This window comes from Salvelinus sp. IW2-2015, linkage group LG14 (assembly GCF_002910315.2).
Source record: "Salvelinus sp. IW2-2015 linkage group LG14, ASM291031v2, whole genome shotgun sequence".
In the NCBI taxonomy this organism is placed as follows: Eukaryota; Metazoa; Chordata; class Actinopteri; order Salmoniformes; family Salmonidae; genus Salvelinus; species Salvelinus sp. IW2-2015.
In genome coordinates, this window is record NC_036854.1 from 31919641 (window position 1) to 31989951 (window position 70311).

General features: G+C 44.5%; 4 protein-coding genes and 1 long non-coding RNA gene across 9 annotated transcripts in view; 4 read left to right on the forward strand and 1 right to left on the reverse strand.

Annotated features, from left to right (window-relative positions):
- Nucleotides 1-10628, forward strand: part of LOC111972842 (eukaryotic translation initiation factor 1A, X-chromosomal) — a 17540-nt gene extending 6912 nt beyond the window's left edge. Inside the window, exons 2-7 of the mRNA XM_023999956.3 lie at nt 4446-4529; nt 6624-6727; nt 8526-8576; nt 8684-8765; nt 8977-9068; nt 9168-10628. Of these exons, the coding sequence (XP_023855724.1) occupies nt 4446-4529; nt 6624-6727; nt 8526-8576; nt 8684-8765; nt 8977-9068; nt 9168-9173 (419 nt within the window). The 3' untranslated portion in view covers nt 9174-10628. The remainder of the gene's footprint in view (nt 1-4445; nt 4530-6623; nt 6728-8525; nt 8577-8683; nt 8766-8976; nt 9069-9167) is intronic.
- Nucleotides 10629-18637: 8009 nt separating this feature from the next.
- LOC111972843 (MAP7 domain-containing protein 2) lies at nt 18638-29950 on the forward strand. 2 transcript variants are annotated; one of them, XM_070446654.1, is made up of 13 exons: nt 18638-19784; nt 21245-21334; nt 22541-22630; nt 22812-22906; nt 22993-23114; nt 24536-24732; nt 25011-25149; nt 26027-26207; nt 26526-26630; nt 26719-26776; nt 27001-27145; nt 27219-27508; nt 27649-29950. In XM_070446654.1, exons 1-12 carry the CDS (start codon nt 19547-19549, stop codon nt 27499-27501), a joined length of 1743 nt encoding a protein of 580 aa, XP_070302755.1. In that variant the 5' UTR covers nt 18638-19546; the 3' UTR covers nt 27502-27508; nt 27649-29950. The 2 variants fall into 2 exon arrangements, with proteins under 2 accessions (XP_070302755.1, XP_023855725.2); XM_023999957.2 differs by lacking the exon at nt 21245-21334.
- Nucleotides 29951-32189: 2239 nt separating this feature from the next.
- LOC111972844 (BCLAF1 and THRAP3 family member 3) lies at nt 32190-44878 on the forward strand. 4 transcript variants are annotated; one of them, XM_070446641.1, is made up of 11 exons: nt 32190-32589; nt 33174-33223; nt 33368-34087; nt 34520-35479; nt 39601-39770; nt 39911-40019; nt 40139-40205; nt 40297-40430; nt 41323-41437; nt 41531-41681; nt 42332-42768. In XM_070446641.1, the coding sequence occupies exons 1-11, from the start codon at nt 32386-32388 to the stop codon at nt 42343-42345; spliced, it is 2694 nt and encodes an 897-aa protein (XP_070302742.1). In that variant the 5' UTR covers nt 32190-32385; the 3' UTR covers nt 42346-42768. The 4 variants fall into 4 exon arrangements, with proteins under 4 accessions (XP_070302742.1, XP_070302743.1, XP_023855726.1 ...); XM_070446642.1 differs by having other exon boundaries at nt 32201-32589; nt 41567-41681; XM_023999958.3 differs by having other exon boundaries at nt 32203-32589; nt 42672-44878.
- Nucleotides 44756-50257, reverse strand: LOC111973439 (lipase member H). The gene is made up of 11 exons (XM_024000806.1): nt 49964-50257; nt 47870-47975; nt 47481-47763; nt 47266-47374; nt 47038-47139; nt 46812-46901; nt 46576-46743; nt 46343-46432; nt 46119-46227; nt 45848-46021; nt 44756-45676 (listed from the first exon to the last, which is right to left on the reverse strand). Exons 1-11 carry the CDS (start codon nt 50013-50015, stop codon nt 45592-45594), a joined length of 1368 nt encoding a protein of 455 aa, XP_023856574.1. The 5' UTR covers nt 50016-50257; the 3' UTR covers nt 44756-45591.
- Nucleotides 46629-49618, forward strand: LOC111973440 (uncharacterized). Its single transcript, XR_002878579.2, has 3 exons — nt 46629-46761; nt 49107-49166; nt 49533-49618. It is a non-coding gene; the product is annotated as an uncharacterized lncRNA (long non-coding RNA).
- Nucleotides 50258-70311: the final 20054 nt, after the last annotated feature.

Below are 70311 nucleotides of genomic sequence, written 5' to 3' on the forward strand. Positions count from 1 at the left end.
GAACCATGCGTGAGAGCACCAGCTGTTCTGGACTACTGTGTGATCAAGCTCTCAGTAGCCGATGTGAGTAAGACCTTTAAACAGGTTAACATTCACAAGGCCATAGGGACATACGGATTACCAGGAGGTGTCTAAACTGACTTCTCCCTGACCCAGTCTGTAACATGTTTGAAGCAGACCACATAGTCCCTGTGCCAAGAACGCCAAGGTAATCTGTCTAAATGACTAGCGCCCCGTAGCACTCACATCTGTAGCCCTGAAATGCTTTGAAAGGCTGGTCATGGCTCACATCAACACCATCTCAAACACCCTGGACCCACTCCAATTTGCATACTGCCCCAAAAGATCCACAGATAATATTTATATTGCGCTCCACACTGCCCTTTCCCACTTGGACAAAATTAACACGTGAGAATGCTGTTCATTGACCACAGCTCAGCGTTCAACAACATAGTGTCCTCGAAGCTCATCACTAAGCGAGGGTCCCTGGGATTGAACACCTCCCTCTGCAACTGGATCCTGCACTTCCTGATGGGGCGCCCATCAGGAAGTAGTGAGCATAGCCAACAACAAATCTGCCACGCAGACCCTCAACACGGGGGGCAACMCAGAGATGCGCGCTTAGTCCTCTCCTGTACTCCCTGTTCACCATCAACTGTGTGGCCGTGCGACTCCAACACCATTAAGTTTGCTGACAACACAATGGTGGTGGGCCTGATCACTGACGACAATGACACCGCCTATAGGGAGTAGGTCAGAGACCTGGCAACACCAGTAAGACAAAGGAGCTGATCGTGGAATGTGTTGAGAGCTTCAAGTTCCTCGGTGTCCACCTCACTAACGATCTGTCATGGTCGTGAAGAGGGCACGACAACAGCTCTTCCCCCTCAGTAGGCTGAAAAAATGTGTCTTGGGCCCTCAGTCCTCAAAGTTCTAAGGCTGCACCATCGAGAGCATCTCTATTGGCTGCATCACCGCTTGATATGGCAACTTCTTGGCTTCCTACCGCAAGGTGCTAAAGAGGGTTGTGCGTATGGCCCAGTCCATCACTGTTCTCGAGCTCTCTGCCAACCAGGACCTCTATACCAGGCGATGTCAGAGGAAGGCCCTAAAAATTGTCAAAGACTCCAGCCACCCAAGTCATAGACTGTTCTCTCTGCTACCGCATGGCAAGCGGTACCGATGCACCAACTCTGGAACCAACAGGACCCTAAACAGCTTCTAACCCCAAGCCATAAGACTTCTAAAAACTACTGCTAAATAGCTAATCAAATAGCTTCCTACCATTACCTGCATTGACCATTTTATTTGCACTGACTCTATGGACTCACACTGGACTCTACTTTTACACTGACACCCCAACACACTAGATACACACACATTGATGCGACACACTCACACACTTTCCTACTCACCAAATACGCTGCTGCAACTGTCTTCCCCCCCCACATTTTGTTATGTTACTGTTATTCTGAAAAGGATCAAATAAATAAAAATACTCAGCATACTACATACAGTACACCATAATGACAAAGCGAAAACAGGTTTAGACATTTGCWAATTTATTGAAAATAAAAAACATACCTTATTAACATACATATTCAGACCCTTTGCTATAAGACTCAATTGAGCTCAGTTGCCTCCATTGATCATCCTTGATGTTTCTACCTTGATTGGAATCCACCTGTGGTAAATTTAATTGATTGTGTTGAGGCACAGATCTGGGGAAGGGTACCTAAACATTTCTGAACAGCATTGAAGGTCCAAGAACACAGAAGGGCCTTGGTCAGGGAGGTGACCAAGAACCCGATGGTCACTCTGACAGAGCTCCAGAGTTCCTCTGTGGAGATGGGAGAACCTTCCAGAAGGACAACCATCTCTGCAGCACTCCACCAATCATGCCTTTATAGTAGAGTGGCCAGACGGAAGCCACTTTTCAGTAAAAGGCACATGACGGCCCACTTGGAGTTTTCCAAAAGGCACCTAAAGGACTCTCAGACCATGAGAAAAAAAMATGATCTGGTCTGATGAAACCAAGATTGAATGCTTTGACCTGAATGTTAACCTCTTGGCGCACGGATCCCTTTAACGGGATTATTTTCGTAAATAACCGCTGAATTGCAGAGCGCCAAATTAAAAAATACAAAAAATATTTATTTTCATGAAATCACAAGTGAAATATACCAAAACACAGCTTAGCTTGTTGTTAATCCACCTATCGTGTCAGATTTTGAAAATATGCTTTACAGCGAAAGCAATCCAAGCGTTTGTGAGTTTATCGATCACTAGACAAAACATTACGAACAGCTAGCAGCAATGTAGATTGGTCACGAAAGTCCGAAAAGCAATAAAATTAATCGCTTACCTTTGATGTTTGCACTCACGAGACACAATAAATGTTCCTTTTGTTCGATAAATATTATTTTTATATCCAAAAACCTCCATTTGGTTGGTGCGTTATGTTCAGAAATCAACAGGATCCAGCAGTCAAAAGATTCCAAATAGTATCCGTGAAGTTCGTAGAAACATGTCAAACGTTTTTTATAATGAATCCTCAGGTTGTTTTTAACATAACTAATCGATCATATTTCAACCGGACGGTAAACTATCAATACTAGAGAGAAAGAAAATGTCGAGCAACAACTTTCGCGCGCATGAACTAATCAAAGGACACCTGGCCATCCACTGACGCATTTTGATAGATCTCGCTCATTTTTCAGAATAAAAGCTTGAAACTGTCTAAAGCCTGTTCACAACCTGTGGAAGCCATTGGAAATGAATCTGGTTGATATCCCTTTAAATGGAGGATAGGCAGGCAATGGAACAGGGATTTTTCAAAATAAGATATGCATATTCTAGCATCTGGGCCTGAGAAATAGGCCGTTTACATTGGGAACGTTATTTTTCCAAACATAAAAATTCTGCCTCCTAGCGTCAAGAAGTTAAGAGTCACGTCTGTAGGCAACCTGGCACCATCTCTACTGTGAAGCATGCTGGTGGCATTACCATGCTGTGGGGATGTTTTTCAGCGACAGGGACTGGGAGACCCAGCCAGGATCGAGTGAAAGATGAATGGAGCAAAGTATAGAGAGATCCTTGATGGGAACCTGCTCCAGAGTGCTCAGGACCTCAGACTGGGGTGAAGGTTTACCTTCCAACAGGACAATGACCCTAAGCACACAGCAAAGACAACGCAGGAGTGGCTTGGGGACAAGTCTCTGAATGTCCTTGAGTGGCCCAGCCAGAAGAATGGGAGAAACTCCCCAAATACATGTGCCAAGCTTGTAGCGTCATACCCAAGAAGACTCGATGCTGTAATTGCTGCCAAAGGTGCTTCAACAAAGTACTGACTAAAGGGTCTGAATACTTATGTAAATGTATTATTTCAGTTTGTTTGAGCAGAAATGTCTAAACCTGTATTTGCTTTGTCATTTATGGGGTATTGTGTGTAAATTGAGGGGGGGAACTATTTAATCAATTTTAGAATAAAGCTGTAATGTAACAATGTGAAAAGTCAAGGGGTCAGAATACTTTCCGACTGCACTGTATATGTACAGTACACAGCTACCTCAATTACCTCGTACTCCTGCACATCGACTCGGTACTGGTACTCCCTGTATATAGCCATGTTATTTTCTTCTCCCCGTATATAGATGGCCATGTTATTCACTGTATTTATTCCTCATGCCGCTATTTATTTTGATGTATTTCTTTTTTTACCCCTTTTTTCTCCCCAATTGGTAGTTAGTCTTCTCTCATCGCTGCAACTCCTGTACGGACTCGGGAGTCGAAACACAACCCAACCAAGCCGCACTGCTTCTTGACACAATGACTACTTAACCCGGAAGCCAGCTACACCAATGTGTCGGAGGAAACACCATACACCTGGCTATCGTGTCAGTGTGCACTGCGCCCGGCCCGCCACAGGAGTTGCTAGTGCACTATGGGACAAGGACATCCCTGCCGTCCCCTAACCCGGACGACGCTGGGCCAATTGTGAGCCGCCCCATGGGTCTCCCGGTCGCGGCCAGCTGCGACAGAGCCTGGACTCGAACCCAGAATCTGTAGTGACACAGCCAGCTCTGCATTAGACCACTGCGCCACTCAGGAGGCCTCGTGCCACTATTTCTAGTTTATATCTTGTCTTTAACTCTGCACTGTTGGGGTTGCAAACTTAGACTTAAGACCTTTTCAGCTAAATATTTTCTATTAATTTGTAAAAATGTCTAAAAACATTATTCCACTTTGACGTGTGTGTGTGTATGCCAGTGACACAATCTACTTTATATTTTTTTCTTCAGGCTATAACACAACAAAATCTGGAAGAAGTCGAGGGCTGTGAATATATTCTGAAGATACTTCATACAGTCTGGATGAGAGTGTCTGCTAAATTACTAAAAGTGGTCTGGTCTGACTGAATTTTTTTCTCTCTGTCCTATCTCCAGGTAAGGGAGGAAAGAATCGTAGACGTGGAAAGAATGAGAACGAGTCAGAGAAGAGAGAGCTGGTGTTCAAAGAGGATGGGCAGGGTGAGTGGAGGGAGGGAGTGAGGGTGATGGGGGAGTACAGGGGTCTCTGCCAGGGCTTGTGTGAGGTGCAGGTTTTTGCTCCAGCAAAGCAGTAACATGGCTGATTCAACTAACCAACTCTTTGTTCAAGACATGATTGGTTGATTAGTTGGTGTGTTACTGCTTTGGCTGGAGAAAAAGCCTGCACCTACACCAGCTCTAAAATAAGACTTGTAAAATAACAACTGCCAGTCTCTTCCCTGTATAGAATACCTCAACTGCTCCCAACAGTGTTCTAGATTGAATGTGCAGCTCCCTTTTGTCCAGGGTTTTGGGTTACAGATAGAACTAGAGCCCTGTTTTAGAGCAGACGTATTGCATTGAGGGTGTAGGCATTCAAACGTAATGATCAGCATGTCTATATTCAGTGGGAGCAGTGTATTCCCTCCTGTGCTGTAGAGTACATAGTTGAAGTCAGAAGCTTAGCAAATACATTTAAACTCAGTTTTTCACAATACCTGACATTTAATCCTAGTAAAAATTCCCTGTTTTATGTCAGTTAGGATCACCACTTTATTTTAAGAATGTGAAACATCAGAATAATAGTAGAGAATGATTTATTTCAGATTTTATTTCTTTCATCACATTCCCAGTGGGTCAGAAGTTTACATACACTCAATTAGTATTTGGTAGCATTGCCTTTACATTGTTTAACTTGGGTCAAATGTTTCGGGTAGCCTTCCACAAGCTTCACACAATAAGTTGGTTGAATTTTGGCCCATTCCCCCTGAGAGCTGGTGTAACTGAGTCAGGTTTGTAGGCCTCCTTGCTCGCAAACACTTTCTCAGTTCTGCCCAGAAATGTTCTGTGGGATTGAGGTCAGGGCTTTGTGATGGCCACTCCAATACCTTGACTTTGTTTTCCTTAAGCCATTTTGCCACAACTTTGGAAGTATGCTTGGGGTCATTGTCCATTTGGAAGACCCATCTGCGACCAAGCTTTAACTTTCTGACTGATGTCTTGAGATGTTGCTTCAATATATCCACATAATTCTCCTTCCATCTCTTTTGTGAAGTGCACCAGTCCCTCCTGCAGCAAAGCACCCCCACAACATGATGCTGCCACCCCTGTGCTTCACGGTTGGGATGGTGTTCTTCGGCTTGCAAGCCTCCCCCTTTTTCCTCCAAACATAACGATGGTCATTATGACCAAACAGTTCTATTTTTGTTTCAACAGGTCAGAGGACATTTCTCCAAAAAGTACGATCTTTGTCCCCATGTGCTTTTGCAAACCGTAGTCTGGCTTCTTTATGGCGGTTTTGGATCAGTGGCTTTTTCCCTGCTGAGTGGCCTTTCAGGTTATGTCGATTATAGGACTCGTTTTACTGTGGATACAGATGCTTTTGTACCTGTTTCCTCCAGCATCTTCACAAGGTCCTTTGCTGTTGTTTTGGGGTTGATTTGCACTTTTCGCACCAAGGTACGTTCATCTCTAGGAGACAGAACGCGTCTCCTTCCTGAGCGGTTTGACGGCTGCGTGGTCCCATGGTGTTTATACTTACGTTCTATTGATTGTACATATGAACGTGGTACCTTCAGGCGTTTGGAAATTGCTCCCAAGGATGAACCAGACTAATTTTTTTTCTGAGGTCTTGGCTGATTTCTTTTGATTTTCCCATGATGTCAAGCAAAGAGGCACTGAGTTTGAAGGTAGGCCTTGAAATACACCCACAGGTACACCTCCAATTGACTCAAATGATGTCAATTAGCCTATCAGAAGCTTCTAAAGCCAAGACATCATTTTCTGGAATTTTCCAAGCTGTTTAAAGGCACAGTCAACTCAGTGTATGTAAACGTCTGACCCACTGGAATTGTGATACAGTGAAATAATCTGTCTATAATTAATTGTTGGAAAAATGACTTGTCATGCACAAAGTAGATGTCCTAACTGACTTGCCAAAACTATAGTTTGTTAACAAGAAATGTGTGGAGTGGTTGAAAAACAAGTCTTTTTTTAATGACTCCAACCTAAGCGTCTGTAAACTTCCGACTTCAACTGTAGGTGTGTCCCTGTCCTGTGATGTTGAGTCTTTCTCTCTCTCTCTCTCTCCTGTAGAGTATGCTCAGGTGATTAAGATGTTGGGTAATGGGAGGTTGGAAGCCATGTGTTTTGACGGAGTGAAGCGGCTCTGCCACATCCGAGGAAAACTGCGGAAAAAGGTCTCACACACACACACTCCCATCACACTGAAACAGAGGAAACCCTGATGCTGACTCAAAGCTTTTTTCACTATGGACTGTCAACTGTTACACTGTATGGACTCTGTAGTGTATCTAATTAATTTAATTTGTGTTTTCGTTAAGTATTCAGACCCCTTGACCTTTTCCACATTTTACATTACAGCCTTATTCTAAAATTGTATTAAAATAAATAAATAAATAATCCTCATCAATCTACACACAATAGCCCATAATGACAAAGCAAAATCAGGTTTAGAAATGTTTGCAAATGTATTACAAATATTTCAAAAATGTATATGACATTCAGACCCTTTACTCAGTACTTTGTTGAAGCACCTTTTTGCAGCGATTATAGCCTCAAGTCTTCTTGGGTATGATGCTACAAGCTTGGCACAGCTGTATTTGGGGAGTTTCTCCCATCCTTCTCTGCAGATCCTCTTAAGCTCTCTCAGGTTGAAGGGGAGCGTCACTGCACAGCTGTTGTCAGTTCTCTCCAGAAATGTTTGATCGGGTTCAAGTCCGAGCTCTGGCTGGGCCACTTAAGGACATTCAGAGACTTGTCCCCAAGCCACTCCTGCGTTGTCTTTGCTGTGTGCTTAGGGTCATTGTCCTGTTGGAAGGTAAACCTTCGCCCCAGTCTGAGGTCCTGAGCGCCCTGGAGCAGTTTTCCATCAAGGATCTCTCTGTACTTTGCTCTGTTCATCTTTCCCTCGATCCTGACTAGTCTCCCAGCCCCTGCCACTGAAAAACATCCCCACAGCATGATGCTGCCACAACCATGCTTCACCGTAGGGATGGTGCCAGGTTTCCTCCAGACATGACGCTTGGCATTCAGGCCAAAGAGTTTAACTTGGTTTCATCAGACCAGAGAATCTTGTTTCTCATGGTCTGAGAGTCCTTTAGGTGCCTTTTGGAAAACTCCAAGCGGGCTGCCGTGCCTTTTACTGAGGAGTGGTTTCCCTCTGGCCACTCTACCATAAAGGTCTGATTTGGTGGAGTGCTGCAAAGACCTTCCTTCTGGAAGGTTCTCCCATCTCCACAGAGGAACTCTGGAGCTCTGTCAGTGACCACTGGGTTCTTGGTCACCTCCCTGACCAAGGCTCTTCTCCCCGGATTGCTCAGTTTGGCCAGGCGACGAGCTCTAGGAAGAGTCTTCGTGGTTCCAAACTTCTTACATTTAAGAATGATGGAGGCCACTGTGTTTTTGGGGACCATCAATGCTGCAGAAATGTTTTGGTACCCTTCCCCAGATCTGTGCATGGACATAATGCTGTCTCTGAGCTCTACAAACTACCTCATGGCTTGGTTTTGGCTCTGACATGCACTGTCAACTGTGGGACCTTTTTATATAAACAGGTGTGTGCCTTTCCAAATCATGTTCAATCAATTGAATTTACCACAGGCGGACTCCAAACAAGTTGTAGAAACATCTCAAGAATGATCAAAGGAAACAGGATGCACCTGAGCTCAATGTATTTAGTCTCATAGCAAAGGGTCTGAATAATTATGTAACTTTATTATTGTTTCTTATTTTTAGTTTATTAACAAATTCTAAAAACCTGGTTGCTTTGTTATTATGGGGTATTGTGTGTAGATTGAGGGGGAAAAAATGTATTTAATACATTTTAGAATAAGGCTAATTTAACAATGTGGAAAAAGTCAAGGGGTTTGAATACTTTCCAAATGCACTGTATATTAGCCAAACCTTTAGATTGTTATCCATTCATCTGATTAATTCCTCAAAACATTCTTATGTTTCTCTCCTCTCTTCTTTCAGGTGTGGATTAACACGTCAGATATCATCCTGGTGGGATTGAGAGATTACCAGGTGAGATGACCAGCAACATACCACTGCAGTTGTTGTAGGGTGTGAGTCTGCGTTTGTTTGTCACTGTATCATAAAAATAGGTTTGGGTTTCTCTCTCTCCCCTATAGGACAACAAAGCTGATGTGATCCTGAAGTACAATGCAGACGAGGCCAGAAGTCTGAAGGCTTACGGAGAACTGCCGGAGCACGGTGAGTACCAGGAAGAGTAGCTGTCCCTACGGTAACAGCTAATGGGGTTTGGAAGCTAGTTGAGGAAAGGAAGCTAGTTGAAATGATTGAGGCACACAGACCATGACAGCCACTGTTGACTGCTCTTTCTTGCCCAATTTCTGTGTTGTTTTGTTTGCACTTCCCTGTTCTCTCTCTGATACCTGCTCTTTCTGTGTCCTCCCTCTCTTAGCCAAGATCAACGAGACCGACACCTTCGGTCCTGGGGACGATGAAGACATCCAGTTCGATGACATTGGAGATGATGACGAGGACATTGATGATGTAGGTGCTAAATCTATATTTGTATTGCTTTCTGAAAGTTTAAACTTAGAAGTGTGTTTTTAATTCCCTCTCTTCTCTTTTCCCCCTCTCTTCCTTTAGATCTAAGGACCTTCTACCAGAGGGTATGGTTCGATTTTCCCCTCCGTGCTGAAAATCAACACATCCGAAAATCAACACAGGACTTCTGTACCCCACACACACACCAAATTTCAAGGAGGTTGACCCTCCCAATTTCTCATTGGTGCCATGACTGCAGCTACTCACAATCTCTTGCGTTATCTTTTTAATGTATTTATATCAATTTCACACAGAGTGGAATTTACTTACAAGTACAGAATCTCTGGATTCGCAATAAAAAGATCAACCATTTTATGTTTGGTATCATTGTAGTTGAAAGTTAACATCGCTCTTTAAATTAGTTAGGATGATTTTTATTTATTACGAAACACATTACTCCTGAAGTTGCCTCTGTATCCTTTGGAATGTTTGTTTAATTCGATATTGTATTCCGATGACATTTTGCAATTACAGAACGATTTGTTTGTATTGATCAATGCCTAGTTGAAGGCTCTACCGCCCTTCTGTTTTTCAACAGTGTCTGTATTTTTCTATTGTTTCCCCATGTTTGTTTGTCTGTTGGTTTTAGGTTTGTTTTGATCCACTACCAGAGGGATGTCACAAAGCATCACTCGGTTTAAGCAAGGTAATTCAAATAAATGTTTTTAGTTTGGGTTATTTTCCTAAGCTATTCTTGAATATGGGTTGTCTCATCAATTATTCCATGCCTATTTCTAGAAAAGATTTACTTATTTTAGAATATTATGGAATGTTATTTATCTGTTATCTTCTTGGTCCTGCTTTGTGACACCTCGCTGTCTGTCAGAGAAAACAGCTAGCTGCTAACTAGCCGGGTGCTCCAGTGTTGCGCAGGTTGGAATTTGTTATGAATCTTGCCGTGGAGGCGGCACTGCATTGGTCGCTAGCTGGCCCAGCCACAAAGTCCTAACCCTAATGCCTGACTCAAACCTTCAATTAAGACCAAAAAGCACTGTTTTGTTTTCATACATTTTTATGATATAGACAATTTTTACTTTGCACTTGGTTCATTTAGTGCAGGGATGGGCAACTCCAGTCCTCGGCGGCCGGAGTGGTGTCACAATTTTTCTGATTAAACTAATTGGCTGATTAAACTAATTGCATTCTAAACTGAAGATCATGATTAGATGATTTATTGGAGTCAGGTATTTTAGCTGTGACATAGTGGAAATCGCTCAGTTCTACCTCCAGGGCAAGATTCATGACAATCAACGTCAACCTGTGTCTGTTGCTGCCCTAGTCAATTCCTCTGTTCCTTTACTGTCATGCCTAAGATGTTGCCAACTCCTCTATGGATGCCAAGCCTTGCATGACAACACATACAGTATATGGGACCAGCCTAGATAAATATCACTGGACTGTGTCTGTCTTGAACACCACTGCCAGTGCTTGTGTGCTGAGCTATAATGTACTATGATGTCTGATGGCTCACTATAGGGATTTCCAATAAATAACTTAATTCCATGGGCTTGACATGATCTTTTTGAAGTTGCATTTCATACAAAGTTAGGGCGGCGCACAAATGGCCCAGTGTCGTCAGGGTTAGGAGAGGGTTTGGCCTTAATTGTAAATAAGAATTTGTTCTTAACTGACTTGCCTAGTTAAATAAAGAAAAGGTCTTCCCTGAYAAAGATAGTAACCTGTGCTTGTATGTATCAACCAGGCGGTGGTGCCACATTCAAACCTTATATAAACCTTATCCACATGGTTATTACATTAATAATATTACACAATGAAGTAGTAATACAAAGATGTTTCTGTAATACAGGTTTGTTTTTTCGAATTGAACATTTTTGTTGGTCTATATATTTGTAAAGTTTGTATGTAGCATATGGAGATGTGTGAAAATGACTCCTCAGCCAGAAGTGTCCCCCACTTGTGCAGCGGAATAGCTGGCTTTTGGCATGGCACGACTGGTAAAATGCTTCAGGAGGGCATTCACTTGAGCTAGTAAAGCAGAGGTCCTGGGTGGTATGGGGGGTGATAAGAGACTTAATAAAGCCTAGGCCACCGTGTGGCTGCCTGTATGTAGCGTCAACTAACATGTCGTCATATCAACACTTTACTAACGTCTGCGTGACGCATGCGTGTTAATGATAGTCAGAAGGTGCATAGTGGATATTTATATTAATTAAATCTCAACCATAAATGTTAGAAACGTAGTTTTTCCCGTGCAAGCCGACATTCCGAAGTGGCCTCCGAGTATAGCCTATGGCTTGTGTATTTCCTGTTATCGCTAATGGCCTAGAAAAGATTGTCCAATCTATAGGTAATCTGTCTTTCCTTCAACACCTCATGGTTTGTTATCTTATCTCACTGTAGATCTACATGTTAGCCAATCACAGACTGTGTTGTTACCAGTTCCCAGTAGCTTACATCAGACAACCAATAAGAGTTGTGTCTGCGACTTTCAGTCGAATAGAGGAGTTCATAGGCTTTCCCAGAAGGTCCTTGCTATTCTGCATTCTTGGGATGTCCCTACCTCTATCAAGTGTAAATGTAAAATGGTAAAGTTTAGGGTTCAGGGTAAGTACGTCCCAAGGAATCCGGATAGCAGTGACCGTTCATAGAGTGAGAGACTAACACGGTATTTGTTAGCTCGGAGGCGACACAGACATTCAGCAGAAGCAATTTTCGAGTGTTTGCCCCAGATAGTTTCCTTAGTGATGATGAAAAGAATTACCAAGATGTCCTTGATCCAACTGAGTAAGTAAGTAGGCTATATTTAAGTTGTGATATTATTAAGAAATATTTAGGCCTACTGTGTTGATAAATTTGGTTTATTTGAAAATCATTTTTGTTGATAACAAGTTGAGGCCTTTTGCCTTTTGGTAGGCCGTCATTGTAACTATGAATTTGTTCGTAACTGACTTGCCTAGTTAAATAAAATACACAAGTTAGAAATTGTGCTACTAATGCACAAACACATCTCATAAAAGTAATGATGTTTTTGTTTGGTTAGCTTTTGGAAATTGTAGAAATAAAAAATTGTCCTTCAGAAGTAGCTAGGCAGGATAACGTTAGTTAGCTAAGTATTTTGTTAGCTATCGTACAGTAATAATGATATAGTTAATATAAGTAGACATGCAATCATAATTGACATAGCGCATATAAAGCACCCACAAGCTACCGGTGGCTGAAAACACAATCGTCATGGGACGAACGAGTGACGAATTTCTGCAAGTGTATACTCGTCAGACGTCATGATATGTCATCTGTGTCTTTTAAGTGTTTGGAATGCAGCCAATGAGACAACAAGTTATCATGCACATTTTTTCACTTGAGAAATACRGCACCAAACATCTTAGTCGCACAATTTTACATCTAAGAACTCCTGGGCAAAACGTAGAAATTAAATACAGATTTCTTGATTTATCTTAGATACATTTAGACTATTTTGAGGAAGTGTTTCTGGCGATGTTGTTGCTATGGTTGCTCAAAAGGGACAAACAACAGTAATATGGCCGTTTTTTGTTTTTCAAGCAAAGGTCTTTAGGGAGTATTTTTTATTTTATTTAAGTATGCGAGCACAGATGTTCGCTTTATGGAATGCTGTTTGAGTCTGCATGTCAAAACGGATACAATAAGCTTTTATTTGACACGTCAAATAACACAATTCTAATATAGAATGTTGTGTGTGATGAATTTGCACTTGTAAACCAAGCGCCACCATGAGGCTCCCGAGTGGCGCAGCGGTCTAATCCAGGCTGCATCACATCCTGCCGTGATTGGGAGTCCCATAGGGCGGCGAACAATTGGCCCAGCGTCGGCCAGGGTAGGCCGTCATTGTAACTAACAATTTGTTAACTGACTTGCCTAGTTAAATAAAGGTTACATTTAAAAATAAATGATTAAAAACCATTTCGATCAGTAGCACTGTCAAAGATATACAATACTGCATTGATAATAAGGTATTATTTGTTCAACTGAATGAGAAAACGTCTGTGTGAGCACTTGACATTAGATCAAGATCAAACGAGCAGGATCAAAAATGTTTGCAAATATCTTTGATACAGATGTTATTAGCAACTTCTGTGGTATCTAGCTTTAGCATGATACCTAGCTAGCACAAAGGCAATCAGCCTGAAAACAATGACCAGTAGAAACTGCAGTCATTTTCAATATTCTTAGCAAATATTTAGGAATCCATGTGCGTAAGTATTAGCTAGGTAGCCACTTGTTGTTCTCCTATTGAAATAACTGGCTAGCCAGCTACTTAACCCTGTTGCCCAAAACMAACTGTTATAAGCAGCCAGCTATCTTCATCTGGCTAGTATGGCTTGGCGGAACCGGGATGTGTGTTGTGAAGCTAGCCACAATAGTGGAATTTGCATTTTGTCTTTAAAATAAAAGTCCCTATTTGAAAGTGATGCAGAACGTTACAATTGSTGGAATCATGACATATTTAGACTAGATAATGTTGAACAAGTTTGGAATGTGGAGCAATGAAATGGGGTATCAGTCTACTGGGTGACACCCACAGAACASAACTGTGAAGTGTTTATATTAGTATCATGGCTCTTATTGCGGGACTGACTGTGTGAAATCACCTCTCCAGGCAGCCTATTGTGTGTATTAACATTCATATTGCGCTGTACAGCTTTACCTAAGGATTGGGGATCAATGAAATGGGCTATCAGTCTACTCAGTACCCAAGTGRTTTTTTCCCCAAAGTCCTCAAGAGTTATCAGGCTCCAAAACATCCACGTTGTATTGTGTTTCCTTTTGGAATAGTGTTCAATACAAATGTGGCTCAATTCACAGTGGTTTCAATGTCCCACAATAAGAGCTACGACGTTAATGTTCTGTAGGTGTCACTGTGTAGACTGATTCTCAATGTCATTGATCCACAATCCATAGGTAAGGCTGTACAGTGAAATAAGTATGCCCCCAATGCAATTCTAAAGTCTAATACATCCAGTGTGATTTCAACAGATTTTTGTCTAATTAAGWAAGTATTGTCTTTTGTTGAATTTATATAAGAACATTCCAAACTCGTTTAGCATTATCTATTCCATTATGGCATGATTCCACTATTTGTATTAATTTGTATCACTTTGAATTAGATACTTTTATTTTGAAGGCGAACCGCAAATTCCACCTGTGTGAATCCTTATTGTGGCTAGGTTCACATAGGTGGGTCCGACCACCATTAATTAAATAAAAACTAATTAATTAGGGGTATTTTAGATTATGGCACCTAGCTAGATAGTTAGCTAAAATTGTTTGCATCCATCAGCTAGCTAGCTTTTTTATGACCAGCACTGTCCAGAGCTTGGGGAAGTGTGTCTGCGCTCGTGCGGCAGCGGCAGGTGTGTTAACTTTACCAGCATCATAGCATACATATCGGTGATTCGCTGTGACATATGTAACACGAGTGATAGCGTAATCAATGTGTAACAACTACGTTAAAAAATCATGAACGTGTTKAATTGTGACGTGCAGTCATATTCAGGTCCTGATTGGTCAAATAGTGTTATTTGACTTATCTTTTTTGACACACAAAGACCCAAACGGGGTTCCATATCGCTTCGCCTAGGAGCAAACAGAGCCTAGGTATGCGGACCCTTTCGTCACGGTCAGAGTGGGGATGGTGCAGCAGGAGAGAATATAATATACATATTTGACACTTTTCACAATACTGAGCCAAACTAAGTCGAGCTGTAGGCCTACTGGGCTGGATATCTGTTCACTCTAACTTCTCCCCATCTTATATTCCTGCTGCTTCAGAAATGTAGCGTGAACCAACCCTTTCTCAAAATGGCAGATGCCTTGTCTCATTTTCTTTATCCAGGGCAACAGATAGGATCTGACACGCACATGTGTGAACGTTTATTTGGTGTCGCTGTTCCMAATGACACACCCCTATGAGACCCAATTGTCTCGGCTCACTTGCCCGTATCATGCAGCTCTTGCGCATCACGTTTTCTATAGGCTCTCAGACCTTGGTAAAAATGTTGTGTGCGTTTTCATGACCATTATTAGGCTAAAAAATGTATGCCGATGTCTCGTTGGGGAGAGATTTGGAAAGAAGGGATAATCCGATTTCTGCGTGAAACGGAAGTCTGAAAGAACCTGTAAATTGCATTGAAATTAATCCCACCCCAGAAATTGTCAATTGCAGCACCATGACCAAACGACTACATAGGGGATTATAATAGCCAGCCTGGGTAATGTAATTATAAGTCAATGGTCACATATAAAAACACATCTAGTGCATTAAGTCCAGGCTATTGCTACAGAGAGGGATTCCTGCAGATGAAGGAATGCCTACATGCAGGACCTCCCCGAATTGTGGGCCACAATTGCACCATTCTCWCTAGCCCTACTCCAGGGCCTAAAGCCTGTGTGCCCTTCGGCTTCTTTCTTGTCAGTTGGTCTCTCTCAACCCTTTTATGTTCTTCATTATGGGAGTATTTTCCCCAACYTCTTTATCATAGACCCTTCTGCTGATTCTAACATCTTGTTGTTATATGATGTTCGATCAGCGCTATTTTTAGTTTATGAATAAACCTCTGGAGGGCGTGTGTGTGTGTGTGTGTATATATGAGAGAGAGAGAGCGAGAGACAGACCACTGACCAGGCATGCGTACATTCTGATGTAAATAATGACGTAATGCAGTGCTTTATGTCTGGTACGTGTGCTCGTCTGTGACTTAAACTCATAGACAAACCAAGCCAATATGGATTAAACTGTCATTAGCAYAAATAAGCTAATTTAAAATAAAAATAGGTCAAGTTCATCAGATGGACTTCAATTCCATTCGAAGACAGTCAAATATTCACTTCCCCTGTTGGTCTCTCTCTTTTTGGCATCCCTCCACTCTCAAACTCTGTTTCTCTGCCATGTATCTCTCTCTCTGTACGGTTCTGCTGCAGTCGTATTCAGGCTGATTTGATTTGTTACTGCTGTTCTGCAGTGGCCGGCGGGAATCAGGAGGCATCCAAACACAGGGACAGACACAGGGACAGGAGTGGAGGGAACAGAGATGACCACAGTCGCACCCGGTGCTCAGCACGAGGTGACAGGTGAGATGATGATGTTGAGGTCTCAGGAGTTACAGGCGGGTGTTTTGATACTAGTCTTGGGATAACAATATTATTAGGGGATACTTTTTTTCTCTATTAAATTGCTTTTCTTTTGCTGTAGCCTAAATGCTTTAAATTGAAATTAAATATGTCTGTATTGATTAAAGAATCGGTATGTTTGTGACTAGAGCATGTTACTATAACTCACTTGACACAGGGAGTGTTTAGCAAATGTTTGGATGTCTTGATGTTAAAAGTGTGTGAGTTATCTCTTAACATAAGCTGTGTTTGTCCATGGGGCAGATCTGACTCTGCATGCATTTACATATCTTATGAAAGAAAAAACACTAGCTCATTGCGTGCTGTGTGCATATAGTCTGCATATATAGTAAGTGTGCATCTCTCTGTATGTGTGTTTTTGAGCATAGACACGACCCTCCAGCTCCTCTTGTTTCGTAGTTTATATGTTGATTGACAGTGTTTAAGATAGATAGACATAAACCCCTGACCTCTGACCTCTAGCCACAACAGATTGACAGCAGGTTTATAGAGCTGTCTGTCTGACCCTGACATGGAGGGATGACCCCCAGGTCAGCTGGATGTGTGTCCCTTCCCCCTTACACACAGACAGGGTCAGGAATCGTCTAGGGAAATTTGATGTTTTACTGACCGGAAATCGAACTTAGAAAATATATTTCTATGGAATCGTACCCTTGTCACATGCGTGTGTAAAGATCAACTGTGTGAGKCCACTGAGCAAAAGCCTAAGCATTAGCTCTGGCCGCTGTGTGTGTGTCAAGTGTGGGACTGACTCTACCCTCCAATGAGCAGTCATGACCTCGCCTTCCATCACCAGGACAAGGCCACTCACCAATGGGCACATGTCCCCTTCTCGCCTGTCGTCCAATCACAACAGTCCAGCAAGTAAGCCACCTCTAGTATCATACTTATCTGTTTCTTAACAAAGACCAAGCTAAGCTACCTACTCCTGGACTAAAATGCAATCCGGGTCTGTGTAGCTACCTCCAATACTGGCTGATCTACTGTAGTTCGTTGTTCATTCAGCAACAATATACTTCAACCTCTCCACTGATTTTAAAGAAGTATGAAACACCTGCTCTGAGTTTCTCTCCTGTTCATAATTGCCTTCTATGTGCTCACTGACTCTCTATCTTCTCTCATCCTCGTGTGTAAGGGTCACCGCGGATGGAGTGCAGCTAGTGAGAGGGAGGAGAGAGAGAAGAGTCAGGGTATGAGTCAGGCTGAGTCACACACACACATACACACACATTCAATAAACCAATATGAACACGCTGTGTGTGTGTGTGTGTGTGTGTGTGTGTGTATGTGTGTAGAACTAGGAGAGTTTCTGCGTGATAAAGAGCAGCAGCTGGAGCATTCTTCGGAGGAACGAGGGAGAAGGATGGAGAAGCAGAAAAAAAGAGAGGAGAGGAGGGCAGCAGTGGAGGAGAGGAGACGACAGCAGGAAGAGGAGGAGAAGGTCAGAGGTCAAACTACTATGCACCCTCATTTTTTTGTCCTTTCCTCAACTGCTCCTTCCAACTCCCCCACACCCTGTTTACCTCTCCCCCTCTCTGTTTTGGGTTGAGTATGGTCTGCCTGTTGGGTTAGATTAGATGTGATTTAATGGTGAACATCTCAACTGATGATTTGAAATTGATTGGGAGACAGCCCATCATTGCAGACAGACTCTCCCGTTTATGTTAATATATTAATGATTGGGCGGTCTCTGCACCATGATGTCATCGTTGGCGTATCATGTGTCATTTCCTGGAATCATATATATCTGTCACACACACATGGATATGAATATTTGATTATGTGTAGGACCAGATAGAGGACAGAGTTTCCATACGATACAATAGGATGTGATAGGATATGAGGCCAGTGGTAGCTTATAGAATTGATGTTGGTTGATTACTGCAGAATTATCAATTAGATATGCAAACAATATGAGTTACTGTATTGATAAAAAACACTGCTGATTAATCTGTCTCTGGTTATTTAGGTGTGTGTGTTCTGCTGTAGAACTCTGTCTCTGGTTATTTAGGTGTGTGTGTGTTCTGCTMTAGAACTCTGTCTCTGGTTATTTAGGTGTGTGTGTTCTGCTGTAGAACTCTGTGGAGGTTCTATTTTATCCTGGCCCTGGTCGGGTTCTGGGTTGCCATAGCGATATTGTCCGCTATCACCTCAGATGACTCTCTCTCTACRTCTCCTCCCCCTCTGCCTCTTTCTTCCTCTCCCCCACCCTCAGCTTCCCTCTATCTCTCCGGATCTCTTTATCGCTATCTCTCTCTTTCCTTCTCTCTTATCGATCTTCATCCCCCTCATCCATCCCTCCCTCCTCCCCTTGTCCTCTCTTGCAGTGGTGTGCGAGTCCCTCTTTCTCTCCCAATCTGAGGTGGGGCTTTCCATTCCTCACAGAGAATACCGCAGCCTTTCCCCAACATACTTAAGATACCCAACAACTTATACAGAAGATTTACAGCAGGTCATGCAATGCATGTGAGTTGAAATGTGTATAGGAGATTGATTGAAATGGGAGTGGGTGGGTGTGTGTGTGTGTGTGTCTCTGGTAAATGACATCAGAGCTTCTGTCTCTCTCTCTCTCTGCTGTAGATCTCAGTAGTACAGACAGGCAGGAGTTAACCCACCAGAGAAAAACAGTCACTGAGCAGATGAAGGAGGGAGAGATGGAAAGATGGAGGGAGGGTTGGAGGGAGTGAGTTGAGAATACAAAGGAAGAGAGTTGAGAATACAAAGGAAGAGAGTTGAGAATACAAAGGAAGAGAGTGGAGAATACAAAGGAAAAAAGAGCATCTGCGATGTGACAAATGCAACCTGTGTCAGTACCATAGAGTACCCTCTGTGTGTGTATATGTCCCTATGACGTGTCTGTGTGCACTCAGTTGGGTGTCGTCAACAGAGGGGAAGGGAGTAGAGGTTATGTGTTGTCCCTCTAGCTGGCTAAATGCTTCCTCAAATAGAATCAGTTATTAGAGGGGGGGTGGCAAAAGGGGAGTGGGAAGAGAGATAAAAAAGGGAGGGGAAGGAGAGAGAATCTAGGGAGAAAGAGGTGAGCAGAGAGAGAAAGGGTGGAGTGAACAAGTGAGGGGAGGGAGAGTGACAGAGCAAGAGAGAGAGAAACAGAGCTACCTAGAGGGAGCGGCAGACACCGGCGGAGACAGGGATAGATAGAGAGGGATAGATAGCGAGTCTGAGGCTCTGGTATATTTATCAGTGAGCAGCAGACAGTGTGAGTGATTAAACGAGTGAACAAACTGACACACTTGGAGAGAAAAAGTGGCGAGGCTGCAGTGGCTCCGGTAACCATGGCGCAGCCGTCTCCATGTGCATCACCGGGTGTTCGTCGTCGTAGCGACGGCTCTGTGAGAGAGTGTCTATTTTTCCCCGTTTTGGAACGTAATGAACAGGAGAGACTGGAGGCCTTGGTGAGAAGACGGGAGAGAGGGGGAGAGAGGGAGAGACAGATGGGGGAGGACAGCAGAGATTCTATGGAGAACAGGCCTAAACGCTGGACCTGGGGAGGACCGCCTGGAGGGGGAGAGGGTGAGTACACTGGGGAGGAGGAGGGTGAGGGCATGGGAGTCAAACCGGAGGGAGAGAGGGGGAGGGGAGAGATTGACAGGAGGTATGGAGGTTTAGGAGGTATGGGATGACGTGTGTGTGTGAGGGGGGACAAAGGAAGAGAGAGAGGAGGGGTTGATGGGATGTGTTCAGGATGGGGGAAAGGGTGGGGACAGTTTAGGACAGCTACAAGGAAAAGGAAACTAGAGAAGAGAGGGGAGGGATGGATGGATGAAGATAAAGATAATGGGGGCATGTGAATGAGAGATAAAGGACAATAAGAAGAGAAATGAGGGGTGAGAGAGGGAGGACAGAGACCAGAGAGAGAGGGGGAGGACAGAAAGAGGAAAAGGGTGTGGAGGCTGCAATGCAGGGGAGGACAACGCTTTGTCTTAAACTCATCAGCTTGGGAGAGGCTGCTGTGTGTGTGTGCCAATAGTATTATGGCCCATAACATTACTCTGTGATGATAAGAGAATTCTGTCTGTGTCACTGTCGTTTACCCTGCTGTTACAGATGTGACTTTAGCTGAGGAATCCTGTGTGTGTTGGGTATATCTCTGTTTCTGTGAAATGCTGCTACACTCCCTCAGTAGTGTTTGCGTGCGTTGGGAAACAGGCCTGATTCCTGGGAGGGGCCTGAAATACGTATCTAACCACACACACACACACATTGACGCGATATTTACTGCGTATGTAAACATCCATTGTTGCGTTAGTGTCTGTCTCTCTCTCTCTACACACACACCCCTTGTCATCTGTCTAGGCCTGATGTTATGGCACTGTTAAGGCTAAGGGTATTATAGGATTTGCAATTGCATTTGTATCTTTATCTGTGTATTTTCATGGTATGTGCGTGCGTGCATGCGTGCATTTATTTGTTTTCAGCGATGACGCTCCCATCAGTGAGCAGTACCGGAGCAGTAACCAGACTCTGTGACGCATTCATAATGCAATCAATTATTCACACACCCCATCAGGCCTAGGATGAAGTGGAGAATCGGCCCCTCTTATAGAATACACAGGCTACCACATTCTTCAACAATACCTTATAGAATCCTACAGAATAGCGGCTCTAGAATACAAACGCTGGTAAAGTCTGGCGTATCAGCACCCATTCTATTCTTCTTCAATTACTGATCAAAACATGACTATATTTCACTGGGGTGATAACCTGCGGATGGGCGGTAGATCTGAACTGAGATCAGTTGATGCCGCATCATGCAGAGTATCAGCTTACACAGCTCCAGTCTGACTGCAGTGCATCGCGTGCGTGTGTCAGAGACTCATAGGTGTGTGCGTGTATACAATTGCGCCACGTAGGTTTGTGTACGCAGTACATATGTGAGTATAAATTCAACACTCAAGTGTGTGTGTATGATTGTTACGCCCAGGTGCGTGTGTAACGCTTTGCTTTCTCCGCTCTGACACACCTGCTACCAGGTCACCCTAAGACCCCGCCCTCTCATGCTATTGGCTCAGCTCTGCCTCATCATCCCGCCTCCGCTGCCAGCCCCAACCAATCCAGGAACGGTACAGACCACCTGACACCCTTAGCGTGATCCACTGTCTGCATGTGCGTGTATATACCGTACATGTGCTGTTGTTGTGTGGCTGCATGCATGTTGTGCTTTGTGTTGCCAGTGCAAGACCGTTATTCCCGCTTCTGGGCAATAAAATATTACATTGTATTCTATTGTCTGTATTCAAAAAAATATATATTTTGGCCCAAGCAGCCTATGTCCCACCTCATTGGTATGCTATGTGTTTTGCAGTGAGTTCTGCTGCCTTCCTACATAGGAGTGTTTGTGTGTTCATGAATATGGTTATGGTTGTGTTCACCACACATCAAGTAAATGTCAATGTGTGTGTGTGTGTGTTTTGTTGTCTCCCTTTGGTCTTTGGGGTCTGTCAGCCCCCCCCCCCCCGCCCCCCTTGCCCAATCAGAACAAAGAGTTTATGTACTTCCGGTCTGTCTGGCCTATGGCGACGCTTGGTGATGCACACACAGTGTTCACAGTAGGGGGTCCAACTACCCCCCCCCCTTTATCAGGGTCTGCCCCTGCAGCAGTCTAACCACACACACACACACACTTTATAGGATATGCAGCAGTCTGGTTAAAACCCTCCTCTCTCCTTTGTGCTAGACGGTCTGTGTGTGTGTATCCATGTAAATATGGAACATCTCTTACTATACAAGACTGAAGTCAAACTGAAGCCCGATCAGTGTGTGTTTGGTGGGATTGATGGTTTGGTGTGTGTGAATTTGTGGCATAGTTGTGTGTTTTAGATAGTGAGTGTGTTGTGTTTTATTAGTTGAATGGTCTGTTCACTAACTGGAGTGACGTTTTAGTTGGAGTGTTCTAGTGGTGTGTGTTTGTAAAGCGTGTTGTGTGTCTCGTATTTGTGTGTAATGTGATTTGTGTCACTGTTGCTCCAGGTACAAGTTGGTCCTAATCACAGATAGACATATCTGACCTTAGCTATTTTCTCTACCTACCTCCCTGAAGTGTGCACTCATCTCTCTCTCGTGAAGATTGGTGTAAGCAATTAATACTTTCCACCATATTTCAGTCCATTCCTAACCTTCCCCATGAGCGGAAGTGAATGAGTGCACACATCAAGGATGAGGGTAGATAATGTGAATTCAGTATTAGTGGTTAAAGACGACTCATACCTCTTCATGTCCCTCTGGGGTGGAACGTCTGACTCTTTCTCCCATCATGCATCTCTCTACAGTGTGTGACTTCCTGACACCGCCCTCCTCAGACCAGCCAATCACCAAACGGCTCTCCAACTCTTCAGCCTCCCTGCACTCACCAGATAGAGGTGTGTGTGTGTGTGTGTGAGTCGATTCATGAGGACGTGTGTCTAGTGTTGCCAAGCAACAGTATATAATATGACTCTCTTTTATGTATTTTTCTGCACCCCTCTGTTGGTGTGTCTCTTCGTTGTCCATCTCTCTGTATGCCCTATGACTATGCAGTGTGTGGTGTGTCCCCTCGTTTAGCGTCCCCAAGCCCCCAGCGGCCGGCCTACAAAGGTTCCCCCTCCAGGAAGACCAGTAATGGGCCCCCGGAGGACAAGACCCCCAAAACACCCACAGTCGGTACCATGTGTGTTTGTACATGCATTTATATTACCAAATTAGAATTCTGAGCAAAACCTGACTTCTTCTGTTGTGTTTTTAGACAGAGAGAGGCCCCGCCCCCTGTCTGACTGACTCTTCAATGAGACGCCTTGAATCTCCGACCACTCCGACCCGAAGCTCCTCCCCCAGAGCCCAGAGCAAAGGACTGGGCACGCCCAAAAGGTACAGAAACGTGCAGTAGCACACACATAGGTTATCTGAACATTGTGGGAGTGTTGTGGGCCGTTGCTGACCTTGTTGTTGTGCTCATTGTTAAGTACTGCAAGGTTGTATGAAAGGTTCAATTAAAGCAGTAGGGGTGCTTGGGTAAAATCACTGAGGAAGCCAAGCCATAATACAACCTATATTGTGATAATTATGTTGTTCGTTCGTACGCCACCATGATATACAATAAGGTCGTGACAACAAAAAGACAAGTCACACAGTGGTGGAATAAATTCAACTATACATATGTTTGTTTCATCAAAAACCAGAGAGCAACATCTGTCCGGTGACGTCCACAAAGCAACTAATGCATAAAACAAACAGTTTTATGACCTGCAGCATGGTCAAGCATGTTAATGTTTTCGACAGTTTACTAACCAACTACTGATTTAGAACCACAGAGTTACTGCAAGTCAGCACAAGGACAACAGGAGCCCTCCTCCGCTATTCCAGCACCATTTCAACTTAAACATTTAAACATCATCAAATCAACAACGCTATATTTGCTTAGTTTAATACACTGAAAACAAACTTAAAGATACCAAAAACAATTTAGTCCAAACAATGTTTCTAAATATCATGTGGCTGTCCATGGTACTGATTTCTGTCCGTGTGTATGCACACATGTGTGTTGGCAAAATGGTCTATGGTCTATGGCTCTGTCATAGACTATACTTTTAGTTTTTGTTTTCATAGGCTACCTAGCAAAAATATTTGCATGGGCAACAATGAACCATCTAAGTTCGTTAGCTAGTTAACGTGAGCCTACATCTAGGCTACAWATTGAACTTCAATCGTCATGCCAGTGGCACAACATATTCATTTATGGTTAGATCAGAATCGCCGTCATAATCATTGGCCTGTACAGAGGATTAAGTCAAAACCACAATCCAAATCCACATCTCCATCCATGGCTTAGAAAAGGGACGATTTAGCAAGCTAGCTACTGCAGGACATCAACACAAGCAGACCAGAAACACACTGAAAATGACGTTTTGCTTAGGAAGTTATTTGATTGGTGTGAAGCCAAATTCAAACTGGCCTCCCTTGGGGTGTTTTGCTGCACCAGGACAACCCACAGTTGAGCTCAGCTCAATGCTGATTGGCTAATTATTTTCTAATGTTCTTGATGCTTGCTGGCATCAATCAATCAAATGCTACTGCAGCAACATGTTATACTATTTTGGTCCAGACAGCATCAGATACATGGGCTATACATACTGAGACAGAGGGGCACTGTTTCCCTCACTTGGATGATTTCTCCGGTGAGATTCAGAATCGAAAATTATTGTTTTTATTGGTGGAATATTTGGGGAAGCCTGGCTTCCCTTGGCACCCATGAATACACACCACTGAATGAAAGTTGATTGTTATTACAGGGTGAGGTCAACTAAGAGTCGTGCCCAGTCCCCCTGCTCTCCGGGACAGTATCCTCCCTCCCCCCTCCGCCAGCGAACCCCGGTAACTGAGGGCAACCAGGAGGCCAGGGGTCATGGAACCCTAGAGAGGAAGTCCTCTAAGCTGGACGCACCAGAGAAGAAGACCTCCAAGTCCTCCAGCAGAGACCTTGCGGCAGGTAAGGTGTGTGTGTGTGTGTGTGTGTGTGTGTGTGTGTGTGTGTGTGTGTGTGTGTGTGTGCCTGCGTGTTTGAGCAGTTGGAGAGATGATCAGTGAGCTCAGAATTTACCACTGATATGCTCTGCCCTTGAGAGGAGAGAGAGGTCTGTAATCTGAGCCACCCTAGACGAGAGAACAGAACGCTTCAGAGAAAACTGCTTTTATCAGTGTCTGCTGTACCCCAGTCATCTCTGTCTCTTTCCCTCTCCCCCACTGCTTCCCTCCTTCTCCTCTCAGAGTCTCCAGGTACGCCCACAGGCAGGAACGTTGCCGGGACAATGGATGCGGAGGAGGCTTCTAGACTGTTGGCTGAGAGGCGGCGTCTGGCCAGAATACAGAAAGAACAGGAGGACAAACTACGACAGGAGGAGGAGAGGTGTGTGTGGGGTATTTTCGTTTTATTTTTGTTCTCCCCAATTTTCGTGATATCCAATTGGTAGTTACAGTCTTGTCCCATCGCTGCAACTCCCCTACGGACTCGGGAGAGGCGAATTTCAAGAGCCACGCGTCCTCCGAAACAAAACCCTGCCAAGCCGCACTGCTTCTTCACATACTGCTCGCACTTGACACACTGCTCGCTTAACCCGGAAGGAGACGCTAGAGTGCGATGGGACAAGGAAATCCCGGCCGGCCAAACCCTCCTCTAACCCGGGAAACGCTGGGCCAATTGTGCYCTGCATCAGGGCGTCCCGGTCACGGCCGGCTGTGACACAGCCTGGGATCGAACCCGGGTCTGTAGTTACGCCTCAAGCACTGCGATACAGTGCCTTAGACCGCTGCGTCACTCGGGAGGCCCATGTGGAGTATTTGAATAGAGCAGTGTTCCCCAATTGGTGGCCTGATTTTATTTGCCTCCCAATGTTTTCTGAGCTAAAAAGCAAACAAACAATTTTTGGTATTTTTGTTGGACATTAAAGAATGTAAAAACACCAACAAATCAAGTGATTGTAACTTTGGAAAACTGTTGCAAAATATTTCAAAGCATAATAGAAATATATATGTGATTGTATATAAATGTAAGCAAGGTTTGAAATGATTATGTTTTAGCCAGATATTATATCTTGTGGTCAATTTGAAGACAACAAATGATTTGTAATTATGTTCCGGCCCCCTGACCATCCACTCCAGAAAAAAATTGTCCCGCAGCTGAATTTAGTTGATGATCCTTGGTATAGAGCGTCTGGCCAGAAGGATGTGGGTATTTAGAGTGTATAAGGTGTGTGCGTTTTCTCACTGTGTGTGTGTGTGTGTAGGCTGAGAGCGGAGGAGGAGCAGAGGAGAGAGCAGGAGGCACAGGAGCGGCAGGCAAGAGAGGCACAACAAGCGGAGGAGGAGAGAGAGAGATGGGAGGAGGAGAGGAAGACCAGAGAGGACGAGGAGAGAAGGACAAAGGAGAGACGTTGGAAAGACATGCAGGATCAGCTGGACCGAGAGGTCAGGGGTTAAGTCTCAGGGGTTAAATGTCAAACCAAGAGGCATTACTGCAGCATGTAGGCCTGTCTAAGATGTGTAATGACAGAGTCAATATATATATATATATATATCTCCAAGGCCATGTTGCTAGCAGTTTCAAATCCATGTGGTTTATATATATGGGTCTCTCTGCTACATTGTGCTTTTAGCCTTGAATAAACTCTAACCTCCCTACTTCTGCTGATCTCATGCAATCTGACCCCACATTATGTCTGACCCACAGCTTCCTTCGTTCTTATCAGTTCAGGGCATTAATGTTTTGCATGTGTTTGTGTGCAGAGAGAGGAGGCGTGTCTGCGTGCTTACAGGGAGACAGAGAGGAAGAGGCAGGAGAGAGAACTGTTGCAGATACAGGAGGAGCAGGAGAGACTGCAGAGGAAGAAGGTTAGCACACACCTACCCCCCCCCCCCCTCCCCCGATACGCTGCCATTTAAGCTGTTTTCCTAAACTCCTGTGTGTGTGTGTCCACAGCGGATTGAGGAAATCATGAAGAGGACACGTAAGAGTGAGACGGACTCCTTATGCCCAGGTATATACAAACAAGAGCGTGCGCACACACACACAGGTGTACTGTCTGCAGGGTGACTCAGCAGACAGTGGGCCGGCCAGGGTTACAGCTCCCCCATGTGGTGGAGAGGAGGGTCTGTTGGGTTGTATTGTTTGTCTTACAGTATATATGACTCTTGACCAGTAATGCATTAAGGTTTTGAACTACTATTAATATGGTGTGTCTAACCCCCTCCTCTCTCTCAGGTGTGTGTGAGGTGAACGGGGGCCAGGCAGGACATGTCAGGGAGTTGGATCAGGACGAGTCCCCCATCATCACGCTGGGACCCCTGGAGAGTAAGAGCTGTGGAGGGGACGAGCTGTCTGACGGGGTACAGTCTATGGACGTCAGGTGAGCTGCACACACACACACACACGTCCCCAATTTTTAACACTCATTTTTCATACTCTGTGTGTCTCCCCAGTCCAGTGTCCAGGGATGAGTTGGGTAGCGTTCAGGAGTTCTCTCCCATCAGCGAGGGGTTAAACAGCATGAGTAACACTCATACCCTAGAGCACCTCCTGGATCTCACCGCCCAGCCAGAAACGTCCCTTTACCCCATGCTGCAGGCCGGCAGTGCTGCAGCCCTGGGAGACCTCAACAAGAACCTGCTGATACAGGATTATAACCCCGCCTCCTTCACTAGCTCTTCCCCAAGCTCCGCCCAACTTCTCCACAGCCTCAGCCCTGGCAAACTGGACATCTAGTAACCAGGTAACGGGTTTGACCGGGGTAGGCCGTCATTGTAAATAAGAATTTGTTCTAAACTGACTTGCCTAGTTAAATTTTAAAAACTCACAAATGAACACACACTGTACAGCTCTGCTCTAATATTCATTCTCCTCTTCCTCCAGGGCGTTGGGTAGAACAACTAGCTGTTGGGTGCAAAGAGGAGCTAGGAGCAGCAAGGGGGTCTCTCCTCTCCTCCTACTTCCCCCCATCAGAGAGAGACCAGCTCCTTGCACCTCCGCCCTCACCCTCTTTAGGGGAGAGACCCTCCCTATGRACCCCCGGCTTCCACAGAGAACAACAACCGCTCAATGTATGGCTCGCCCTCATCTATACAACTCAACCACAGGAGGCTGCTGAGGGGAGGACGGCTCATAATAATGTCCGGGAACGGAACAAATGGAATGGCATCAAACACCTTGAAACCATGTGCCTGACGTATTTGATACCATTCCACTAATTCCGCTCCAGTCATTACCACGAGCCATTCTCCCCAATTAAGGTGCCACCAACCTCCTCAACACATCTACTGCTGAATTCCCCATTCACACACACACACTGACATGTACACACACGGTTAATACTCTCCTGGTAAAGTAAAGCTTTTTCTCTGTGTCCTGGCTGTATGATATTGTGCATAAAGGTGTGTCAGTGTTGAGAGGAGGATGATGTAATAGTATGGTTGTGTTATCCTCCTGTAGCATTAATTATGCGGTTAACACTGACCATGTGACCCTGTAGCATCTTCACTAGAGAACACCTCTCCTCCTCCTGTATATACTATAGTCACACAGCTGTTAACTAGCTCTAGGTAGAAGTTGCCCTTAACCACAGATCTAGGATCTTTCTAACCCTCAATAACCTTAACTATTGGGGAGATGAAAATATAGTCTGACCCTGTATCAGTGGTTAGTGGCAACAGTCGTTACAACGTCAGGTTGTAACGACTGTGTATGGAGTTTCTGTCTGTCAGTGTTTCTAGTGGTGGAAGGTTATATCCCACCACCACTGATGTGCTGCACTACTGTTTGCCAGGACTCAGGAGTCTATTCGACTACTATCGGTACTTAGAACTCAGCTAGCCAGTCTAGATATGTTAACCTCCCGCAACTGGAGAAACCTACTCATCTACAGATGTGGATGATATAGTACAGTAAGACAAAAGTCTGGCCTCAGTTGATATGCTTTTGTCCACCACCACTCCATGGTGGTGCATCAAAACACACGTGGAAGACTGGAGCATCTCTGAATATAATCTCTGCAAAAAGAAATGAAAACTGTGAATGGTGTTGTATTTTTTAGCTATTTACAGGATTGGGGGATATTGAAAAGATGTGGCGTGTGTTTTTGGCTTGCTGTGTGTGCGCTAGCTGTGGTTTAGTTACTGTCTGGTCGTGTAACAGCTCTGAAAACACTAATCTCTGCTCTGGAAACACTGCTCTCCTTATCTTGTCTCTGCTCTGAACTGGACTGTTTATGCTGCAACTACCAGTCAACCTACAGCAGGGGTCTCCACCTGCAGTCCTGGAGGGCTACTGCGTGTGCAGGCTTTCGTTCACACCTGATTCCACTGATCATGGTTCATACTGAAGACTGTGATTAGTTGAATCAAGTGGGTTTGGGACAGGGCTGAAACAAAAGCCTGCACACCCAGGCCAGTAGTTCTCTAGCACCAAAGTTGGAGAACCCTGTCCTACAGTATCTCACCAGTCTGTGTATTCACTCAGTCAGTCAACTCTGTAACAGACTCTGGTGTGCAACAGCTATATTCACTATGACTGTGGCTTTACCTCATGGAGATGTATCTCACTACAGAGGACACTTCACAGTCTGCTGTCTAATACTGCTGTGAATTGTATAATCATACATTCTCCCTGTACTGTAACTGTCTTGTTCGGATCTTACTGTAACACTTGCCTATGCTTTGCTCTGGGGTAAGGTGTAGCTCAGCATGTGCGCTCCCTCTCCTCGCTGTTTCAATCTCTGTTTCAGTTCCCCCTGAAGGGCAGTGTAAGGTGTCAATCATTCCTCATGACCCAGCTAACCTTGTGAGGGGGAACACTCTGAATTGTGTGCATTAATGGCTGTAATAATGATGCTGTATCTCAATTACTGGACTAGAGTAGGGAAAGGCCTGGAATGTCCACTTATCTTTGCTGTCTTCAGTGCATTGGACTCTTGATTTAGTTAACATGTATTTACGTCCATCTCTCTTTCTGTACTCGTTCATTATCTCATGCTTTCAGAGGCTGTTAACATTCATTGTATCCTAAGGGAAAATGTAGTTAAATCTTAAGTTAAGGTCAGAATGTTATTCACTAAAAGTCACTTAACACTGATGTCACTGCAGCTTGGCGGAATATATAACTGTAGATGTGGTGCATGGTTCTAACTGCTGAAAAACAACAATAAAACATCATCAAGCCATGTTTGGGACTTTGTTTATCAACCAATGGCACAAACAGATACCTCTGAATTGGTCCGTCTCACATGGTACACCTTGATGTAAAACATATTTAGAAAGATATGGGATATAGAATACAGTAATGGAAGGAAATATGTCTTGTGAAAAATACATTATTTTACTGTGAGGTTTATTTCAAAATTGTAGGGGACACACCATAGACTTAGTTAGACGACTCATCTTTGTATCTGTCCCATTATTGCATCTGTGAGAGCACGGGCAGCGCCATTGAGGCCATCTACAGTACATTTTCTTCTTCTATTGTGTTTGAAAAAAGCATAAAGCTTAAAATGGTGATTTACCGCCACCTGCAGCGCTGGAGTTCTAAACCAAATAGCGTGTGTCATTAATTGACTGTGGCCACTAGATTGGCAGTGACATAGCTTAATGCCATGTACAATCCAGTTAACCCAATTTGAAGAAGCCAACGCTCTGATCATTGGCTGATCCCTCCCAACCCATAGGAATCCCCACCCAGTTGACTACTTTAAAATGGTGGAAGCCCTCAATGGCAATGTCCATGCAAAAACAGGTTATTTCTAGGTAAAGTATCTCTATGGGACACACCTAGGGTGTATTCATTCTGCCTGATTCTGTTGAAAGTGAACGAAATCGGACAGGCCCTAKCAGAATTTGTCCAATAGAAACTCTTGTTTTGCTCTTTTCTTCTTAAACGGTTTCTGTAATGAGTACACCCCTAGACTTGGGCTATGAAGAAACAACTTTCATAGAGTTTCTGGAAACATTCAAGCTTACTTCCAGTGTCAACGGCAGCTGTGCTGTTGATGTTTTGGAGTTATGAGCACGTTGTTTTCAATGTAATCTACTCACATTCGCATACAGCGTTTCTGGCTGTTGACATCTTTCTAGATTCGGTTTAAAAGAGCGCATAATGCCTGCAAACGGCCTCTAAGACAATTACTGGAAAAACGTAATGGATGTTTTGTGTGCAAAGGTGACTTGAAATAAGACGTTTTGGACGTCATTGATCACGTGCGTTTGTATTATTTATTGCAATGGTCGTAAACTACAGCACAAGCGAATAAGAAGTCTGTAGAAACTGGAATCGTTGTGAATGCAGCTTAACGTTTTTGGGGTCATCATGATTTCACAGCCGAGGCCTTGCAAGAAATCCTGTCAGTGAATGTTCCGCCATTACATGCCCCTGAGCCTGTGTAGCAGTGTATTTTGGAATGGACTGTGATTGAAGAAGTGGGATGGGTTTTGTTTGTTGACGTGTCTATTTTCTGTATTTTGTATGATGTCGTTTTTCTCCATTGCCCGCATTTATTTTTTTTTTTTTAATCGTTCCTTACCCCATCCAGCTGGGACTCCCGAGTTGCGCAGCGGTCTTAGGCACTGCATCTTAGTGCTAGAGGTGTCACTACAGACCCTGGTTTGATTCCAGACTGTATCACAACCGGCCGTGATTGGGAGTCCCATAGTGCGGTGCACAATTGGCCCAGCGTCATTAGGGTTTGGCCGGGGTAGGCCGTTATTTTAAACAATTTGTTCTTAACTGACTTGCGTAGTTAAATAAATAAAAAAGCTGTTGTCGGTAATGCGCCATTAACGTTGGACGCCAACCGCCGTTAAACTCAATGGAAGAAAAAGTGCTACAGGCATCAATACACTGCTAACCTAAATTGTTTTACAACTAACTAAGATAGACCACTGCCTGTCATTTCCAACGGGAGCAAAGAGTCATAGTGGGCAGAACAAGCACGAGCTAGCGAGATCCTATTGACGCATTCTAGCATCTGCATATTTCCGTTAGGGAATGTCTACCTTGTCCTTCTAAACAACGTGAATGGGTAAAAAAAAWAAAATTGTTCACTCTGTTCAAAACAGTTTAGATTTGGGAACAGAAAAATGTATTGAAATCAAATGTTTCATGGATGAGAAAGTGGGAATGTCTGTCAAAATCTATCGCGTTCACCTTCCACAATAGCTATTGTTGCAACCTCTGACATAAAGACACGTCGGATGGAATTTGCAACCGACAGACAGGTGCAGAAAATCTCCACCCCTTCTAATTTCCTTAATTTTGTGGCTAGAGTCGAACAACTATGGCTGAATTATCCTTATGCTTTCAAAAATACTGGTCGAATAAGGCAAGGGAGAGATGACGAATTTTGGCAAAGAGATTTATTTATAGACTAATACAAATCAGTAGCGGATTTAAGTACCGCGGAAGGGGGGGTTAGTCCAGGGCGCCATACAAGCTAGAACCGCCACTTGAAACAAATAGCCAAACCGAAAACTGCAGACAAAAATGCTTTCTGCTACTAAGATCAGTGAAATGTAGGCTAAACGGACAACMGAGTGAAGAGCAGAAATCTCAACTAGCAAGTCGCACAACACCCGCCAGTGGGCTTCCTCTCAAAACGCCAAGCGGATGCTTCACATTTATACATCCGGTGAAATATCTGTCTCATTGTTCTATCTGCAGCTTAGCGATTTCGACGCATACATCGGTGCTCCGGTATCAAACGTAACATCGCTACGTATTACTTCTGCACTAGCTAGTCGTGTAATCGTGTGTGCGAGACTGGTGTTTTGGTGTTCGTATCTTCTAATTTCGACAGAAACGTGCAATTGGGTAAGTGCCATGCTAGCTTGCTACATTGCACTATTAGCTATGCTAGTTAGCTAGCTAGCTAGTTGGCTACAACGACAACATAGTCCCCAATGAACCATTCAGATGTTTAGCTATGTGTGTCAGTCTTTAGTAAACCACTGCACTGTAAAACTGTCTATTTTGAGCTGCTTTCATCGTCCCCAGTGGTTTTCTTCGTGGCAAGTTGGTTTTTAGCCTGGCATAGATAGCTAGCCTAACGTGGCTTTAGTCAAATCAAATTTTATTGGTCACATAACGTTACACATGGTTAGCAGATGTTAATGCGAGTGTAGCGAAATGCTTGTGTTAATGCGAGTGTTATGATGTTGTACATTTCAAGCCCTTTGTTGCCTGACCTAAGTTAAGCAACATGGGAAAGAAGGGGACGCTCATAACCGGAGTCTTGGTGGTATTATCCTGCTGTATCAACTGCCAAAATGTAAACAAATCTGATGTTGATACATGTGGTATGGTGTCACGGCTAGGGAACGGTTTGTGGTGGTCATTTCACTATCTCAGTATGTTACTCATTCATACTCTTTCTCTTTGTCCACTGATTTCTCAAGGTGAAGAGAATGTCAAGGCCACGGTCACGATCGCCCCACTATTCTCACAGGTGAATATCTTGCACACTGTTCATTTGACATGCTAGTCCAGTGTGTGGGACAAAACGTTTCCTTCACAATGTTGGCTCAACTCGGCACACTGTATGAAGGGTGCTTTACAATTAAAATGTATTATTATTTTTATGTTATTACAGAGGCAGTCCACAGAGGCAGGATGCCCGGAGGTTCCCCTGGGACGACCCAGACTTCGACCCCCAGCAGGTTCTGGCTGACCTGGGCAGGCTGCCCTGGGAAGAGAACCGCAACCCTGGGGAGTCTCACGAGGACCAGTGGGTCCGCTTCATGGACGAGATCCACCCAGATGGCCACAGAAGACATATGCCTAGAGGGAGCCTTCGGCCAAAGGGCCACAGAAGACCTATTTCCCCAGGTCTCCACAGGCCTGACCAACTCCTCCCCCCAGAGGACTTCCACCATCGCAGGACCCCACCGCCCCCCCACGAGCTGGGCTACGCCGAGTGCAGGAGGCTCTCCCCCCATGATGGAGGTGGCGGCAGAGGAAGAGTGAAAGAAGAATTCCAAAGATGTGAAGTAAAGCTGCCCCCCTCCCCACAGAGGCTACCCAGAGAGAGGCTGCCATCACTGGTCCCGCAGCACACTCACTACAGTCTTAGCCACCACCAGAGAGCGCCCTCTGCAGGTTGGAGGAGAGAAGAGAGGGACCAGAGCCAGGGGAGATCCAGGGACCGCAGCCCCAGGGAGAGGGTTCAGGGCGGGGGGAAGTGGGAGAGGAGGGGTGAGGGTGGAGATTCTCCCGGTTCCTATAGAGACAGGAAGAGAGACCACATGCAAAGAGAGTGGAGCACCATCTCTGACCGGAACCGGAGGGAAACTGTTGAACCGGTGAATCCTGGGTAAATTTGAGCAGTGTTCCGCTGGAGTTTTCTGACCAAAAGCCTGAGAAGAAAATTGGAGAGAACCCAGCTTCCTGTTTTTCTAAGTGCAAACTTCACTGTGCTAATATGTCCCTTCTGTAATAGTGTAACGAGATGGTAGTTGTAGATTTAATTGCATGGCTTAAAATGCATCACATGTTATTGTCTCTGTGATCCCTGAGAACCACTTAAGTGCATGAGTTGAAAACGTTACTATTATTACCCGCTGCAATCTAGAGGCTGTGCGAGCCTGTGATCTATTGGCCCTTAAATTTTATTCATATAATAAATGTTTTCCTAAATAAATCAAAAGCTACATTACAAATAAATCTAACTATTAGCTGAAGTCAGCGTGATTGTATGTCATCTGTCAGTGCTGAACCATGTTACCTGCTCTTTATGTCGACACAGGTACGGGAGGGAGACAGAGTTTAGGGAGCGCCGCCCCTCGTTGGAGAGGCCCCGGGAAGGGTACGGAGGAAGGGGGCCACTGGGGCGTAGTGGCCCCCTAGGGGGCCACGATGGCCGAGGGCCTAGAACCCTCATCGTGGAGCATGAACATGGTATTATGAACAGCGGAGAGCCAGAACCGTACTACAACCACAGGGGCCGCTGCCCCGACCGCAACCGGAGCCACAGCCACGACCGATTCAGTCATCACAACCGGGTCGGAGCCTCTGAGGAGCGGTTCAGGAAGTCAGGCAGCAGGTCCAATACTAGAGAGGAGACCAGGGGCCGGCCTGCACATGAGGAGAGGGGCCCTGTCCATGAGGAGAGGAGGGGGCCTATACATGAGTCCAAAAGGGGCCCTGTCCATGAAGATAGGAAGGGGCCTATACACGAGTCCAAAAAAAGCCCTAACCGTCAGGGGAGAGCCAGGCCTTTAGGCTTCCAGGATAGAGGTAGTCCCACGGATCCCAAGGCCAGAAACGGTGCATTCTGTGGGGCGAGGGAGGCCCCAGCCCGGGGTGGCAAGAGACAGGTGGGGCCCTCCAGGAACCAACCCCAGCCTCTCCTCCAGGGACAGCAGGGGTACCAACCCCGGGATGCCAACTCCCAGCACACCCCTCTGGAGCACCAGAGGTACCAACCCAGGGGAGATGACTGGGACATGGAGCCCAGAGAGGAGGAGCCCGACTGGGCAGAAGAGAGCGACATGGAGCCCCGCTGGGAGCAGGACCGGGGACCAGGGCCGCGAGGAGGCCGGCCACCGGCACGGGCCAGGTTGGGACCCAGGAAACCTCAGCTTAGAGACCTCAACCCCAACTGGAACCAGCAGCAGAACGACATGGCAATGCCTCGCATAGGCACCGGCAAGGAGGAGACACTCACCATCAAAGTGGACATGAAGCGCACCATGGGCCAGAACAGGTAAGGTTTTTCGGACAGCAACATTTAGGAGTCAAGGGTGAAAAGTAATGCTTCTTTTTAGCGCTTGCTTTCGACTGCAGGAAGACATATAGTCAGAAGCCCTGAGAATATTGACAGCTAGAGGAGGAAAGATTCGTCAAGCTGATTTCTTGATTGTACAAAGCAAGGATTCTACAAGGCAAGTATTCTACTGTGATGGGATGCAATTTATATACCTACGTCAAACTAATCCTTCATGGTGTGGGGCATCACTCAGTGATAAATATGGAGAATTGCCAAAGCCTTCTTTCAGCAGAGTGGCCATTTTACATTATTCTCCGTCACATTCTCAAATGTGTTATATGAAGGTGGAATCAATTCTTGACAGCAACTCCGAGCATGCAGTTAAGAACAAATTCTGGATCTCCTAAAAAATGTGTTCCTTGCTCATTCAGAGGAGCAGAAAATGTCAGACCAGCTTCACAACAATAGAGAACAGAGATGGTACAGAAGAAGGCCAGCTTCTGAGTAGAAGGCTACCTATCAGCTGAATAACCTAATGGACCTGTAGTTCTACTTCTAACCCTCATCTGCTCAGGGCAGAGGTTATCCTCATCAGTTCTTCAGATATCTCCCTTTCATCCAATTCAACATGATTGGGAACTCACAAAGGGAGTGGTTGCAACTTCCCTAAGAGCAGCTCTGACAACCAAGAGACCAACCAGGTGACGTGTGAAGAGACACCAGCTGTGTGTTTCCAAAGATTTACTGTCATCAGACCCATCTCATCCTACACAAGTGAAATGATATTAACATGCACAAGGGAATTATACAGAGCAAGGAGCCTGCATGGTGTAACGTGCTGAAGGACCTCTGGGAGATTAAGACTGGATGAAGAGGAGTGGAGAAGACCTTTCTGCTACTCTACAGATTACTGGACAAAATGGAAAAGTCTTGCTGCTAACCAAACTGCGCTAACTGCAGAGGCGTCTCCCTGGTATAGGGAAGGATTGCCCATATACATATTGTGTTGGTGAGCCTGATAAGATGTCAGTCACTGACCCACTGCATGGCCGGATCAGTGTCTTGGTCTGGGGCTGACTGAAGACCATTTGGGCGGGGAAAGTGCCCTGAACTTCAGGAACATCCATTTGGAACCACCATGTTTGTTTTCAATGCCTTGAGAAACACTTGGAATTATCAGGTCTTTTTTTTTAACCTTTTATTTAACTAGGCAAGTCTGTTAAAAACAAATTCTTATTTTGCAATGACAGCCTACCCCGGCCAAACCCTCCCCAACCCGAACGACGCTGAGGAAATTGTGCTATGCACTATTTGACTATTGACCATGGCCAGTTGTGATACAGTCTGGGATCGAACCTGGGTCTGTAGTGACGCCTCTAACACTGAGATGCAGTGCCTCAGACCGCTTTGCCACTCGGGAACTCTTGATCAGCTAATCAGAGAAAGGCCCTTGTGAAACGACTGATTTCAGAGCACAGTGTTTTAMTGCTACTCACTGCGATAAGCAATTCCCCTTCTCATGCTCTGCAAGATGATACACCAAAACACCAGCTCTAGTCAAGAAAGTCAAATAGTTTCAACTTTTGTCTTTCATTCAGATCAATGTTTAAAGGTAAGTCAACATGTTCTTTCCATCATTGACTGTGTATAGTATCCTGCAGACTCCTAGAGGGTCTTTATACTTTATCTGTTAAAGCGGCAGGTTTTTTTTCTAGGACAATTTTCATTCTTTATCCAAAGTGGTTCATGCGAGATGGACTCGTTCCCACTGTGAAGCTTTCCAAAGACTTTAAGCGACCTCAAGCGTGGTATTGCTCACCCGCATCAACCATGATGCTCTTGAGTGTCAAAGCCTAAAGGAGTTTGAGAAATGGTTATCTTAATAATAGATTGGGACTCGATGTAACCACTGCATTACAAAACCTTTAATTCTGAGGCCAAAATTGATCCAAAATTCCCTTAACGTTTACGCCACAGATCCTCGGATGCCTGGCCTCTGATCTACGTGGCTTTTTTGACCACGGTGTGTTTCAACCTGATCTCCTTTCAACAGAACTGTTCACTCAAAGAAATTGAAAGCACAGCACTGAGTTGATCTCACCTCCTGAAGGACAACCCAAAGTAACGATGTTGCCCTTAAAGCAACCGAATGCTACAGGTTCATACTACAACTCGCTTTGAGCTCTACCAGACCAGAGTTCACCCCTTGATGCATGACTACAAGTAAAGACTGGATGCTACAGCTTAACTCATAGGGAGGTGAACAGACAAGGGAGAATCCAAGTCATTGGATAGAGAAGCACAGTCATTAAACACTTCAAGAGTAATCCACCTTCTACATGAAATGAAGGCTTGGGTGACCAACTAGTAGACACAAGCAAGAGTGGAGAAGAGCAGAAGGTCTGGAGATGATCAGGATGATGTCCAGTCAGAAAAGCAGTGCTTGATGAATGTCTGCCGATAACCACCACGATGAAGAGTGAAAACGACTTTGGGACTTTTAACACGTGAAAATAAAGCTTTTGGTTTGACTCTTAGAAGCTATTCCACTAACTGTATCACCACTATTGACACTGGTACTCGTGGAGTTCTCATGCAGTAAGAATCATCAAGCTCTAAGAATGTCTCTTCTCCAAGAGGCTCTCAGAACCATGACTATTGATGAACTGTCATCCATTTCGTACCAGGGAAACAGAGCTCTGTCAAAGTACTATGACAGTGAGGGGAAACCCAACCCAGTGAGGACTAAGGTATTCCTGACAGAGAAACTGGACTCCGCCTAGTGAAATGGCCCCAGAATTAACACTTGGAAAGAAATAACTAAAACCAATGGTTCAAACCTCAAACACAGCCAATGCATCAGTCAATAGTATAGTGTGGATGAATCCTTATGAAAACAGAGTATTGCTCTCAAAAAACCCTTAGTAATAAGGTCTCCTATACTGATGGGATCTGCCCTTCGCAGTCTACACTACATACTCAAGATGCAACCTGTTCACAGTGATAATGACTCCTTTTAAGAGACCACACTGTCCACATTGGACCAATCATAGACAATAACCACACTGTCCACTTTGGACCATTCAAGGACGAGCCATACTGTTCAATGTAGACCAAGGACAAGAACCACAATGCTGACCTTTCACCACAGCAAGTGGATCACTAACATCCAGAAGTTTATTGACGAGAAATGCAGAGAGTGGAAAAAAAATGGAAGAAGCATGAACTTTCACCTTTGACCCATGCCAGTGTCCTTTACATGACCTCCCACTGGCACAGGAAGTGGTAAGGGATGTAGTCGAGGTTAAATGCTGTTCACTCCCCTTTAAAAAAAAATTGCAGGGCGATTTACAAACCTTTTACACCACATACGCTTTTAGCATTACCATTTACGTTTCCACTCGTTATCTCAACTGACATTCAGCGTTTCACTAATCCATCCCTGGAGACGAGAAATGTCTCTCTTCCTGTTGCGTTTCAAACTCCTACAGGCCTTATTTGGATTTACAAATAATTCAAACCAACAGCTCTTGTAGATGGTGTACTTAATCAGCCATTTTTCCTAAAGCTTTACAATGTAAAGGTAAGTATAGTGTGTTTTACAGATACTTTGGTCAAGGTAAGGTTGTAGCATAATATTGTACTGAACATTATATTTACGTAAGAGATCCAGCAGAAAACCACTTAACTCCCTACAGCAAATTTAATTAAAAACAAATGATTGCTGTCCCAAACTACAGTTGTTACTTAAATCACACCCTCAGTACACGCTCCAGTAACCAGCTACAGCAGTACACGCTCCAGTAACCAGCTACAGCAGTACACGCTCCAGTAACCAGCTACAGCAGTACACGCTCCAGTAACCAGCTACAGCAGTACACGCTCCATTTAACCAGCTACAGCAGTACACGCTCCATTTAACCAGCTACAGCAGTACACGCTCCATTTAACCAGCTACAGCAGTACACGCTCCATTTAACCAGCTACTAGTACTATTATTAATTAGCCTTGATTGTCCAACACAGTTAAACCCTGGTATTCAGGCCTTATCCAAGAGGGTAAAGGGACTACTGCTTTTTTCCCTCCTCCATTGCTCATCTCTCTCATCTACCCTACAGCCAACTGTGCTACTCTTCAGACCGCCAGCTGTCGTTGGATCTGGTCAACGTGGGCCGCCAGCGCCTCGACTTCCTACCCATGCTAGAGCATTCTGGAACGTACCGCGAGTCCACAATGCACTCTGGGACTTTTGCCCAGGAGATCATCACCCTGGTGCACCAGGTCAAAGGTTAGGACGCGAAATGCAGAAATACTACACACAACACAAAGATGCGCGTGCACACAGTCACTTGTACACGCATGCACAGCCCATAGACGCTCCTTCACACACATTTAGACAGAAATATAAAGATATTTATCTCTCTCCAGAGCATTACTTTAGGGGTGATAGTGTAATGCTGACCGAGCGTTTCTGTGGCGCCCAAGATGGAGGTCTGCCTGAGGAGGAGCAGGAGGAAGAGAGGCCTACTCTGAACAGGTACAACCACACACACACGCCTGGGTACCACAGTGATGACTCTAAGAGCCATGGCTTTTGTTTAAGCCTTCAATGTGCTGTTTATAAACTAGCTATATTTTATTCCTTCTCTCCTCTAGGCGGTTCAACATGAGTATGTCAGAGCCAGACATGGAACCTCTCTTCTCCAAAGTTGGCCGCATGCAGGTACAATACATGTTTTTAAATGGTGAATGATTGATATGTCGATGGATGGATTGATTGATTGATGTATTAATTTGTGTGTGTGTGAGATCAGAAGCAGCAGCAGGCGGTGAGTGACCCAGGAGACCTGAGACATGACCTGGAGAGGAGGAGACAGGAGAGGCTGGAGGGGGTGAAGGTCACCATCCCTGGAGGCAGGCTCTCACAGCGCCCCCTGGTTGCTGGGAGGTACTACTACACACTAGAACACAGTGAAGCATGATGGGGTTTGTTGTCCTCCACAATGAAATCGGGGAGCGGACAGTGGATCTGTCTTTTTACCTTAGTACGCTCGTACATTCGTCACACAATATTTTTCAGACGGCACTCTTGTGATTTTTGACAACTTGAGTGAATGATGCGTCTTGCCATAGATCTGACATTTACAAAATTACACTGACTGGCCAAATGGTGGCACTATAACAAGCGATTGAAAATGCAAACTTTGAAAGGTCACGCCCCTCACCTCGTTTGACCTAAAGCCATACAATTCGGTACATGGGTCCCAGGTTTGCCATGATGAATTTTCCGCCATTTTGAATTTTGTGAAAAACACTTAAAACGCTACTCTGACACCGAATGAACGATCTGCATGAAACTAAAAATCTATGGACAAATATTTTCCAGACTAGTACCTAAAACAACATGGCCGCTGTTGACCAATAAACATTCACATGGGCGTGGTCTGGCACCTAAATGCATATAAATCAGTCACACAGGTTGCAAACACTCTCAAGACTCAACAAATGCAAGAACATTAATGTCGACCACACGGTGGTGCTAAAACGGGCAGATGTTTTGTTACTATCAGTATATTCTAGTTTGAATTGTCACTAATTGGACGGGGGGGGCTGCATCATTCGTGGGGAACGGCATGTCTACGGTTGCCTTGTTTGAATACGAAAATGATTCCTTCCTCCCTTTCTTGGAGTTATCACTGATCTATGGATCCTTGTGTTCACCCAATCTTGTCAGATCAGTGATTACCTCAAGAAGTAGAGGAAGGGTGCGTTTTTACACTTCACAGTCTTATCCTTCACGGTCTCATCATTCTCCCGCCCTCTCACACTCTCTGTCACAGTGACCATCATGAGGAGTATGGTAGTGAGGAAGAGGAGGTTCAGGAGGAAGAGGAGGGCTTCTCTTCAGGCTGGCCAGGCCTACCACAGAGAGGAGGGAGGTGGCCTGGAGAGATGGTGAGAACTGTGTGCATGTATGTGTTCACATTTAGTAGGGGTGTAGGTGGAACAGTGGAAACGATCTGTATCTTTCTCTGAAATATCTCTCAGGCTTCTAACTTCTCTCGCTCTCACTCTCGGGTTCAGAGGAGAGGAGGCATAGTTAGACAAAACATGGGTGGCCAGCGGAGGAACAACCGGTCTCCTAATCTCCCCGGCAACCATCCGGGACCAATGAGACAACAGAACCGCGATATTAACGGTCAGTAAGCACCCCAAAACACAAATATATATATATATATATATATATATATATATAGTGAGTTCAAAACAAGGACACAGAAGTTTTCTTTTTTTTTCTTCTTTGTGGATCAGCTTAATATTGCAGAAAGATTGATGGAAGCAACAATGTAATTGTCTGCATCATTTCCAATCCCCCATATCCTTTTTTGGTGTATATATATACATACACACATACATACATACACGTACATATGCATACATACATATATATATATTTTTTTGAATATACCTTTATTATTCCCCGCAAACCCTACCACCCTTCCCCCAATTGGAGTTAACTAATAAACAATAACACTTAGGCTTCTACCTTCAGTTTATACATCTGACACACATTTTACAGACAATCTATTTTACAATAGTTATATTTTGTTTGTTTTTAGTCCTTCCTCTATTTCTGATGTCCATCCAGTTTGATTTCTATTTGTAAGTGCTATTTCTCAAAATTTCTGAACCTATATACATTTTACAGACCCCGTATGTTTTACATTGGTTATCTTGTTAATAGTCCCACCCTTCAGCTCCATTCAAACCCTCCCATCTATCTCTCAACACCATCCATTTTGGATTTCTATTTGCCATATATTTTTCAACTGTGATGTTTCTCAAAAGGACGCAGAAGTTAGACTGTTGTAACACACAGACCGGTTCCGAGAAGCAGAACTTCCCAACCATGTTAAGTGACCTCAATCGATCACTGATTGGTTGATTGATTGACTATGTAATTCCTACGACAGGGTCTTGACTCTGTTTACCTTCCTGTCTTGTTACAATGTTAGTTAGTCTGTCCATCTGGTTCCTAGATCTCATTCATTTCAATGTCTGATCCTGAGCCAATCAAATCCTCCCGTTTAGCCAATCAGCTTGTCCACTAATGGGACCATTACAACCATAGCAGACCTGCTGTTTTTAACTTAACACCTATATTCATTTCTCTTTCTCGCTCTCTCAGGTGCCAACTGGTGAATGGACTCTTGGATGGAGCAAGGGGTTATGTGAGGTTAGCTGTTAAGCTCAGAGGAGTGACCAGGCCAACTGTATATACAAAAGTATGTGGACACCCCTTCAAATGAGTAGATTTGGCTATTTCAGCCACACGTGTAGCTGACGGGTGTATAAAATTGAGCACACAGCCATGCAATCTCCATAGACAAACATAGGTAGTAGAATGACCTTATTGAGGAGCTCAGTGACTTTCAATATAGCACCGTCATAGAATGCCACCTTTTCCAACAAGTCAGATTGTCAAATTTCTGCCCTGCTAGAGCTGCCCCGGTCAAGTAAGTGCTGTTATTATGAAGTGAAAACGTCTTGGGTCAGCCGTGAAGTGGTAGGCCACACAAGCTCACAGAACCGTCTGTCCTCAGTTGTAGCACTCAATACAGAGTTCCAAACTGCCTCTGGAAGCAACATCAGCACGAGAACTGTTTGTCTGGAGCTTCATGAAATGGGTTTCCGTGGTCAAGCAGCTGCACACAAGCCTAAGATCACCATGCGCAATGCCAAGCGTCGGCTGGAGTGGTGTAAAGCTCTCCGCCATTGGACTCTGGAGCAGTGGAAACGCGTTCTCTGGAGTGATGAATCATGCTTCATCATCTGGCAGCCCTACGGACGAATCTGGGTTTGGAGGATACCAGGAGAACCCTACCTGGCCAAATGTAAACTTTGGAAGAGGAATAATGGTCTGGGGCTGTTTTTCATGGTTCCGGCTCCTTAGTTCCAGTGAAGGGAAATATTAACACTACACCATACAATTACATTTTAGATGATTCTGTGCTTCCAACTTTGTGGCAACAGTTTGGGGAAGGCCCTTCCCTATTTCAGCATGACAATGCCCCCGTGCATAAAGCGAGGTCCATACAGGAATGGTTTGTCGATCGGTGTGGAAGAACTTGACTGGCCTGCACAGAGCCCTGACCTCAACCCCATCGAACACCTTTGGGATGAATTAGAACACCGAATACGAGCCAGGCCTAATCGCCCAACATCAGTGCCCAACCTCACTCATGCTCTTGTGGCTGAATGGAAGCAAGTCCCCACAGCAACATCGAGTGGAAAGCCTTCCCAGAGGAGTGGAGGCTGTTATAGCAACAAAGGGAGAACCAACTCCATATTAATGCCCATGATTTTGGAATGAGATGTTCGATGAGCAGGTGTCCACATACCTTTGGTCATGTAGTGTATATTATAACACACGTAGACAGCCTGACCTTAGAACCGGCATCTCTTATTTTCTGCTGCTTGATTACCTGGTAGCGGCACCTTTTCCATTATCTGACCTACACCTGTACTGACACTGGCCAACAGAACATGTAAAGTCTCCTGACAAAGTAGTGTTGTGGGGAAGTGATGTCATAATGCAGGGGGGAGGACCCTGAGCCAGAAGGGGAACATCCTGTTAGTGAGGAGCTACCTAATTCATTCATTGGTCCTTTCATTCATGAAGTATATTCTGAGTAAGTGAACGCTGCTTTTTGTTGGCTGTATGCATTGCTTACTGAAGAAAAAAATATCAAATAATAGATTACTTCAAATACCATGTTGGCAAGCGTGTTAGTGTAAGGTAGTAAAAGTCCCTCTTGAGCGTAGTAGTAAAAATGCATCTTACATGAGTACAGACAATTTGGTCATTACCTGTATTAATAATTCAGTATTCCCCACAGCTCTCACCTGTACACCTGTGTGTGAGCGCTTAAGGTTCATGTACAGAGGTGATCCTTGCTGATATTTAACAGGTGCCTACTTCCACCTAGGCCAAACTTTTAGGTAAACTGGGCCGGCCAGGACTATTCTACGGTCAGAGGTAGTTACGGATAGGCCAGACTGCTATTCTATGGTCAGTGGAGACTGACCGGTGGATTGATGCCCCGCTGGACTAACCACAACTGACTGGGGAAGAGGATGCCCAGCTGTACAGGTGGATATCAAGTTGGGATAGTGCTTAGCAGAAACACAGGCAGGCCTTAACCTTTAACCCCACAAGAGCAAGCAGAGGTGATATGGGATCTGGCAGAGAATCCAGTCAGACGATCACAGTGAAACACACACAGCATTTATTTCAAATGTAGGTAGAAATACAAAGTTCATAAAAAATGTCTTTACACCACAGTACCATAGATTTTTTTTTATACAATAAAAACATCTTGACTTTTTAATCAATTTCCATTATTTCAAGTCTTTCTTTTCAACTGCTCAGTTATATCAGAGTTGCAATACAAATGGACAAGATACTGACTCCCACACAAACCAGGAGCTACACTGAAGTTATAAGAGCTTATGACTGGCTATAGCAGGTTATGAATGCCCTCTGTCTGCATTAAAATACAGAAATGTCATAGCAACACGACCATCTTTCGTAAGGCAGAGAGCGAGAGCAGTTCAAAAAACCCTCATGATAAGATAAATCCCACTGAGCAGCATCATTATTAATGACTTCAATAATGTCTGTATGGTCCACCAGTGTTCTGTTGTCCTCCAAAGAACAATCGGAAGGCCCTCTGTAATCACCTGAAAGAACTGGAGAGCAGTCAGAAACATGGTGCTGGCTCCACCTAGTCTTCACCTTCTATGACGTGTCAAACTTGTTCCACGGAGGGCCGAGTGTCTGCGGGTATTCACTGATTTTGTAAGGATTCCTCTCACCTGGTTGTCTAGTTTTTTCCCTTTCAATTAAGACCTAAACAGCAGACACTAGGCCCTCCATGGAATGAGTTTGACACCCCTGGTATGCCAAAGCCTGTGATCCCACAGCTTGGCTAGACAAGACGGYCAGTGTGAGGGTGAACGCGGTCAACTTTCTGCCCCTTTTGGTTCTGCGTGTGTGACTGGGGAGGACCTGTGTGTATGTGAGGGGAGCGGTCTCCGGTGATGGCTCAGAGGCGAGGGTCGCAGGGCAGCGGGCGGAACGCCACCTCAATATTCTCCTCCATGATGATGTCATAGCGACACATCAGCGGGCTGGAGGGATGAGAGAAAGGTATAGTTGGAGAGAGAGGCTGAAGGATGACGCGGGAGGGAGGGAGGATGACTGGGGAGAGAGGCGGGAGGGAGGATGACTGGGGGTGAGAGGCGGGAAGGAGGATGATGCGGGAGGAAGGGAAAAGTGTGTGTGTGTGGGGGGGGTCTCACCTGTCGGGTTGCTCCAGGTGGGTGAGGCGGATGTGGAGTAGTCGGATTTTGTAGCGAGGGCCTATCATATTGCCGCTTGCGATGCGGAGGGATATCTTCTGGACGGGCTGCACGTCCTCATCAAACTGGACCAACAGACGGGTGGAGGTGTACTGCTCAAACTTGAACCGCTTACTGTGGAGGAGAAGAATGGAGAGGGTAAGAGGGATAGGGATAGAGAGTTAGAGGTCTTACTGTCATAAATGTGTATATGTGTGTGTGTGAGACTTACCGGTCTATGCGTGCCTCACTGAAGTTCCTGCCACTGTGTAGTCTGAGGATGACGACTCCCCAGCGCAGGTACTGGTTCCATGTCACCATGTCCACCCTGTAGCTGGTCTCTACACACACAGGACACACACTGTTATACACACACAATTCATATTTGAGAAATCACTGCTATAGAAGCATTATGTATGTTAATCACTGATTGATAGTAAGGGGTGAGGGACTTACTTTGATATGGCAACGTGGCAGTGGTGGTGAAATAGGCCTTGGTCTGACCCAATCGCAACAGAGTATCCCTCCACCTGCTGATGTCGTAACCTGGGGGGTAACCATGGATACATCATTCAGGACGGTTGGTATGGCAATCAAACTACTTGATAGATGATTTGATGACAAACAAATTTTCCCATGTTTACAGATTGAGTGAGATTCTGGGTTAAGTTGGAAGGCTGTCCTCTCACCTAGCATGGGACAGGGGGCGGGCTTAAAGGCTTCACACTGCAGACACCGCCCATCCAGAAAGTCGCTGAAGGAGGAGCAAGGGTAGGCTGTGAGGCTGCAGGTCCGGTTGAGAGCACACAGGTACAGGAACACAGAGCGCTGGTGGTCACACACGAAATACGACTTCCCTACGAAAGAGAGAAGCTGTGAGTTATTACATGAGTTATTGTGTGTGGTGTGTGTGTGTTAGTCTTACCTGAGAAGATGGTCTTGGGGCAGCCTGGCTGATCAGATCCTCCATTGGCATAGTAGTCAATATGGCCATGTTGACCTCTGAGACCAAACGCTATGTGAAAAAATAGGAAGATCCCAAAGTTACAGATAATACAGGACAACATGAAATTACACTTTTTTTTAATCACAAAAACACATCTAGAGAATCCCTCGCCCCCCACACAAACACACAGCATGTCAGTACTTGCAGTTCATGTCAGTGTGTAGTACGTCTACAAAGATGGCGTCTGAAGGGTCTAGTCTCTCCTCAGCAGTCGCTCCAGTGAACATGGGTCCTGCTGGGTCCAGACCTAGACAACAATGAATCAATTAATAGATTCATTAATGCATCAATTAATTAAACCTTTCATGAATAAATTAAGTAATCAATCAATCAAATAGTAGCTTTTCAGTCACAAACAATCGCTCTCTCCTACCTGTAATGCGGCCAATCTTGCCCTTCAGGTTTGCTCCTACAAACCCAGCTAGGTGAGCTCCTAGACTCACCCCGATCAGGTGGATTGAACTCAGAGGCGCTCCCTCCTCCTAAACACACACAGTGAACAATTAGCAACATTGACACAAGACTCATAGAACAACTGATTAAAGAGTCACAGAAAACGAGCAATATCCCCCCCACACACACACACACCTGCATGCTGAGTATGAAGCCGGTGAGGTTGTTGGCAGCCTGTCGTGTGTTGGTCACAGCAGTGAAGTAGTTGAGGTTAGCAGCTCCTCTGTTCCAGTCCACTACCAAGATGTTCATGTCCTCCTGCTCAGACAGCAGCTGGACGATGTGATCCACCCAGACCGGAGGGGCTCCGGTGGGCCGGTAGCCGTGGATGACGAAGGCCGTGGGCAGGGAGAAGTTGAAGAGTGGCTGGTAGGACAGGTGGTGGTGGTTCACCTCTCTGCCGCAGCGCAGGTTAGACCTAGTGGAAGGAGGGGAATACTTTATGTAGAACATTTGTTATTTTTACTTTTTAACTGAACCGCAGACACACACACACATTCATGTTCACACACACTCTAACCTACTTGGTGTAGAGCAGCAGCTTAACATTCAGGGTGGTCCCAAGGAAGCACTCATGGAAGTCCAGGTCTGTAAAGTCATCACACAGTTCACCTACACCATTCTTCTGGCCTGGGGAGAGAAGGGGAGGATGTGTACATGTGCTCATTGATACCCTGCTAGGTCAGCATCAGGTCATTCTCTGATCTTACTGTGAACCCCAACACATTCTTCTTTCCTTATGCATTTAAACATGAGCAGACAGCTGGTGAATGGAGACAGAGTGAATACCGACGATTTGCATTTATAAAGATAGATAAGCACTGGCCTAACTCTGACCTCTTTACATTGCTATTCACCCCTACCATTGTCTCACTTTCTCCCCCTCCCCTAGCCACTGTTCTTTGTCACAGGTGAAAGGTTAAAGGTGCCGGTCTGAACCTTGCTCTGGAAAATTATCCTCTGTGGTTTGTTTTGCTTTGTGATACTGTAGTGTCCCTCCTTGACTGCAGCCAGGCTTTGACTGTATGGCGCTAGGGGCTTTAGCCTTTTACCATGTAGCATTAACCACAAGACTGCATCATGAGCTTTACCATGTAGCATTGAGTGTCATGATTCGGTAGCATTAGCATGTTAATGTTCAAACCACATCAGTTATTAGTGTTAGCATGTAGGCTAGCTCCCAGTGTCATGCTAGCGGCTTTAGCGGTGATCCATGCTCTCTAATTAGCAGCTTGTCCTCTGCTGTTACTCTCAATTGGATCAAGGTGCTATAAAAAGCAGCTCATCCTGTCACAGCTTTCTATCTTCCTCTGTGGCCCCAATCCCCTTTCTCAACAATCTTCCTGTCCTCAATTCATGACCCGTGACCTCACACAAGTACACACACACACACTTACGCCCATGCACACACACTGCACACTCTAATTTCTCCACTCAGGGATAGTTGGGGAAGAGAAGGCACATACATGGCAGTTATTTGAGTCTGTTCTGGAGGGAGTGTAGAAAGACGTCTGAAACCTGGAGTCTGCTAACACAGTGGTTCTCAAAACTCCTCAGGGACCCCCGTCGTTTTAACTAATTTGTTGTAGCTCTGAACTAATTCCAAATGTGGCCAATGTGCTCAATGCAGTTTCACGTAGAAATGTGACTCATTTAACCACCCCCGCACAGGATTAAGATTTAAGATCAAAGGCCTGATTACCTGCATGTCCACCAATGATGTTAACATGTAGAAATGTCCCTGTGGTCTGTCTTACATAGGGAAAAGCCGTAGAAGCATTAAGACGCGGATCAGTGAACACCGCCGCAATATACGGACAGGTGAGACAAAAAACCCTGTTGCTGTTCATTTTGTACAAGCTGGAAATCCTGTTAGTTCTCTGAGATACATTGAAATGGTCAAGATGTCATGGAGGGGAGGAAGACGGAGAGGAAACTTCTTCAAAGGGAATCTTTCTGGATCCACAGTCTCCTCTTGGCCTTAAAGAGGAATTTGACTTAAAACCATTTTTATAGTTCCAAAATGTCCAAATGATTTGTGTACTTTTTCACCCAAATTGAATATTCTGTGTGTGTATATATATAATATTACTGTAAATATTGATCACATTCCTTGTGTATGGTCATATATTTTGATGAATGTTGATATTGTGCACTTATGTTATATATTTGTACCTCCTGTTTCAGGAAGTGTCACTGAGTGCTGCCCATATATATAGGACCTTCCACCTGGGATATGGATGCCTGATGAAGACCTACGTGTCAAAACATTCTTATAATAAAATCACCTGGGAACATGAGCAGCAGTGTGCTGCGTTTAATATATATATTTTTTTGCTTTTTCAGCTCTGGTTCACCTATTCAAGGGCTTGATGATTGGTTGACAAGTTGAATCAGGTGTGCTAACTCTGGAATAGATGAAATACATGGAACAGCTGGAAGTCCCGGGGGAGAGGTTGGAGAAACACTGTGTTAACAGATGCGAGACAGAAAACAACACTTTTCTCTCTCTGTAAACTGTGTCCTGGGTTAAGGGTGATAGGGTCAGAACAGGCAGACCTCACACAACTAGCTCAACACCCACACACACACTTTGATCACGGAAATATGAGTCTTACCTTTGCAGAGCATGAGGGAGCCCACCAAACCGAGGAGTTGCCAGAGTAACATCCTTACAACCAAGAGAAAGAGGGAAAGAAGGAGGGAGATACTAGAGGGAGGTTTGTCTGAGAGAGGAAAGAATGGGAGCTCTTAGTAATACAGAGAGCGGGAGGGAGGGAAGAGCTAACTGATCATGACCAGAGCAGAGAGAGAGATGTTGAGGTGACTAGGTGTGTTGGGATCTGGGTTAACCAATAAAACTCTTGAGTAGAGCAACACGCTCACTGCCAACAAAACACAAACACACTGCCAACAACACCCCACTCACTACACATCTCACTGTACACAGAGGAGAAGGATCAATGGAAGGAGAGAGACAAAGTAGATCAGTATATAATAGTCTTTCTAGCCGTATTTCTTTATTCCTACTTGATCCTATACTTTTTTGTCTTTGGTAATATTTAGTGCTAATAAAGCATTATTGACTTGTACTGCAAGAGGGGAAAGAGAAGGCTCAAGACACAACACGTACTATTATTATCCTCGGTTTCCAATGAGTCACCATGTACTTCCTAATCAGTCTTTCTCCATCTCTCCTTTATGCTCTATTCTCCCCATCCCTCTCTCATACTATCTGCCTCTATGTACTCAATACCATCAATCCCAACTCTCCCATACATGTGAGGACCTGGGTGTCGCTGGCCAGGCCAGCCCAGGCAGGAGTGCTCTCTGTGGGGCAGCTGTGTTCTGACAGGAGCATCTCCCAATGGAGTTCCACATGAGCAGTGTTATTAATAGCATCAGAGCTGTGGTAACACTAACCAGCCCTGCCTATACGCACTATTTACTGACTACAGCATTAAATGTACAGTATGGGCTTTAAATACATATAATTTAAAGGCAGAGTACAGGGCAGAGGCATCAAAAGCAACAAATCAGAAGCTGTCCAACCCTACTGGGGTGTGTGCCCATTTCCCTGGTTACCTCTGAGAATCTTTCATAATGGTCCAGGCTGCAGGGCATGTATACTTACACATTTGTAATGTATACTTACAATAAATATGCATATGTCCCATTGCTGCCTGGTTCAAAGTTTCCCATCTAGTTGAACTTCAATTGTGTAGGCTAATACCAGTTGAGATGGTTAGGTTTAGGGGCCAATGCAGTGGCCTTCTGTTCATTCTGTAGACTTTGGGGGGCGATGATCTGGACCATGGACTGGGTAAGGGGTTGGTCTATGGAGTCTTAGACCACCGAGTTTAGGGCAGGGTCAGCCAACATTCCTCCTGAAGAGCTACTCTCCAGAGGACCTTGATTCTCCAGGTGAGGATCCAGGTTCAGATCATTCTCCAAGTGGGGAGCCAGGTCCAGATCATTCTCCAAGTGGGGAGCCAGGTCCAGACCATTCTCCAAGTGGGGAGCTAGGTCCAGATCATTCTCCAAGTGGGGAGCTAGGACCAGATCATTCTCCAAGTGGGGAAGCTAGGACCAGATCATTCTCCAAGTGGGGAGCTAGGACCAGATCATTCTCCAAGTGGGGAGCCAGGTCCAGATCATTCTCCAAGCGGGGAGCTAGGACCAGATCATTCTCCAAGTGGGGAGCTAGGACCAGATCATTCTCCAAGTGGGGAGCTAGGACCAGATCATTCTCCAAGTGGGGAGCCAGGTCCAGATCATTCTCCAAGCGGGGAGCTAGGACCAGATCATTCTCCAAGTGTGGAGCCAGGTCCAGATCATTCTCCAAGCGGGGAGCTAGGACCAGATCATTCTCCAAGTGGGGAGCTAGGACCAGATCATTCTCCAAGTGGGGAGCTAGGACCAGATCATTCTCCAAGTGGGGAGCTAGGACCAGATCATTCTCCAAGTGTGAGCTAGGACCAGATCATTCTCCAAGTGGGGAGCTAGGACCAGATCATTCTCCAAGTGGGGAGCCAGGTCCAGACCATTCTCCAAGTGGGAGCTAGGTCCTGATCATTCTCCAGGTGAGGAGCTAGGTCCAGATCATTCTCCAGGTGAGGAGCTAGGTCCAGATCATTCTACAGGTGGAGGAGCCAGGTCCTGATCATTCTCCAGGTGGGGGGCCAGGTCCTGATCATTCTCCAGGTGAGGAGCCAGGTCCTGATCATTCTCCAGGTGAGGAGCCAGGTCCTGATCATTCTCCAGGCGGGGAGCCAGGTCCTGATCATTCTCCAGGCAAGGAGCCAGGTCCTGATCATTCTCCAGGTGGGGGGCCAGGTCCTGATCATTCTCCAGGTGGGGGGCCAGGTCCTGATCATTCTCCAGGTGAGGAGCCAGGTCCTGATCATTCTCCAGGTGAAGAGCCAGGCTGAGGCCACAACCAGGTCATTCTGTTCCCCCTCTGGATTAAGATCTTAACCCTGAAGCCACGCCCTCCTCTGTCATCTGGCTATAACTGGATAAAACTGTAGACAGAGATTGTAGGCAACTGTGTGTGTCAATTCAAATACATTTGTCACATGCTTCGTAAACAGAAGCTGTAGACTAACATTGAAATGCTTACTTACCATAAACTGGCTAAGTGGTTGGTCTATGGGCCTACCGGCCTTCCTCCTAGCTCTTACCATCTGGTCAGCCCTGGTCAGAGACACGGATACACACACACAGGTCAGAGAGAGTTATCTAGCAGGTCATAGCGAGGCTAACCTGTAACCTCAGTGGATGTTCTATGGTTAGTTAGTCAGTGATTAGTCTCATTAGATGATTAGGTAATCAGAGATTTAACCTCTAAGAATATTAACCCCTCTGGGGAACTGGAGCATGAGATACAAACACACAGTTTGTTTGAGTGGTTGTGTTGTAGTTCACCCTATAACATCACCCACCCCTTTTGTAGGCCGTGATTCCATTTCCATTTATTTTGGGGGAACTCAGTTGGGGTCTCAACTTGCTGTTGAGAGTTAGAACAGTGCAATACACAAGGTGACATTTTTTATTTGGTTTTGCATCAGCAGCTTTTCTCTTGTTATGTCAGTCACTGACAGTAACTCAATTAGCCCATGTCAGCTAAATATTTTTAGATTAGTAAATTAGTACAGTGGCTAGCTATCTAAACTTGTAGTAATCATGGTCAAACTACCGACCGGGTGGCCCCCATTGATTTTGTTAGTCACTCTCACTTGGATATCGTTTTAAAAACTACAAACATTTCTCTCCACCCTATGGCAAAATTAGAGTTGCAGGAAATTAGTTATAAAATTAGGACCCCCAAAAGACCCAGCTCTGACTGCATGTGTGGATGTGGGTACGCAGACCTGCGAGCCACTGCAGCCCATCATGATGAGTTCAGATTTTTGGTGGCCCCCACCTCCATCAAAGTTGCCCATCTCTGCACTACATAATAACATGATATGTAAGGATTGTCGGACCAAAGTGCAGCGTTGTATGGGTTCAACATATTTATTTAGTGAACCGGCACAAAGAAACAATAAAGCACAAACGAAACGTGACGCTAATGGTGTGCTCACAGGCAACTAACCAAAAACAAGATCCCACAAAAACCTAGTGGGAAAAGGCTGCCTAAATATGATCCCCAATCAGAGACAACGATAAACAGCTGCCTCTGATTGGGAACCATACCAGGCCAACATAGACATACAATAACCTAGATAACCCACCCTAGTCACACCCCGATCTAACCAACATAGAGAATAAAAGGCTCTCTATGGTCAGGGTGTGACAGCCACGGCACAGCCCAAGGGGGGAGCCAACCCAGACAGGAAGACCACGTCAGTGACTCAACCCACTCAAGTGACGCACCCCTCCGAGGGACGGTATGGAAGAGCACCAGTAAGCCAGTGACTCAGCCCCTGTAATAGGGTTAGAGGCAGAGAATCCCAGTGGAGAGAGGGGAACCGGCCAGGCAGAGACAGCAATGGCGGTTCGTTGCTCCAGTGCCTTTCCGTTCACCTTCACACTCATGGGCCAGACTACACTCAATCATAGGACCTACTGAAGAGATGAGTCTTTGTGTTAAATTATTGTCATTGTTATGAAATGTTGAATGTGAGTGTGTGTTTAATCAATATTTAATCAGTTATATTCCAATGAATTTGTTTAAAAAAAGTATAAATATGACAAATATTTGAAAACCATTGCTCTTGAATTTCATTTTAAAGACTGCTGGAATTTAAAATCTTGCCTTATTCAAGTGATAATGAGTTTAGTTTAACTGTACATAGTGGAGTGTAAGGAAAAGGTAACAGAAGAAAGATAATTCATGTGCACGTGAGGTAAAAAAAAACATGCCCCGGTAGCTGGGCAAAATGCTAATTTCCTAAAAAATAAATGTAATTAAATAACTACCAAATAACTACCATCATCCACCTAAAGCAATATTCTACAAACTTAGTTTTTTTGTGTCAGCAATTACCGGGCATGTTCTCTAGCAAGCAAGCGGTAAATTGCCGCGTGCCGCTTAGACCGCCCATTGTGACTCGCTTGTGGGCGTGCTGGCAGGATATGACAGCATATAGCAGCACTTTCGATTGTGCATCAAGAATTCAGCATAGCAAGTTTGTATGAAGGTCTGGTTATTAAATGGATAAATATTTCAATAGTAATATCCTCTAAAACACTCTGGTGACAAACACATTTTGCTGCCCTGTTTCCAATTGTCCACATGGCTGGGAGAACCTATTCAAGTATATAAATACATTTCGAAAATGTAAAAAAATGATGTATTAGCTAACTAGCTACAGTGTAGGCTAACTCAAATGAGCTAGATAGTTGGCTAGATATCTATCTAGCCAACTTTACATACTGTATAGATAGCTGGCTAAGTGAATTAAATATCACCAGCTACCTAACTTCATATTAGCTAGCTATCTTGATGTATTTATCACTGTAAAAAACAAACTCCAAATGCATTTGTAGGTGGCTAGCTAACAGCCATGGAGGAGGGTGAAAGGATCATGTTAACAGCCCCAACTGCAAAAGTGAGAGAGTAGGCTATTCTGGATAGGGCAGGTACTTTTGTGTAGTTCCAGGCCGTAGAAGTGAGGATGGAGATAATAGTAACATAATATTCAGTGCAGTGTAATTTGAATATAAGGAAGTCTGTTTCTTGTGAGGTGTTCTGTCCTCAGATAAAGAGAGCTATGAAAGCCTGTCTACAGATGAAGAGGTCCCAATGAAGAGCAGTGGTTCTCAGTCCTGGTCCTGGGACTTAAAGGGGTGCACGTTTTTGCCTTAGTACTGCACAGCTGATTCAAATGATCAACTCATCATCAAGCTTCAAGTGGTATTTATATATGTATTCATTTGTGATGCTATCCTTGATCTGGTCCTGTTATTGTCACATGCTACACATGCACATGTATGTGCACATGCATCTATCAATCCAATGTTATCATGATTTGTTATKAGGGATATTATACTTTAGTAATCCTCAATTACCTGGTGATGTAAAAGTCTAATAATTACATTATCTTCCATATTCCTACAGATACCTTGTAACTGGAGATTCCTTCAAAATAATTGCCTACAGTTACTGTATAGGGCACTGCAAGGTTGGGTGACCAGGGCCATCTGGGACTGCCTCCTGGAGGAATTCAGGCTAGTAAAGGGTAACTATGTCCTGCATAACTTCATGAGGATGGACACGAGGACCAGGAGGGGATCTGCAGCTCTGCTGGATGTTTCAAGGATGGGGTCCAACAATGTAACAAGTGAGGCAATCCGTGTGCGGGAGATCTTCACCTCCTAATTCTTGGAAGAGGGTGCTGTTCCCTGGCAACACCATAGACTACACTATCCACAACCAAAGGCTCTTTTAAAACTTGTTAGGGTCTAGTTTCCTGAATTTCCGCCTGACTGACGTGCCCAAAGTAAACTGCCTGTTACTCGGGCCCAGGTGCCAGGATAAGCATATAATTGGTAACATTGGATATAAAACACTCTGAAGTTTATAAAACTGTTAAAATAATGTCTGAGACTATAACAGAATTGATATGGCAGGCAAATATCTGACCCAATTTTTTTTTTCAGCGCCCAGGCTCTTATTATGGAAACCTATTGCTTCTATATATCTGTCACCCAAATTGCAATTCCTTTGGCTTCCACTAGATTTTGGACTCCTTTGTCTGCATGTTGAACGAGTGGATTACTGAAATCAATGGCGCCAACTAAACAGAATTTTTGGGATATAAAGAAGGATTTTATCGAACAAAACGACCATTCATGTTGTAGCTGGGACCCTTGGGATTGCAAACAGAGGAAGATCTTCAAAGGTAAGTGATTTATTTAATCGCTATCTGTGATGCCTGTGCTGGTTGAAAAATATATTGATTGGGGCACTGTCCTCAGATAATCGCATGGTATGCTTTCGCTGTAAAGCCTTTTTGAAATCTGACAACGCAGTTGGATTAACAAGAAGTTGAGCTTTTAAATGATATAAGACACTTGTATGTTCATGAATGTTTAATATTACGAATATTTATTTGAATTGCGCGCCCTGCAATTTCACCAGATGTTGTCGGCAGGTGTCCCGCTAGCGGACCACCTAGCCTTAAGTTAAGAGCCATCCACATTGCAAAAAGAATATTCTTCCATTTACTTAGCTATGTCAAATGCAGTTATTCAATTCCCAGTTACTCTCCCCTTGATTTCTATTTCTCAGGTGAGGGTGCTGTTTAGGTAAGGGTGTGATGTCTGTACAAAAACAAAACGGGATTTTTTTTTGTCATCCATATAGAACAAATGTAGGAACAATTAGACACCCTATAACCCACACCTACACACATGTATCAATCTGATTGATGGATTGTGTTGTGCAGTAAGAATGCTCAGGTGTATAACTGTGGCTCCTTCCACCTTCAACGAATAGGCAAGAGGGCCAGCCATGGAGAATAGTAAGACACTTCATTATTTCTATAACTATGCTATATTGTTTGTCCTCATGTGTCTGTGCATGTTTTTCAATATAAAGTACTCTGCAGCCACTTAGAGTGAACACCAGGTGAGGCCACACACACAGATTTTTGTTGAACACTGTCTCTTAACTACCTTATTTTCTCAATAAACAGTCTCTCCTTCACTTCATCCCTCTCCCCTTTCCCCTAAATCCTCTAGGTTACATCAGCTGTGTCGGTGAACCCCTCCCGCATCTGAACTGGCTATATAGCGGGCACAGCATGATCAGAGGTGAGAGGTCACTTTGTCGGGTCAACAGGAAGTATTATTAAAGAGATGCTTTACATTGAAATACAGATAGATGTAGTTGTCCCAGAGTTAATGATCCAAGGTCAGTTTTGCATTTCACCTTAAAAAAACACAAGGCTTACACATGCTCTCTCTCTCTTTCTCTCCTTTTGTCTCTTGTCTGCAGGTATGTTTTGATGTGAGAGAGGATGCCAACCCCTGTCATCGCCACCTCACCCGCTCTTAAGATAACCTTCGGGCGGACTGGGTGCCCAAGGCTGGTTAGGAGACACCACTAGAGACACTATTATATATTTTTGATGAACTGAGAGAATATTAAGGTAGCACTGTGATTCATTAATCATATGCTGTCTTACCTCTTTCCCTTTCTGTCTTTTACACCTCCCTCACCACCTCTTTCTTCCTCTATTTTAAAAATGCACACCAGATGTACTTTGAAGTACAGATTGAACTTGTATTTATAATATTACAATTATAATATTTATAATGCATGTATTATGTATTTATAACACTTGGATAATTAACTTCTTTCAAAAAAGCATTTCATATTCTCTACTGGTTGAAATTAAGTCTCTCATTTGATGAAATACTACATCTATCCTGTGTTTATCAGATCAATGCAGATGAAGGAAATTAGATATTGAGATGAACTGGTTTTACAGTATTTACATGATGCATAGGAAGTGTAGTGTGCTGTTTAAAATATATATATATATTTCTGTATATATGAATTACAAATCAGCCTTTAACTAGTTAAATCATGTTTATAGTCTATTGCATAGTTACAATATGTAACCATTGATGTCCCAGGACCAAGACTGGTAAACACGGTTGAAGTGTATAATTGTAATACATACATGCAGACACAGCATCATTCAAATACTGGAATTTGATACTCCTGGTATTGGATATGACTGAAAAATTATCTCAAAGACCATTCCTACCTGAACTGCACCTTTATTTGCCAAGGTAGAGTACATATTTCGCCACTATGGCCTATTTATTGCCTTACCTCCCTTATCCTATCTCATTTGCACACACTGTATATAGACTTTTTCTATTGTATTATTGACTGTATGTTTGCTTATTCCTTGTGTAACTCTGTTTGTGTCGCACTGCTTTGCTTTATCTTGGCCAGGTCGCAGTTGTAAAGGAGAACTTGTTCACAACTAGCCTACCTGGTTAAATAAAGGTATAAAAAATAAAACATGATCAGTGAATATATTACATGTACAGGCTACAATGTGGGGATCTCATGCATGGTAATAACTACATGTATATATGACTTGCATCCTTGGCACAAAGTTATATTTTATTCTACTCAATCCATAGGCTTCATTAATGTCATTCAGACTGTTTGAAGTTGATACAACTGGCTATGATAGCTGTGGTTCATAGCTAGGTTCTGAACTAATATGTATACCAAACGTTTTATGGTCCATACACAGATCGGCTACAGCTAGCTACACATCCATAGGCATACAGGTATTTTTTATCCTCCACTGCACAATAAGCAAGAAAATAGTGAGCTAGCTACGTTACTTCATCTGCATTGCATGGCAAATATCAGCAAGGCAAGCTTACACAATTGTACATTCAATTGCAGTAAATGGTACAGCTAGTGTTGATGATTCGTTACTAGAGAAATGAGACCAAGTCAAGACGCTGGACAGGGTGGATCGGTATATAGTAAGACAGTTTATTCGGATGTAAAGATATCTGAGCAAAGCGTGCACGGACTCGTTCATTTTAGCTCAGAAGGAACTAGCAGAAGCGAGTCCCGTAACATATTGTGCAGTACATTTTATACAGTGATTGACGTAGGTAGATTCTGGTAGTTCGTGCTCCTGATTGGTCGTTGTAAGTGGAGGCCCGTTCCCTCCACGCTGGTGTCAATGCCTCATTGGTTCTTGGCACTGTTCTTTGTTCTTGGAAACCCAGCCTGAAACAAGGGTGTGTGTGTGTGTGTGTGTGTGTGTGCATGTGCGTGTGCGTGCTCGTATAATGGCATGCCTCCCTTATCAGTGGTAATAAAAGGTCTGAGTCAGCCATCCTCCCCTGCGTGGGGGAGTGAGGTTTGTATCTGTTACGGGCAGATGGTGTTTAACTGTGGGGTGTAGCAAGATATTTGCAACAAAGTCTGCTTTAATAAGGAAGGCATTATAACAGTATTATAGCTATGTGTTAAGGTCAATGAAGACAGCATTTCTTACACTAGCTAGATTCTTTATATCCTCTGTTTTACAGGACGACAGCCTGGTTTGCTGGTTGTTTCAGGAGTCCCTAAAACATTAAACAACCAGAATTAAAATGTCATACTCATGTCACAACACCGATAAAGCTAGCCAGCTAGCTGGCTAATGTTAGAAAGTTAGCTAGCTTGCTACATGGCGATTTCCGTAAATTAACTTTATGACAAAAGAATATGCATATTCGTTTGTCTCTACATTAACTAACATATTCCTCTCAACTGTACATTTTTTTGCATGATTCGTTGTGACGTTATAATTACTTACATTTGGTTTCATCCTAGTATTTTTGTCAGACATCTTTTCTGAAGAAAGTCTCCAGCGTTGGGTCCCATCGCGTCAAATTCATCATCGGAACCACTCTATATGATTGGTCATCGCCCAGCTGTTGCCGCTGGGGATTTGCATGAAGTTGGAAAAAGTGTAACTTTTTCATCGCCTTCCATGCCACCTTCGCGCTGCCCAAAGGTCCTCCGCCCTCTCCGCTTCTCATGGGAAGTGGTGTTTCAACGATAGTGAACACAGGGCATTAGGTGGTGCGTCTTACCACATTTTACCCTACGTTCTATTGCCACCCCCCTGGGATTGGTTGTTGTTTCCATGTTTACTACTCAAATATATTTTACTTATTAATTCAAAGACGAAATTAACTGCAATACACTGGTCTCAAATATATTAGCATAACTATGCTACACAGAACCACAGCGGTGTAAAATGATAGGCTTTTATTGTATTAAAATGTTTCCCAGTGCAGCATGCCTAGCTCTACCCACTGGGGCGTGGCTTACAGAGCGCTCTTTACAATAAGTGCTTGTACCAGTATTCCAACAGATTGAGTTATATATCTCACCACACCCACAGCTGTTGCAAGTGCGCATTTTCAGTGTATGTCCACTGGGGCAAATTGATTTCGCCGATTCTGTCGCAAAACATTTCTTAAATGTAAACAAACGAAACGGGGCGGGACCTACCTGAAATTGTCCAATTGAAATTCTCGTTTTACTCTGTTTTTCTTCCTTTGGTTCTTAAACAGTTAATAGTCTCCGTAACGAATACACCCCTGGTCGCAAAAACAATTATTGATAGGCAGCTTAAACTTCTTCAATTCAACCATTATTGGGTTAAAAAATAAATATACATTTGCTAACAGCCATCCGCAACAGCCACAATCCATAAGGCGTAAATAGCTAAATGAGAGGGGCAGCAGTGTGTTTCACATCAATGRGCCATGAAGCCTATAATAGGCCTAAGTGATTTCCATATCCCCAGTAGGCTACACTAGTGCTGTCATCCTTATCGCCAAGCTTTTATTCACGTTGGATAATCTTTGGATACCGACAGCAGCCGCACCATTGGAAGACATAGTTTGGACTGTAGCCTACAAAAGCCTAGTCACTGTTCCTGGCCTTTTCCCGCTAACCATCACACGCATTTGGTGTGTGTCATCATAGTGGTCTCTGACCTGTGGTCAGACTCCCTCAGGCAGAATACATCACATTACATTACATTTTTCTATGCTGATTTGAATGTCATTGAGAAAACAGAAAGGTGTCAAATAATTGTTTCGCAAACATCCTTTCTGAATTTAAAAGTAATCCTAGGAGTAATCATCTAGTTTTTCTAAAGTATCGGTAATCTGATTACAATATGTTTGCTGGTATCATAACAGATTACAGTTACAGTTTTTTGTAATCCATTACATGTAACATATTACATGTAATCTGTTACTCCCCAACCCTGTGAGCACATGCCTGTTTGGCAGACTCTTATTCAGAGTGACATCAGTGCATTCAACTAAGGTAGATAAACAGCAACATATAACAGTCATATATCAAGTAAAACATTTCTGTAACCGTTACTGAGCATGTTGTTGCTGTTCAGGCCGCTACGTGATCAAGACAAAGGAGATGATTGTGGACTACAGGAAAAGGGGGACTGAGCACGCCCCCATTCTCATCGACGGGGCTATAGTGGAACAGGTTGTTGTTGTCTTCTCTGTTGGAATCGCCGGTCCGTCTGCTGGAGTCAGTTCATCAGAGAGTCTCTGGTTAACTTCCCCAGAAGTCACAATGTCCTTCGTGGTTGTAGATTTCTCCGCGGTTCTGGATAGTGTCTGTTGTAATGGATACGTCAGGCCTACAGATGGTCGTTGCATAAAATAGATGCTTCCACAGTTGCCAGTATTCTCGTACTAGATTCACGTAATTTCTAGCTGCAGACTAGTAATTATACGTCTAAGATTTGCTCTTATTCTGTAGTGATCAATAGTCTCAGAGTTTAACAATTTCCAGCCGTGTAGCCAAAACTAGAACTGTATGGTCTAATGGTCTATAGAATGGTACGTGGGGAATCGGCGTTCTCTGACTTAATGTATATTTTGTATGAAGTGGGTTTTATACTCTGTGGAAGAAGGGGCAATCCATGACGCCTGATGCAATGTCTGGCTTCATGGGGGCGTGGCCACTGACTAGTTAAAACTTTTTAACTAAACAAGTATCTCGTTTAGAAGGTCAACATGACATTACATCTTCTCACAAATAGTTTCATATTCAATCATATATTTTACACAACATTCAGATAGAAAACTAATAACAGAAATGTACACTTCCAAAGCCACCGTTATTCTGTACTACCCTCCTTCCTGATGTCACAAAATAAAACAACTTCGACAGGATTATTCTTTAAATACCCACGGACCATTCCCACATTCTCAAAATAATAAATATTGTTTAATCCTCCAATTTMGGGGATTAGGAGTTTATTTATGTTTATTTCCCCTCTCTTTCTGCATGACCAGGGGGAGAGAGTCTCTGCCAGGAAATTATGACCTGTCGTAAAGTCATAAAACATGTGGTGGGAGAGTGAGAGAGCCACGGTATATACCCCCAAAGGGCCACGTCGTGACAGATGAAATCTATGCAGCCTACCCAATCATTTTTTATAGCTACTGTTTACAGGCCTCCTAGGCCATATACAGCGTTCCTCACTGAGTTCCCAGAATTCCTATCGGACCTTGGAGTCATGACAGATAATATTCATATTTTTGGTGACTTTAATATTCACATGGAAAAGTCCACAGACCCACTCCAAAAGGCTTTCGGAGCCATCATCGACTCAGTCGGTTTTGTCCTATATGTCTCCGGACCTACTCCCTGCCACACTCATACTCTGGACCTAGTTTTGTCTCATGGAATAAATATTGTGGATCTTAATGATTTTCCTTATGATCCTGGACTATCGGACTACCATTTTATTACGTTTGCTATCGCAACAAACAATCTGCTTAGACCCCAACCAAGGATCATCAAAAGCTGTGCTATAAATTCTCGGATAACCCAAAGATTCCTACTGTAGATGCCCTTCCAGACTCCCTCCACCTAACCAAGGACGTCCGAGTACAAAAATTGGTTAACCACCTAACTGAGGAAATAAATGTGACCTTGCGTAATACCCTAGATGCAGTCGCACCCCTAAAAACAAAAAACATTTGTCATAAGAAACTAGCTCCCTGGTATACAGAAAATACTCAAGCCCTGAAGCAAGCTTCCAGAAAATTGGAACGGAAATGGAGCTACACCAAACTGTAAGTCTTCCAACTAGCTTGGAAAGACAGTACCATGCAGTATCGAAGAGCCCTCACTGCTGCTCGATCATCCTATTTTTCCAACTTAATTTAGGAGAATAAGAAAAATCCGAAAATTATTTTTGATACTGTCGCAAAGCTTACTAAAAAGCAGCTTTCCCCAAGAGAGGATGGCTTTCACTTCAGCAGTGATGAATTCATGAACCTCTGACAAAAAGATTATCATTATTAGAAAGCAAATGATGGACTCCTCTTTAAATCTGCGTATTTCTCCAAAGCTCAGTTGTCCTGAGTCTGCATAACACTGCCAGGATCTAGGATCAAGGGAGACACTCAAGTTTTTTAATACTATATCTCTTGACACATTGATGAAAATAGTCATCGCCTCTAAACCTTCAAGCTGCATACTGGACCCTATTCCAACTAAACTACAGAAAGAGCTGCTTTCTGTGCTTGGTCCTCCTGTGTTGAACATAATAAACGGCTCCCTATCCACCGGATATGTTCCAAACTCACTAAAAGTGGTAGTAATAAAGCCTCTCTTGAAAAAGCCAAACCTTGACACAGAAAATATAAAAATACTGTTAGAAAAAGCAGTTGCGCAGCTACTGACTGCCTTCCTGAAAACAAACAATGTATACGAAACACTTCATTCTGGTTTTAGACCCCATCATAGCACTGAGACTGCACTCATGAATGTGGTAAGTTGTCTTTTAATGGCGTCAGACCAAGGCTCTGCATCTGTCCTCGTGCTCCTAGACCTTAGTGCTGCCTTTGACACAATCGATCACCAAATTATTTTGGAGAGATTGGAAACCCAAATTGGTCCACACGGACAAGTTCTGGCCTGGTTTAGATCTTATCTGTTGGAAAGATATCAGTTTGTCTCTGTGGATGTTTGTCCTCTGACAAATCAACTGTAAATTTCGGTGTTCCTCAAGGTTCTGTTTTAGGACAACTATTGTTTTCACTATATATTTTACCTCTTGGTGACGTCATTCAGAAACATAATGTTAACTTTCAATGCTATGCGGACGATACACAGCTGTATATTTCGATGAAACATGGTGAAGACCCAAAATTGCCCTCTCTGGAAGCCTGTGTTTCAGACATAAGGAAGTGGATGGCGGCAAATGTTTTACTTTTAACAAAACTTTTGACAAAATGGAGATGCTTGTTCTAGGTCCCAAGAAACAAAGATATCTTCTGTTGGATCTGACAATTAATCTTGATGGTTGTACAGTCGTCTCAAATAAACTGTGAAGGACCTCGTTGTTACTCTGGACCCTGATCTCTCTTTTGACTAACATATCAAGACTGTTTCAAGGACAGCTTTTTTCCGTCTATGTAACATTGCAAAAATCAGAAACTTTCTGTCCAAAAATGATACAGGAAAGTTAATCCATGCTTTTGTCACTTCTAGATTAGACTACTGCAATGATCTACTTTCCGGCTACCCGGATAAAGCACTAAAAAAACTTCAGTTAGTGCTAAACACTGCTGCTAGAATCTTGACTAGAACCCAAAAATGTGATCATATTACTCCAGTGCTAGCCTCCCTACACTGGCTTCCTGTTAAGGCTAGGGCTGATATCAAGGTTTTACTGCTAACCTATAAAGAATAACATGGGCTTGCTTTTCCATATCTCTCCGATTGGTCCTGCCATACATACCTACACGTACGCTACGGTCACAAGACGCAGGCCTCCTTACTGTCCCTAGAATTTCTAAGCAAACAGCTGGAGGTAGGGCTTTCTCCTATAGAGCTCCATTTTTATGGAATGGTCTGCCTATCCATGTTAGAGACACAGACTCAGTCTCGACCTTTAAGTGTTTATTGAAGACTCATCTATTCAGTAAGTCCTATAAATGAGTGTAGTCTGGCCCAGAGGTGTGAAGGCGTCACTTGAGTGGGTTGAGTCACTGACGTGATCTTCCTGTCTGTGTTGGCGCCCCCTCAGCTTCGTGCCGTGGGGGAGATCTTCATGGGCTATACTCAGCCTTGTCTCATGGTAGTAAATTGATGGTTTGAAGGTATCCCTCTAATGGTGTGGGGGCTGTGCTTTGACAAAGTGGGTGGGGTTATATCCTGCCTGGTTGGCCCTGTCCGGGGTATCGTCGGAAGGGGCCACGGTGTCTCCCGACCTCTCCTGTCTCAGCCTCCAGTATTTATGCTCCAATAGTTTGTGTGTCGGGGGGCTAGGGTCAGTCTGTTATATCTGGAGTTTTTCTCCTGTCTTATCCGGTGTCCTGTGTGAATTTCAGTATGCTCCCTCTAATTCTCTCTCTCTCACACTCCTCCTGGAGGCCCTGAGCCCTGGGACCATACCTCAGGACTACCTGGCCTGATGACTCCTTGCTGTCCGCAGTCCACCATGCGTGCTGCTGCTCCAGTTTCAACTGTTCTGCCTGTGGCTATGGAACCCTGACCTGTTCACCGGACGTGCTACCCTGTCCCAGACCTACTGTTTTCAACCCTCTCTCTACTGAACCTGCTGTCTTGAACTCTGAATGCTCGGCTATGAATAGCCAACTGACATTTACTCCTGAGGTGCTGACCTGTTGCACCCTCTACAACCACTGTGATTATTATTATTTGATCCTGCTGGTCATCTATGAACGTTTGAACATCTTGGCCATGGACTGTTACAATCTCCACCCGGCACAGCCAGAAGAGGGCTTGCCACCCTTCAGAGCCTGGTTTATCTCTAGTTTTCTTCCTAGATTCCTGCCTTTCTAGGGAGTTTTTCCTGGCCACTGTGCTTCTACATCTGCATTGCTTGCTGTTTGTGTCACGTCTGCTCCCGCTCTTCCCCCCCTGGCGCTTGAGGGCTCCTGCCGGTTCGTTGGGCTTCCATGCCCCAACCAGCTTGCCCAGCYCCCATGTCTCGGCCGGTTTGCCCAGGTGGGATGCCTGGTGGTGCCCCTTGGGGGGGGGGGGGGGGTGTAGGTACTGCCAGGCTGCCCGGCATCACTCACTCCTGCAATCTGTTACGCACACCTGCCTTCCCTCGTCACACGCATCAACGATATTGGACTTCCCTATATTTGTCAGTTCCCCTGCTCTGTTCCCTGCTGCTGCATTATTTTTTTTAAATTCTGTGTTACTCGTTTGCTGACACTGTTCTTGTCTCGTTCCATGTCCGTTCTATACTAAATGTTTGACTCCCCGTACCTGCTTCGTCTCTCCAGCGTCATCCCATGTGACAGAATGCAGCAGCCAACATACAAAGCATCGGGGAGTACTGGCATTCCGGTTGGTGGTGACATCGGCTCTGGGTCGCCGCCGATGGAATTGGGGGTGCCTAGCCAGCTCGTCGGGCTTCCACGCCCTATTTGGCTCGAGAGGTTTCCTTGCCCCGGTTGGCTCTGATGGCGCCCATCCCACGTCGGGCCTCAGCCGGATTGRCAGTTCTTGTTCGCCCAGCTGGTCCAGGAGTTTTTGTTTTGTTTTGTTGGTGACGTCGGGGTGGATTCTGCCGCCGATGGAACCGGGGATGCCTAAGCCAGCCCGTCGGGTTTCCACGCCCTGGCTGGCTCGAGAGGTTTCCTTGCCTCGGTTGGCTTGGCAGGTTTCCATCCCACGTCACACTCCACCGGATCTTCGGGCTCCCTCTCTGCAGCGGGATTGACAAGCGTCTTGCCTCAGCCAGATTGTCGGGCTTCCATGCCTCAGCCGGCTCGCCAGGCTCCCACGCTCCTGCCGGTTCGCTGGGATTCTACGCCCCAACCGGCTTGCCCAGCGCCCATGTCTCGGCCGGTTCTAGAGCCTGGCGCCCCTAGAGAGGGTGGTACTGTCACGTCTGCTCCCGCTCTTCCCCCTTACCTGGCGCTTGAGGGCGCCAGGTTGCCCTGCATCACGCACTCCTGCCAACTATTACGCACACCTGCCTTCCCTCGTCACGCGCATCAGCGTTATTGGACTCCCCTGGACTCACTCATCACCTGTTTATTTCCTCCCCTATATTTGTCAGTTCCCCTGCTCTGTTCCCCGCTGCTGCATTAATTGTTTTTTCTCTGTGTTACTCGTTTGCTGACGCTGTTCCTGTCTGGTTCCATGACTCCCCGTACCTGCTTCGTCTCTCCAGCGTGACAGTTCGGGGTTTTAGGCTGGGTTTCTGTATAGCACTTTGTGACATCGGCTGATGTATAAAGGGCTTTATAAATTCATTTGATTGATTGATTGATTGATTCTCTCTGCTACCGTATGGCAAGTGGTACCGGAGCGCCTAGTCTAGGACCAAGAGGCTTTTAAACAAGCCATACAGTCCCCGCAGCCGGACAACTTTCTCATGGCTTCCGGAGGGAAATGCTGTTGGAATGCTCAACCGGTGTCGCTCATTCAGCCGACAGAAACTTTCAACCGGTTCTCCCCATTATGTAGCGAGTCGGAGTCTGAGTCTGAGTCTTCTCTTGTCTCTACTCCTCCCGTTACGGGGTCTGAGACGCCGAAGGCTCCCACCATTAGCTCTGACAAATTGAAAACCTTGTAAGGACCGCTCTAATGATGTGGTTCGCCATTCACAAACTTCGACTAGAATTACTAGATAGAGCAACGTGTATGACCAATTTACTCATCATAAACATTTCATAAAATAGCAAAGCATAGCAATGGAAAGACCCAGTTCTTGTGATTTCAGACCATATTTCAGATTTTCTAAGCGTTTTTCAGCGAAAACACAATAAATCGATAAGTTAGCATACCACATGTGCAAACGTTACCAGAGCATCGATTCCAGCCAAAGAGCGCTATAAGTAATCACCGCCAAAATATATTAATTTTTCACTAACCTTCTCAGAATTCTTCCGATGACACTCCTGTAACATCATTTTACAAATACATATACAGTTTGTTCGAAAAGGTGCATATTTAGCCATACAAAACCGTGGTTATACATGAAAAAATACTAGACAACAAGCCTCAAATGAGAACGTCACTTCAGAGTGATCTAGTTTAATGAAAGCTAATCATATACTTGACTAAAAAATACAGGGTTGACAGAATCGAAAGACAAATTAGTTCTTAATGCAACCGCTGATTTACATTTTTAAATTATCCTTACTTTTAATACAGGGTTGGCCAAGTGAAGCTATACCAAACAAAATGGCGAAATATGCGTTTAAAATATTTCGACAGAAAACGATTTATCATATTAAATATTGCTTACTTTGAGCTGTTCTTCCATCAGATTCTTGGGCAATGTATCCTTTCTATGTTATAAACGTCTTTTGGTCGATAGATGTCCTCTGTCCTTCGAAATTCCACAAACGATCGACACCCCAAAACGTGTCCAAATTTCAGAGTGCACAACAAAAAAATTCCTCAAAATCGCACTAAACGGATATAAATTGCTATAAAACGGTTCAAATTAACTACATTATGATGTTTTTAACAACTATAACGACTGAAACATGACCGGAGAAATATTGCTGGTTAGACAACGATTTGGAACGAGGCAAGTCCGATGCCTTCACGCTTCAGGCGCCGACGAGAAAGGGGGTCCTATACATTTTGGTCTTTTATAATGGCTGTGATGTCCATCGATTCCATTAAACGTGATGACGTACAGACACCCAGAGGAAGACGTAGGCAGTGTCGGTTTCTTCATAGCATTCACTGTCGCCTTAAAACCAGACTCCAGATCAGGGTAAAAATTTCTGAAATCTGACCCTGTCATGAAAAGTGCTGTAGATTTGTTCTGTACCACTCAGAGACAAAATTCCAACTTCTATAGAAACTAGAAGGTGTTTTCTATCCAATAATAACATAATATGCATATTGTACGATCAAGAATTTAGCACGAGGCAGTTTAATTTGGAGACCAAATATGCTAATGCGGAACAGCACCCCTATAGTTCCAAGAAGTTAAGTCTTTACTCGAAGACCTTATCTCTTCAGTAGTCATATGATTGAGTGTAGTCTGGCCCAGGAGTGTGAGGTGAACGGAAGGCTCTGGAGCAACAACCACCCTTGCTGTCTCTGCCAGGCCGGTTCCCCTCTCTCCACTGGGATTCTCTCGCCTCTACACCTGTTACAGGGGCTGAGTCACTGGCTTGCTGGTGCTCTTTCATGCCGTCCCTAGGAGGGTGCGTCACTTGAGTGGGTTGAGTTACTGACGTGATCTTCCTGTCTGGGTTGGCGCCCCCCTCTGTTTGTGCTGTGGTGGAGACCTTTGTGGGCTATACTCGCTTGTCTCAGGATTGTAAGTTGGTGGTTGAGGATTTCCCTCTAGTGGTGCGGGGCTGTGCTTTGGCAAAGTGGGTGGGGTTATATCCTTCCTGTTTGGCCCTGTCCGGGGTTCTTTTTTCGGATGGGGCCACAGTGTCTCCTGACCGCTCCTGTCTCAGCCTCAGTATTTATGCTGCAGTAGTTTATTGTGTCGGGGGGCTAGGGTCAGTTGGTTACCTGGATTTACTTCTCCTGTCTTATCCAGTGTCCTGTGTGAATTTAAGTATGCTCTCTCTCTCTAATTCTCTCTCGTTCTCTCTTCTCTCTGAGAACTGAGCCCTAGGACCATACGTCAGGACTACCGGGCATGATGACACCTTGCTGTCCCGTCCGCCTGGCTTGCTGCTATTCCAGTTTCAACTGTTCTGCCTGCGGTACGGAACCTTACCTGTCCCCAGACCTGCTGTTTTCAACTCTTATTGATCGGCTATGAAAAGCCAACTGAAATTTATTCTGATTATATTTGACCATGCTTGTCATTATGAACATTTTTGAAAATCTCTTGCTCTCTCTATTTTCTCCTTCTCTCTTTCTTTCTCTCGGAGACCTGGGCCCTAGGACCATACGTTAGGACTACGGGCATGATACACCTTGCTGTCCAAGTCGCCTGGCCTTGCTGCTATTCCAGTTTCAACTGTTCTGCTGCGGTTACGGAACCCTTACCTGTCCCAGACCTGCGTTTTTCAACTCTTAATGATCGGCTATGAAAAGCCAACTGAGATTTATTCCTGATTATTATTTGACCATGCTTGTCATTTATGAACATTTTGAAAATCTTGGCTCTCTCTAATTTTCTCCTTCTCTCTTTCTTTCTCTCGGAGGACCTGGGCCCTAGGACCATGCGTCGGGACTGCCGCCCGTGGTGACTCCTTGCTGTCCCAGTCCGCCTGGCCTTGCTGCTATTCCAGTTTCAGCTGTTCTGCCTGCGGTTATGGAACCGCCACCTGTCCCAGACCTGTTGTTTTTCAACTCTTGATGATCGGCTATGAAAAGCAACTGAAAATTATTCATGATTATTATTTGACCATGCTTGTCACTTATGAACATTTTTGAACATCTTGGCATAGTTCTGTTATAATCTCCACCCGGCACAGCCAGAAGAGGACTGGCCACCCCTCATAGCCT

Excerpts from the sequence above, each read along its gene's own strand:
- LOC111972843 (XM_070446654.1), top strand. The coding sequence starts at position 19,547 with ATGGCGCAGCCGTCTCCATGTGCATCACCGGGTGTTCGTCGTCGTAGC. Across the intron at positions 19,785-21,244 it reads ACCGCCTGGAGGGGGAGAGG|GTCACCCTAAGACCCCGCCC; the intron begins GTGAGTACACTG and ends ACCTGCTACCAG. Across the intron at positions 24,733-25,010 it reads CAGCAGAGACCTTGCGGCAG|AGTCTCCAGGTACGCCCACA; the intron begins GTAAGGTGTGTG and ends TTCTCCTCTCAG.
- LOC111972844 (XM_070446641.1), top strand. The coding sequence starts at position 32,386 with ATGCTTCACATTTATACATCCGGTGAAATATCTGTCTCATTGTTCTAT. Across the intron at positions 40,020-40,138 it reads GAGAGGCCTACTCTGAACAG|GCGGTTCAACATGAGTATGT; the intron begins GTACAACCACAC and ends TCTCTCCTCTAG. Across the intron at positions 40,431-41,322 it reads CGCCCCCTGGTTGCTGGGAG|TGACCATCATGAGGAGTATG; the intron begins GTACTACTACAC and ends TCTCTGTCACAG.
- LOC111973439 (XM_024000806.1), bottom strand. The coding sequence starts at position 50,015 with ATGTTACTCTGGCAACTCCTCGGTTTGGTGGGCTCCCTCATGCTCTGC. Across the intron at positions 46,433-46,575 it reads CGCCCCCTGTCCCATGCTAG|GTTACGACATCAGCAGGTGG; the intron begins GTGAGAGGACAG and ends GTTACCCCCCAG. Across the intron at positions 46,228-46,342 it reads TGCCACGTTGCCATATCAAA|AGACCAGCTACAGGGTGGAC; the intron begins GTAAGTCCCTCA and ends CTGTGTGTGTAG.